This window comes from Phaseolus vulgaris, chromosome 11 (assembly GCF_051622355.1).
Source record: "Phaseolus vulgaris cultivar YP4 chromosome 11, ASM5162235v1, whole genome shotgun sequence".
Lineage (NCBI taxonomy): Eukaryota > Viridiplantae > Streptophyta > Magnoliopsida > Fabales > Fabaceae > Phaseolus > Phaseolus vulgaris.
In genome coordinates, this window is record NC_143508.1 from 8745807 (window position 1) to 8817895 (window position 72089).

Genomic DNA, 72089 nt, shown 5'->3' on the forward strand with positions numbered 1-72089 from the left:
CAATGAGACTAAAAACCAATTTTACTTTTACAATCTTCAAACAACCTACTTAACTCTTAATGTCGAAATTAGTCCATGATGCTTCAAGTAATCTAATTGATTATGTAAAAATTAAGTTAAACTATCACTTAAATTTTTATTAATATAATTTGTATTTAAATTTTTATTAATACAATTCATAAAAATGAATATTTATTAATATTAAAATTAACCCAATAATTTAGGTTAAACTACATCCATCGATACAGATCATTTTAACTTTATAAATGCATCGATAAGATAAATATTTTTATTTAATAATATTTATTATTCACAATCACCAAATAACAAATCCTCGTTTAAATATCAAAACGTATATTTTCACTTTTAACCCGAAATTAAGAACCTAACTTACCAAAAAGGGACATCGAAAAGTATTCAAAGTGCAACGAGACTTTTCCATATCATACCAGAAAATAATTAACCATGTATGGAAAATCAAATTTAAGAAATAGAGAGATGAATACTTTGATGTGAAAAGCATCTAATAAATAGTGATTAAACACATGATTTTTTTTGTTTTTTTTTTAAGGGACTCTCCCAAGAAGAAAAATGAGTGTACGATCTATTGGTTAGCTCATTTGATCATAATTCAGATTGGATCGATGATTTTGACAGAATATGCTTTTGTGTATGGAAACTGTACTATCATATGCTTCCCTTCTATTAAGAAAGTAATTAACTTTGCCATGTAGATTAAAATAAACCCATAATTAATTAACGTCTCTTGAACAGTTGTGTTAAATATATTATTCAACAAATGTGTTTGCCACCTGTATTGGGCACAATTTGGACTGTTCAGAATCCGTTTTTTTGTCTAAATGAATTTGAAGTTATTTATAACGTTATGCATAATTAAAACTCAATTTGAACGTTTTCTAATCAAAGTTAATCAACTCAATTAAACCCCCAATAATATTCTATTACAAGATGCTTACTTATTACCCATAAAGTTATTTTTATATATATGCCACTCATCACTCTTATTCCCTAATAATTGAAATGTTGTTAGAACTTGCATGGTTGTATATATTCTTTGGTAGGCACAACAACAAAAAACTTAAAATTTACATAATGCTACTGATTTCAGCTACCAATGTTTCATCATCTCTTCTTATTTAAAAATAGTACAAACAAGTCAATAAATGAAAATAAAACTTCATGGACAATAGCTAAAAATAGTTATCCACAAAATTTAAAAATGTACATAAGGTTGAATATGAACACTTGATTATATAAGAGTAGATGAATAACACTACTTATTACTATGATTCAACAATTCTAAGAAACTGCTTAAATGACCCCACAATCTAACTCTAGAAAGCATTTCTATGACATTAAAGAATAGGTGGGATCCAAAAAAGTTTAAAAGAACTCATTACTTGATTAAACAATCCATTGTTTTTTCGGTTGCTTTCCAATGATTTATGAATTACTACACGAATTGCTAATTTGAATAAAGTGAGAGCAACTTCAATTGGACTTGTCCTATATAAGAGATGGATCTATTTTGTGGATATAGGGGTAATTGTGTCCATAAAGTTTTATTTTTAAAAAGTTTATGATATGCATGTATAACTACAAATTGTTTAAATGATTTAAAATGTGAAATAAAAGTTCAATATATTATACTAAAAGATGTTTTTGAAATTGAACACAACTTTCAAATCCAAAACAAAAAACGCTTATTAGAGAAAGATAAAATGTGACTTATAAACTGAGAATTACTTAGTATCAAGTGTGGATTCTTTAAAATGAAGAAACTAAAAAAAAGCTAAAATATTATTTTCAACTCAAAACATTAAAACAATATTTGTAAGTTTTTCTACTTACATATTATTTATTTTTATTTCTAGCTAAAACAATTTTTCTACTCACATTAATTCCTAACACACTCTTAGATAAAATGATATAACTACACTCCTTTTAGCATATTTCATGATTCATATAATGTTTTAAGCCATTAACCATGTTAGATTTTCATTTAACATTGTTAATAATGAGAGCATACATAAATATATTTTCATTTTATATAGAATCTACATTAATACAAAATTATTTTTAAAATTTTATTCATTAGTTTACCATTTTACATTGACTAGAAGGCATAATTTACTAAAAAATTATCATTTCATTCAAACTACCACATGTAATCCCGACCAATTATTTTGAAGTATTACACTAATAATAGTATACTTAAAAACACTAGTTTAAAGATTTTGAATTATAAAAAATCTTCAGTAACTATGATTCTAAATGTTAAAAATACATAAATAATCAATTAAACTATCTATATATCAAGAAAATATTGATTAAGATTATAATAATTGACATGGTAGCAAGAGTAAGTATTAATTTGTGTTAAGAGGTTAGAAGAGAGAGAAAAGTACTTGTAAAAAAGTACTTAAACAAAAGTAACCCAGGTTCAGAAAATATAAAGAGAATCTGATATAGAAAAGTAAAAAGAAAAAGTGATATTTTATTTTTCTAGCAAAAGAATTCTATAGGAAGGTGTTTGGGAGTGACACTGCACAAGGCTCTAGGCTTAAAACACGTTCCCATAACCCATGTCATATATAGATTAGATTTGACTTTAATGTTACTCTTAATTTATATTACGTTGTTTTTACTCTAATAGAGGGTTGACCATAACTAATTAATCACTAATTTAATCCTACTTGAGTAAAAACATTTAATGCAACATGTATCAATCTCATATTAAAAAGGAATATTAAACCCCCTCCCAAAAATGTATTTTTTTTCAATATATAAATCAACATCTATCTCCAATTTGTCTCTATTACAATTTCTTATTCACATGCACCAATTAAAAATTTAGTTATATATATATATATATATATATATATATCAATTTAGTATTTTTGGTCACACATTCTAGTATCCTAAAACAACAATACGAAGAGTAAAATTTTCTAAATAACACTATAAAAAATAATTAAATAGAAATCAATTTTAGAGACTAAAAATATCAGTTGACTAAATTAGATACTAAAAAAATTATTAGTTTTTAAATTAGTTTTTATTATTGATAAATAGTTTTTCTAAATTGGTATCTAATTAGTTAACAAAGTTTTAACTTCCAATTATTTATATTTTAAATTTGGTAGCTAATTAGATACCAATTTAGAAACTATTTATCAATAATAGAAACTAATTTAGAAATTAATAATTTTTTTAGCCTCTCTAAAATAATATCTAATTTAGTCAATATAACAACTAATTATTTTTTTTATCTAAAATTGATTTTTATTAAATGATTTTCTGTAGTGTAAAATTAAACCTTTTTTTATATCAATTGCAACAATTGAATATTATTTTCACTTCATTGGAACACTAATTCAGTAGAAATGTGTGATCAAGAAAAATTAAGACTTTGCTTTTATATTTGAGAAAGTTGTTATGCAAATAGTTAACTTGTTTGATTATGTGTTTAACAATTAAGAAATTATTAATATTTGAAATTTATATAAATTATTTCGTTATTGATATATTATTTACTATTTATTTTAAGTTTACATCTCTATTTTTTAAAAAGAAATCTGTTTTATGGTATTTGTTACGAAATTAAATTAATAATTATACATCTAATAGAATTTTTATATTGCTTGTTTTAGTTATTTTATATCGATGGTGCAATTGATGTAAATAATACTAATGTAAAAAGAGTGTGATACTTCTTCTATTGGTTGTCATTCAATGTAGAATATCCTTACAAAGATCACAAAATAAGTTTATATAGCACTTTTCATTCTACTTCTTCTCATTATACTAGTGCAGATATGTAAAACAAATGCGGCTATTTTAAATTTACAAATGCGGTCATAGAACTGCATTTGATCAGCACGCATTCGTAAATCTAGCATTTACAAATGCGGTCATATGACCGCATTCATAAATCACATTTACAAATGCGGTTAAACGCAAAACCGCACTAAATAAAGGGTCGTTGTTTTCATATTTTGTACTAGTGTTACAACAAATAAGTTCTTAATGCATTTTTAATTCTTTCTTTATATGTTCTATATGAACATTGTAGCTTTAATAATCTTTACTTCAATATCTTGATCAATTTGTTATGTTATATTGATCTTCTTTTTCAATGCATTAGGCGCTTGAAATGGAAACCTAGTTTAGATGTGTTCTTTGCATCTTTGAACAACTTTTTGCTCTTCAAATACTTTCCTTATCTATAATCAACTGAACATCGAAGCTTGAATCATCTGAACGCATTCAACTGATTTGTAGTAGATGTTCAAAAAGGAAATAATGACTTTGATGTAATCGTCGAGTCCTTAAGCATATAAAAATTTCTTTATCTAAATGGATGGTGAACGTTGATGCTTTGACGATTTTGGATTTCAATCTTTCTTTTTATATATTATTCATCATCTTCTTAGTATAAAACACTCAATATAGAATGTTCATATATGAGCCTTCATTGTGTCACATCATTTGTTTATTATTCGAACATTATTTTTCTTTATAAATCTTTGTTTGCAACTCCTTAATATTACTTGAATCTTCATTTGTGTGAATCTCTCTCTTTCACTTCATTGTTTTCCCATTAAACACTTGATAATGAAACTTTGACTATCAACTTTATCTGCACCTTTATGATCCGGGAATAATATCAATATCAATGAAAATTATAATTAACCGAATAAATTATGAGTATTACTGAAACAATATCTTATAAAATATTTAAATTACCAAGACCTTATTCTTAGTAGAGGTGGCAATGTGGGTTGACCCGTCCCACACAGACCCGTCTTGTGTTTAGCCCACAAAATGCGGGTCGGGTTGGCTCGCCCCACACAAGGAGTGTGGGCTCATTTCATTGGCCCGCCCTACGTAAGAAGTAGCTCGCAGGCCTGCGGGGCAGCCCGCATAAGGAAAATATATTTTTTAAATTAAAATTTAATTATAAAAAAAAATTGTTACTGAAAAATTAAAATTTTATCCTTGTTTTAATTCATTCAATTAAGATAAAAAAATATATATAAAGGCATTCAAGTATGAAGGTTCTTAGAAGTCTTTTATTAAAAATAATTAAAGTTTTGTTTTGCATATATTTTCCTTTTATATGTATGTAAATGTATGAGAGTATCTTATCAAAGTTTTGCTATAAATATTTTAATAAAAACTCTTCTTTATATTATTTTTATTAAAAAAATTTAAATGTAAAACTTTACTTAAAACTAAAATTCACTATTATTTTTAATATTAACTTCTTTAGATATTAAAATAAAACATACTTTTTTTGTCGATAAAGTTTGGAAGTTACTATGCATCATATGATTACAGCTTTAAGGCTAGGACCATTTGTTGATTGTCTTTGTAAAAAACCAACAACAAACCTTGATGAGATAAAGCAACGTGCAACAAAGTTTATCCAAATGGAGGAGTTGAGGGAGTTTTGGAATCAAGTAAGGGTGGATGGGGGAGTTGAGAAGAAGTCGAGTGAAAAGGAAGGAGGACATCAATATAGAAGGGCAAGAGAAGAACCACATAGTCGAATAAAAAACATAATAAACTGGTAACTAATGACCGGGAGGTATTACAAAAAAACAAAAAGAAATTAAAATAAAGTCATTCTTCAACTTCAACATTCTCATTCTCATGTGCTGCTTCCTCTTCTTACACTTCATCATAAGGAATATCATCAAATGGAATGAGTTCGCCATCATTGAAATCCTTGCCCACATCAAAATTTCCTTCATCCAAAGGAATCTTGTAAAAATACTTGGCTTGTTGAAGAGCTTTAGAAAAACCTAGCTTATGTTGATCAACAACAAAGTTCTTGACATCTGATAGGTCTTTCTCTAATTTACTTATCTTAAGGTCTAATTGATTTATCTTCTCGGCATCAACATGTTTGGCAGCAAATAAATCAGTTAGACCTGCCTTTAGCCTCTTGATTTCACCTTGAAATGATAATCTTTCGGCAGACAAACCAACAATTTCATTCTTTTTCAGCTTCACAATGAACATGGACATCCGATAGTTCTTTGATTTGATTGATCAAGGTCAAGTTAGCTTCAATAGCGAATTCAAGACTTTTACTAGACTCAGCCAATTCTTTTTCCACATTTTCAAATTCAGTGGTTGAGATACCACTAGCCGTTTCTTCTCTAAGTCTTTTTGCAATAAGTAAAGACCGAGTCACAAGTTCGATAGCTCAATCTGCCAGAGAAAAAACATTGGTTGAAAACCCCGTAAATTCATCGAAACGAAAACAGAGCTTGAGCAAGACATAATACCTTCTACGAAGGGTAATGAATATCTCTCAGATGCAATAATACAAAAGTAGTAGAAACAGTGGAGTATACCATTTGGGAACAAATATTTATACCATTTCTAAACCCCTTCCAAATGAAACGTCAGAACATCACAATCGTTAAATTTTAATGCATCCAACGATCAAGGATTGTTAAGCTTTCACATCAGCGACATAGTAAATGTGATACATGTGAAACGATACAATATTTTCATGCAAAAGTGCATTTAATATACAGAATCTCATAAATGACAAAATCAAATTCCTTAGGCCGAAAGGTTGAAAGGGCAACAATAAGGCCGAAAGTTAAGAAAAAATGAATAAATAATTAAATAGTAAAGTACTTTAGTAAAGCTCATTAAATAGGCTCAAATATGTGCAGTATGTTTAGTAACTATAAGGTACAAAGAGTAAAAATTCAATTGGGTCTAAAGCCTAGTAAAAAAGTACTATAAATAGAAGATCAACTCAAGAGGTAAGTAGAGTAAATTTTATCTGATAATTAACTAAAATAATTCTAACTTTATTATTGAAATCCCTAGCAGATACACACTAACCCGAAATAGAAGACTAAAAACCAACAAGTACATATGAGAAAAAAATTTGTTTTTGGACTGTAAGGACATAGATCATCTAACATTAATTATGTGTAATTATCGTGTTGATATCAAAATATTCACGGGTTAAGTTAATATCATATGTATATTAATTATAATATAATAATATTCACTTCTGTAAAAAAAACAAAAAATATTAATATTTTCTTATAAATATCTAAAATATGTTGTCAGCTCTCATATAAAATATATTCAATATTATTATCACGTTATTTCTCTGACAAACATATTGTCTATAGAATATTATTTACATATGCCAAAAAACTTATACTACAGTACATATAGTCTATGGAATAAAAAATAAGAAAAATAATTGCCTGTTTGTTTTGCCTATATATTTTTCTATCAATTTTTTTTATCTATATATTTGCATATTCTTTTGCCTATAGATTTCATTCACTAGTTCATTTACTTTATTTTTAACCATTTTATTATTCCTTTTTGAAATATTTTACTCGTTTTGTTACTTTTCCTATTTTTATTGCTTATTTGTATATTTTGTAATACATTTGAATTTTTTTACCTTCTTCAAAAGTCACTTATTTATTTATTTTGGTTGTGTTTAGTTCCTTAGATTGCGTCAAATAAAACTGGGAATAGGTGAATTTGTAGAGTTAGGACAAAGACATGAAAAATAAATGTATGGATTTGAATGAAGTAAATGATTGGGTGGGATTTAAATGCGCTTATTTTAGTGAAAGTAAAGGCATGAATTAAAATGTAAGGAAATAAATTATAAAAGTAAAATGCATGAATATAGAGTATGCCACACACCCATGAGGAGGAAAAAGAAAAGGTTTTGTTTTTGTAAAATTAAAAATAGATAAAAAAAATTAAGAATAATAAAATCATACAAGAGATGGTAATAAAAAAAAGTTACAAATTTGGAAATCTTGAATAACTTATAGAATATATAAATTTGAATATGAGGTAGTCTAAGCTTAATAAATTAATTTATGAGTTAGTAACTAATTTACTATTTCTACAAAATTATTTATTTTATATGAATTAAAATATATTTATTGTTAATTTTTTTAAAATGAAATAGTAAAATAGATTCCATTATATTTTTAAAAAAATTATAGCATTGTATTAACAAAGGAAAAAAATATTACAAACAAAAGACACTTAAATATTTTGTTTAAAAAGAAGAAAGAATATAATATATTTATAATAAAGATTATAAAAAAAAATTGTTTGATTTAATTGTCTATTTTATCTCTTAAGTATCACTACATCATGTAATTTTTTTAACATAAGTTATTTTAGACATTTTTATATTTGTTGATGAGTTTGTCGTATCATAATTATCTTTAATTTTTAATATGCATTTATTTGATTTAATAAGATTATTCTATTCCGTTATTGAAGTTTTTGGTTCAATGATAATTAGGATTAGTATATTTTTAATAAGATTATTCTATTCCGTTAATATATATATATATATATATAATCTTTTTAATTACTCAAATTATATCCTTATTTTAAGTTAAGTTGATTTACTAAATAAAAATATATAAATTTAACTCAATCTAATTAAACTAAATTTAATCGAATTAAAATCACTTATACGTACCCCTATAAAAACATATACATTTAGGGAAGTTAAACATTTCGGATCTAGAAGTAAAATTAGTACCGAATTATTTTTTACTTTTTTAATAACGTTTTACATTCCTTTAAAAAATACGTGTCATGGGAACACTATTATTTTTTTTATGACGTGGATCTATATCACTCGTTTACTACGTAAACGAGTATTACTTACTATAATCCTTTAATTTTTTAAAATACATAAATACTTTAAATAAATCACTTATATTAATTTGGTGACTATTATAATGTCACATAAATTCAACACTATTTGCCAAAATGCAATTTAATATTAATATTAACTTGATTTTACAAGTTTTTATAATCAATCATCTCATACCAATACATAAAACATTATTTCTTTATTTTCTTTTATAAAAAATTATAATTTTTTAAGTAACGTTAATTACGTAAGCAATGTATGAAAAACGTTTTAATACCAATCTGATATATTTAGAAAGAAAATAATTGGTGCCTTTGGAAGCTGAGTAATAAAAAGCAGAGAAAACACAACACTGATTAAACACTAAACCTGCATAAATAACTTTAGGTAAGGTAACATCATTTTGTACTAAGTAAAAAGACAAGATTAAGTGACAGTGAAGAGGAGTGAGATCAGAATTGAGATCAGAAATAAAAATAATAATAATGATGATAATAATATAAGAAGAAAAACGTGTAGCAGGAAAATCTATCACCAAAACATGACTATAAAGGACCCCTTTATCTCTGCATCTATTGCCCCTCACAGACACACACACTCTCTCTCTCTCTTTTTACTCTGTTTCTCTCTCACTCTCTTTCTCTGTCTAGAATGCCTCTATTCTACTCTGTCGGTCACACTCTGATAGAAAGATTGTAGAGAAGAGAAGCATTCATAAGCACCAATTGTGAGAGACAGAAGAGAGAAAGCAGAGAGAAGCATTTTTCCATGTTTGGGGGAGAGAGATCTGCACTATAAGTGTCATTGCCAACAAGGGCATTGCAGATTTTTATTGCCATTTCAACACCATACAAAAAGCACACACCTTCACTCATCCTCAAAACTTTCACTCTTTCAACTTTTGTTCTAACTTTCTCAGAACACAGACCCTGCTGTGAGAATGGTTGATTCAGAGCCAAAGTTCTTCATCCCGGAGTCAATCCAGGGCGTGAATTTCGACGTGACGGCTCAGATGAGGATGGTGTGGGAAGTGATAAAGGCGCCGCTGATCGTGCCGCTGATGAACGTGGCGGTGTACATTTGCCTCGCCATGGCCCTCATGCTCTTCATGGAGAGGGTCTACATGGGCATTGTCATCATCCTCGTCAAACTCTTCTGGAAGAAACCCCACCAACGCTACAAGTTCGAACCCCTCCAAGAGGACGAAGAACTCGGCAACACCAACTTCCCCGTCGTCCTTATTCAGATTCCCATGTTCAATGAAAGAGAGGTCTGCAAGATTCTACACTTTGTCTTCCTCTCTCTCTCACTCTCTACATCTGCAAAATTTTATTCTCCATACATGTTTACTCCTTGTTGTGTAAGACACATACTGAAGATCCCACATTGGAGAATGATATAATTAAAATATTGCATATAAATGATTGAGTATTAGTTGGGCTTGACTGTTACAATGCCGTGTGCATCCAGATTTATGCTAGCTTCGAAACTAGTGTTTGTACTAACATATGTATATTATTGGGTTTGGTTCATTATTGGGTCAGGTGTACAAGGTGTCAATTGGAGCAGCTTGTAATCTCTCATGGCCTTCAGATCGTCTCGTGATCCAAGTGCTGGACGATTCAACTGACCCTACCATCAAGGTATTGCGTAGTTCCTTTTTTTTCCACATTTTTCAGTTTAATTTTGAGCTATTAATGTTAAAGATTTATGTAACTGTGCTTGTGCATTCCCATTGGTGTTGTTATTATTATTATATTAGTATTGGTATTATGTTGTTGGATTGGAGTATAATGTTATATGGAGTGGGTGCATTTATGTTTTGTGGGGTTTGGTGGAGGAATTGTTGAATGGGAAGTTGAATTTGTGTAAAAAATTTGAAATTGTGAATGCAGCAAATGGTGGAGATGGAATGCCAGAGATGGGCAAGCAAAGGGATAAACATAATATACCAAATCAGAGAGACTCGAGGGGGCTATAAAGCGGGTGCTCTTAAAGAAGGTCTAAAACGTAGCTATGTGAAACATTGCGAGTATGTGGCAATTTTCGATGCTGATTTTCGTCCAGAACCAGATTTTCTGAGACGTTCTATTCCTTTCTTGGTGGGCAACCCCGACATTGCTCTGGTTCAAGCTCGATGGAGATTTGGTAAAATACTTATTAACCCACTCACCCTAGTAAAATCCATTTCACCAATTCCTAGTACTTGGTTTTTCTTTTTCTTAACACAACTCATAAGTGTCGGTGGCATTTAACATTGTTTGTTTTAATTGGAGAAAATTAGATTTATCATGTGGACTTTCACTTTCCACTTTGTCCCGGTTTGACCTGGCTAGCCCACCAAAACAAACCCTTCAATCACGGGTGGGACCACCAACGAGCCACTGTGAAGGTTGTCCCCTTCACGATCATGTCCCCATTCACAACAGTAAAACAACAAGTGAAAAAAGAGAGTGTCAAGAACAAACAAACAAATAAAAAAAGCTTCACTCTTCCACTCTTGCTGCCAGCTCACATCGTTAGGGCACACACCCAAATATTATATTAATGTGTCAAATTCCATCAGATATCAATTACTTACTGTAAGTTTGAAACTGTGTTTTGTGTAGATTTTCTCCTTAAAAAAGTATATATTTTTCAAGATTTTGTTTTTAAAAAATTATAATATATCAAATTTCGTCAGATAATATATCTGTTTTGTGAAAATTTTCTTCTTAAAACTGAAATTATATATTTTCTCACAATTTTGTTCTTAAAAACATATCTCACACTATTAATGTGTGTATATTGAAGATTTTTTCTTAAAAACATAGCTCACACAATTAACGTGTGTATATTGAAGATTTTCTTCAGTATATTTTATCATGATTTTCTTCTAAAAAAACGGCTAGATAGGTTAAGACAGCTAAATAGGCTAAGAGAGGAAGTTTTAGTCTTTGAACTCTTGGTGACAGCTCACACCCAAATATAATAGTGTGTGATAACTATTGATTTGGGTTGTGCTTCTTCTAAAATGTTGGGTGAAGCAGCTTTTAATTAGTATTTTAGTAAGAGATTTCGAAGGGGGCAATTTGGTGAATTTTAGTGGATCAATCAGGTCTTGGTGCAGTAGTAGTATCTTTTCAGAACTTACCACAACTTACAAAAGCGTGATGATGGGTTAAAAACTGAGAAGAACTCGGTATAAATAAGTTACAAAAATGGTATTCAATCTATCTTTCTTTTTCTGGGGTCTTTAGAGCGACCCACGCAGTCTGACACATTTTCTTTTATGACTCTAGGGGCAACTATTTGGGGAAGAACCTAGAACATGGTGGTAGGGGTCAAATTGTCTTTTTCTTAATCCATCCAAACTTCAAAGTTTCCAATCCAGCGAACCTACTTCCCACGTGCCTTTGCAGAATTTTTTGGGTTTAGATAAAAAAAACAAAACATAAAATAAATCACAGTGAGGAGAGTACCATGTGCCTCCAGTGGACCTTACTCTCCCTTGCCGACACTTCTCAAATTCCCCTTCTCTTCTCTTCCGTCACCTAAGCTCAAAACATTAATCAAATTAAATAATAAACTTAGTTACTTACAATTTATATATATATACTAGTTGAGTTGTATAATAGTACATTAATATTGCTCATATTATATAGTATGCAACAAGAATTAGAGTTAGTTTATTTAAATGCTACAACTCCACTCACATTCTCAAAGTAAATTAAGTTTAGCAACATTTATTTGCAAAAAATAAAAGAATATTGTGACATGTGCAAGTGTGGGGCCATTGCTGACTTTTGCTCTATTGTCCCTGTGGTCCGCCACAAGATCTCATTGTTGCATTTTTTTACTTGATTCTGTACTGCTACTTATTATCTGTGAAAAAGTTACTTCATTAACAAAGTAAAATCATATGATCATCACAAGTCTAAAACTTTCTTTTACCCTTTTGAGATTGTTACTTCTCCTTTAATCATTTTCACCTTTTAATTATAAAGTTTGCATCAGGAAGGTGTTTTACTAACATGGGTAATTTTTTTTTTACAGTGAATTCTGATGAGTGTTTGCTGACAAGAATGCAAGAGATGTCCCTGGATTACCATTTCACTGTAGAGCAAGAAGTTGGGTCAGCCACTCATGCTTTCTTCGGTTTCAACGGTAATTCGTTTAACTTCTTTCTACTCTTCTACACTTGTTGACCTTACCTACTTCTGCATGTAGTGTGACACGTGTTACACAGTACATGGTCATAGCATAGGTGATTTATAGGGTAGTGTAGCATGATGATCATTTACTGGAAAAGTTGCTGATTGAGGAGCTTAATGCAGGAACTGCTGGTGTTTGGAGAATAGGTGCTATTAATGAAGCTGGAGGGTGGAAAGACAGAACAACAGTGGAAGATATGGATCTTGCTGTTCGTGCTAGTCTTAGGGGATGGAAATTTTTGTACCTTGGAGACCTCCAGGTGAATCAATGTTCTGTCTACTAGTTAGTATTTCCATAATTAACAATTAACATTTTGCATAATGGAGAATATGGATTATGTGATTATGAACTATTTTCTTATACTAAGTAATTGTACCCTTTTTATAATGGCACTTTATGTAGGCAAAAAGTGAGCTTCCAAGTACTTTGAGAGCCTTTAGATTCCAGCAGCACCGATGGTCTTGTGGTCCTGCTAACTTGTTCCGCAAAATGGTTATGGAGATAGTAAGGAACAAGGTAAGTACTTTTATTCTTTGTTTCTTTGTACTGTATATATGGAGGGGTAAAGAGACAATATGAGTATTTCCTTGTATGTTCTGATGTTTTCTTTTGCAAACATTTCTGCAGAAAGTAAGGTTTTGGAAGAAAGTGTACGTTATATACAGCTTCTTCTTTGTTCGCAAAATCATAGCTCATATGGTCACCTTCTTCTTCTTCTGTGTTGTGATTCCAATCACAATCTTGATCCCTGAGGTTTACGTTCCAATATGGGGAGCTGTTTATATTCCTTCTGTCATCACCATTCTCAATTCAGTTGGAACACCAAGGTACGGTTTGGCCTTGTTTTTAACCTGTTTTTTCCATATATGTCATAGACTTGTAGGCATAGTTAGTCCTTCAATTTGTTCTAAAAGTTGTGTTGTGTGCAACTTTGGCAGGTCCATTCACCTTCTGTTCTATTGGATCCTCTTTGAGAATGTGATGTCTTTGCATCGTACCAAGGCAACATTTATAGGTCTGTTAGAGTATGGGAGGGCTAATGAATGGGTTGTGACTGAAAAACTTGGTGACTCTGTCAACAGCAATACCAAGAATAAAACAGGAGATGCTGCCAAGAAGAATAATGTCAGCAAGGCCCCCAAAAAGACTCGATCCAAATTTGTTGAAAGGTCAGTTTCATAGTTTTATTTTTACTTATTTTTCCTCAGCAAATAATTGTGTTTGCATTTATCATTAGTCATAGCTTCTTGTCGACATCTCCATTGTGAATTTGTGATTCTCAATCATGCACACACTGGCATAATAGAGATGATGAGTTCTAGACTGTGTGGCCAATAGTTCAATGATTGCAAGGAAATAATTTTATAGGTTCCTACTTATTAGTAAATAGCTTTTAGATATTCTTCATTGTAACAGTTAAGATTCTCTTCGGGTAGGTAAACATTTATATGAACTTTTTTAAATGCCATTTTCAAATCAACAGCATGCCATGCCACCCTAATCAAAACGTTTCTGTCACATGCACATGAATATGGCAGAAGAATTTAGAAACCCACATGCCCTTGTCAAGATCTTAGAAAACCCACATCAAAATAATTTTAGCATGAACTCAGAATACTTAATGAAAGAGAAATTATGTCCCTTTTTTCCACCCCATTATTATCTCACTTTATTAATCCAACATATGCCACGTTAGAAGAGAAATCAGAAGGTACTTACTGTCTTGGCCAAATCATACTTTACATTATTGAGAAGTACCATGTGTAGTACTTAAAGGTCTTAAAAGTTTTCTCATAGTAGACCCCTAATTGCAAGGGATATCCTTCTTTTGTAGATAATATTTGGAGTTTTGTTCATCTCTTTTGTCTAATTATGATTTCTTTTCTTGTTTGAACATGAACAGACTTAATTTCCTGGAGCTGGGATTTGCTGCATTCCTCTTCTTCTGTGGATGCTATGATTTTGTGCATGGGAAACACAACTACTTCATCTACCTCTTCCTTCAGACCATAACATTCTCAATTGTGGGATTTGGCTACGTTGGCACCATAGTGTAAAGCTCATTGAGCCAAATTCTAAAGTTACTTAAGTTTCATCAATGTTGTGTCCATATTTTTCTAGTTTCTCCTCAAAAAATACATCATGGGGGGCTGATTTCTTCAAGCAGCAAACGCAGTACCAAAACATCTGCAGCTATTTTAGAGCAAATCATTTTCAACTTCAGAAAGAAATTAAAAGTCCTTTACAAGATATTTCATTGCCATCCATCAAGAAGATACAAATACAGGCAAAGTGCTGTTATTACTAGAATTGCATCACACAGGCTTCAGGGCAGCTATGAAGATGTACCAAAAAGTGCTTAAGTTAGAGCCTTAGACATCAAGTAGACAGTGTGATTTTGTTTGCATAGATTGTTTTGTGAGATTTTATAGTTATATATTTCGTGAGTCCTTTATTTGTTAGGTTTGCTTAGTCTGAGCCAAATAATGTGGTGGATAAAAATGTGCTTCTAATTCATGTTATTTCTCATTTTTTTTCCCCAAGGAATGAATTTTATTTACCATACATGCAATCATTTGCCACTTTCTTTGACATACTCTTTGTGTGGACAGCTATAGAGTAAAATAAAGTCACCCTTTAATATTTTACCAATGATTCTTCTCTTTTTCCTCTTTGTTACTATAAACAGTTTCTTTAACTTCTTACAAGTTCTAGACTTAAAAGACTATGCACCCTTTGAAATTGGGGTCAAATTTTAAACAAGTACTTCTTTTTTATTCCAAATTTTAAAATTAAAAGAGAGTTGAAGATCATACATTAACTAAGAATAAAAGATATTTCATAGTTTAGAATCTCTGAAACTGTGAAAGTAAGAAACTTGGTTAAAAGAGTGCGAATATTCCTTAGTCACTATAGCTTTCTCCTACCGACACTTCTTCTGCATATGCTCTATGGTTAAGCTCTAATGCATATTTTTATTCACTCACACCTTCATGTTTGATTTTTTTAAAATATAATTTATTGTTTAAAAGCTACAACATATTTGATTTCTTAACCCTCCGACAAGAAAACAAATAATTGAAAAATTCAGACAGCCATTACAACCAGTCATTTTCAATAGTTCAAAAAAAGGAATTCCTTAGTGTGTGTGTTTTTTTTTCATTCTTTCCTTTGCACTTATTTAATACATGTCATGCTATGAAGGAAAAGCATGGGATGCTGTATTGCAATTTTTGATAATATCTTTAACCTTTTATAAAAACAAACATTAGGATAAGAGATCACATGCAGTGGTGCATGTGCTGTTTGTTGTGTTCTCTAAACCATGAAGCATAATTTTTTTCACTCACTAGACCTGTGCTTCAACTGACTAATATTCTGAAGCCAGTTGTCTTAATGCAAATGGCTCAATTATAACCCTTTCTCAATATTGCTTCATCATGTTACTATGGCAATGATGTTCTTTTGACAGAATGTATCCTTTTGGGTTTCACCAAGGATTAAAAATAAGCCAAGTAACCCTTTTGGGAATGCTTTCACACCTGATTCTGCTCAATCTTAGTAGTCTGTGATTGTAAGAATCATTAGTTGTCATTTTGGTTACTTCAAGCAAAAGGGTCATTATCCATGTAACTTTTTCACCAATTTTATATCTCTTTAAATTAAATTAAGGATTAAATATATTTTTATTTCACCAATGGAAAATTGATTTTTTTCTCTAATCCAAATTCTATATCTCATTAATACTTATAGTTAAAATTATTTAAATAGATTCTTATCTGTGTTTCTTTTTACGTAACAAACGAATTTTCAAAATAAACGGTAACATTCACATTAGCCATAAGTTAACATAATATTTTAACATCCTAGTTTATATTGAAAATCTATTTATTATAAAAAAAAAACTGATAATAACTCATTTCAATAGTTTTCTTAATACATATATCTCTAAAATTTAGAATAGTAATAAAAACTAGTAAATTACATAAACATAAAATATATTTAACCTTTAAATTAATTACTCTCTAATAACTTTGTTGGCGTTGCATGAAGACAACCAATATTAGTCCTAAATCCTCATATAATAAGGTGGGTGCAATCAATTAAATTAAGTTTCTTAAGATCATTGTTGGAAGGGACCAACATAATTTTTACCCTTTAGTGTAAAAGGTATGTCACAATGATTGTCCCTTTTTGTATAAAGAAAAGTAGATACTTTCAAGGTAAGATTTTTCTCAAAAGAGTGTCATATGATATAAAACAAAGGTCAAAGTATAACAGCTACATTTTGTTCTTGCATGATATTGATGCTGAAATCAAACACTCTTTCTTCTCAAGGGAATTGTGAGCATTTCGACCATACTAAAAAAGTTTGAAACTCTTGTGTGCAAGTTCAAACAAACTAAAAGAACAATCAATTAGTCTTAAATTACACAAAAGCATACAAAATGACCTCAGAGTGGGATGGAAGCAATAATTGGGCAACAAACAAATAGACACATTTAGTTAAACTTGAGACAAAGTGTTAAAGAGATATAAAATGCAATGTTTGGTAAATAAAGACAAGTATTAATAAGAATTGAATATTATACCTTTCATGTTTGATACATACATATACAACTCAATCCACGTCTAAAGAAAATATCTGCAATATTTAGCACCGCACTCATTTTTTTGGATTTCAAATATTTATGTTTGGCCATTGATAATTACTTTTAGACTTTGGATTTTCCGATAATGTTAAGTGGGTGTCTCTTTTTAGATCACCATAGAGGTCCTTAATATTTCTATCTGTTTATAATATTAATTTATGTTTGGTCTAATCAGCTTGTGTTGTTTTAATTATTTAAGTTTTAATTTTTTTAAATGTAGGATTTTTTTAGTCAGTATTGCAAAAAAAAATAGTTAATAAGGTAAAAAAAAGTAGAAAATGAAAAGTAATGCTGGCTGTGGGGTTCGAACCCACGCGCACTTATGTGCAGAAGATCTTAAGTCTTCCCCCTTAACCACTCGGGCAAACCAGCTTCATATGACATATAAGAAATATGTATTCCTTTACTTCTACATATTTTACTGAACACTTAAAAAGAAATTAATCAGCACCAAGAGGCATGTGAAAATGTTCCAAAGTGAAGAGTTGTTTCAAGTAACAATAAATAGCCTACATAACTCTTAAACATATATCCACACGTGATGCTCTTATAAAACTGATGACATAAATTAAATGATTATGTTATTATAGTTTAAAATTAATGAATTTGATTAAATATTCAAAAATCACATTATTGCATCTTAAAAAAATTAGAGAGTAGATTGAGCATTTCATTAGCAGAGGTAAATTGAACTAAATAAATAAATAATACAACTAATACCTTTTCAACATTATAAACCTTTTTATCTAAAAACAATTTAAAGTTCTTTATCTACTAAGTAGGTAACCATATATTCAATTTGTAGGATATATTAATTATAATTTCCAGGAAATCTCTATTTATTGATGTTATATTAATTATTTTTTTAGATGTTTTTCATGTTCAACAATGTGTTTTGATGTCTCTAAATCCAAGTGGAATGCATGAACATCTTTGTTATTGGTTGTGTGTGTCTATAAGTAGTTGAATTTGTTAATTCACTCCTTGTGATGATCTAAGGTCAAATGAATCTTAATCCTTTCTAAAGGAAGAGAAAATTCAATCCGTTGTTTTACACTTAGTGTATCTTGAAAAGGTTTGACTTTGCTATCAAGCTAATTCAACCAGTTGATTTTTTCTGAAAACCTTAACAGAATTCCTATTAAGTGACTTTAATTTGTTTTAAATGATTTTAATTGCTTTTGGTTCTTGAATTAAATGTTTTGACCATCTAATTGGAGTTTAAATAAGTTTTTTTACGCTCCCGGTCATTAACTAAGCAAGAGAGTTTATTCAAAATCAGATTTCAAGATTTCAAAGAGTTTTGGATCATTCTCAAGTGTGGAAATAAGATTGTTTTGTATTCTCTGTACTTTAATATTTGATTGTATCCAAATGTATTACATTCCTTTCTTTCTTACTCATTGTAATTCTATGTGAATTGGTGTTGTGCAGTTTCAAAGGTTGTTATGAAAACTATGTGATATTTGCCAAAGGTGGTGTATGTTCTTGAAGGGTTCAAGATCATCACTTTGGTGTATTGTTTATAATCAAGATTTGATTACTTAGTGAATTCTCAGTGGTTACTGAGGGATGAATGTAACTCTTGGTAAAGAGTAAACCAATATAGACATTTGTGTTAATTTCTCTATCCTTACTCTCTAAACTGCTTTTGCTTTTGCTTTTATTTTTAACACTGTTTGTATAAACAACTGATTGTTCGCAAAAACAATTGATTGATTTTCTGCAATCAAACTAAAAACAAAGTCTAATTAGTTGTACAATTTTCTAATTGATTGATTTTTCACTGACTTTCAATTTACCTTCAGCAAAAATCTTTCCTAAACAATTCACCCCCTCTTATTTAAGACCAATTTTAACATTTTATTTCTTTTTTATGTCTTTGCTCCTTTCCATTATTTAGGTATCTTCTGTCATTTCTTCCCTTAATTTTTATTTATTCAAAAAAATATAAAATCATTAGAAAAATATTATTATTAATTAGTAATAAATATGTATCGATAAATAATAATAGACATTATTAATGAATATTTAAAAAATAATGAATAGACATATTTTATTAAGGATTACTATATAAAGTTGTGAGTATATTACTTTAAATGTTATAATTTAAAGAAAAAACTCAATTTAAAAATAAAAATGAAAATGTTTGAAAAACGTACATTATTTAGTAGGTACTTTTGGGGATTGAGGAAAGATAGAATCTATATCGTAGACATTATTTAACTTTTAATGATTTCTGGAATGAATTTGATATCTATTTATAAAAAATAAAGGGATTGGATAATTTCTATAAAATAAATAAAAGAAAGTTTAAATTTTTAATGAATTATAAATAAATTATTATATTATTTTTTAGTCAGTCCATTATAATAAAAACAATATTGTCCAATTCATTCATTTCAAACTAAATAGTAGTAGTCATTGTTTCATGGTGTGCATTGGTCTAACGAAAGCCTAAAAGATATTGTCCATAATTTACAAAATTTTGATCAAATTCCAGTTCAAGTTTAAATAAATCTCCATAATAAATATTCAGATTGAATAAAAAGTAGACAAACTTATTTCACAACCGGTTAAAAACTCAAGAACGTACAAATGCCATTGAGCAAGGCAAAAATTAAATACCGAATTATTAACACTTAACAAAACTAATGGTGCATATTTTAAAGTATTAATTGTAATTTTAAATTAACAAAGAACAGTTAAAACAAATTATGAGATCTGAAAAATAGACTCAATAAATATTAGAAAAATATAGAGAAAATAAAGACTAGCGTGATTTGTAATGTTGAAGATTAATTTAGTAGAAAGATGAAAACAAATTCGTTTGTTTTAATTCCAGCAAAAGCCTGCAATTAAAAACGGCATCACAATGAAAATGAAAAAGTCGCTTTAAAATCTGTGAAGAGATAGGAAATATTTTTTTTGAAATGAAGTTATCACATAAGAATCTCACCATCTACATAAATTATAGAATAAAATGAAATTGCAACACTTCAGAGAATTGAAGTTTTGATGCCGTAAAAGTAAACCAAACATAGTATCCAACATAAACGCTCAGTAGAGTAATTAAAAAGAGGATTTGAAAAATGCAGAAACAACAGGCGCTCATCGATATCAAAAAGAAAATTCCACACCTTGCGTTCATCTTAAGACAACGTTTACCAGCCCTTAGGATAAAATTTGGAACGTACTGAAACTACTCACAGTAATACAAGGGAAAATTACTACATGAGTACATGAAAATGCAATATCACTGACCACCATGCTTAGCCTTCTTATGTTGTTGGAAACCAGCTTCGTTGCTGAAAGACCTAGGCAGCCATAAAATAATCAAGCATAAGTCATAAGATATAAACTTCGTAAAGCTACTATTCAAGGTCTACTACTATTTTTAAAAATACAATCGTACTTTTTACAAGGTCCGCAAGATAGTTGTCCAGCAGAATTGGGAGACTGGCCTTTTGTAGCACTTTTGGGAGTCTTTGCACCTTTCTTCGTAGGATAGGGAGTTGCTACATGTACATTTTTCTTCCCATCTACAACCATTTTTTATCAGAATATTATCAGTGTACAACGGGAAGTTAAATATGAAGAATGCATTAGTCATAAACAATAACTATAAGCATTTACAAATTTCACTAAAGCATGGAGAATATATCTAAAGTAAAATGTATGCTTTGTTATGCCTAATAAAACCTCCATTCAAAATGCATTCATCAATAACACACTAATGTAACAAGCACTAGTATATACGTAGATATATATGAAAAAGAAATTTGGATATGATACCAGTTTTTTCAGGAGTAGCAGTCTTAGCTTTCTTGGAAGAAGGTGGAGATTTTGATGCAGACACATTTGGTCTCTTCTTGCTCTGATCCACCTTCAAAAGGTAAAGTCACATATAAGTTTTGCTCAGAACTCTTCAATTATAATAAAAGAGAGTATATCTTGTGACAAGTCAAAAAATACATGCATGATACAGCAGAAAGAAATATCTTACCTTCTTCACAGGGGTCTCTTCATCACTCTCACCAGCCTCGTCGCTGTCGCTATCATCATCCATCTACAATTTTCAATGATGGAAAATTATCACTAAAACCGACAAGAAAAAACAAGAGATTATTTTCATAAAAGACAAAGAAAGAAAGTATTTACTTAACCAAGACTCTTGCATAAACATTAAGGTGCTAAAGAAGAAATCTTTGGAAGCATCAAATTATCTTATACTGTACATTTGGAATGCATCCTGATACCATAGATTTGTTAACATAAAACTGTAAGTTAAAACAATGGTGACTAAAATACCTCATCAGAAGTTCCAGATTCATCATCACTATCAAGGTCATCATCAGATTCGTCAGAATCAGAATCATCCTCCTCATCTTTCTTCGGATCAACAGTCTTAACTTGTTTTACTGATGCAACTGCCGCAGGAGCAGATTTAGCGGGCTTGGTAACCTTTGCACCTTCAGCTTTTACCACAGGTTTCCCTAAAAGAAGATAACTATTAGCTGTCTACATGGTAATACACACAACTAAACAATATATTTCCCATCTAAGGAAAAATGTACCATTTTCTTGGCCATTTAAGACAAGATCCTCCTCATCTTCTTCACTATCTGTTCAAATTATACAAAATAAAACCATTATTGAGCAAGCAAATTAAATAACAGAACAGTAAAAACATGTTCAAGAGAAATAGATGACCCTCACCAGAAAAGTCAGCAACGTTACCCTCGTCACTAATGCCACAGCAACACACAAGTTAAGGAAATGAAAGATGAAGCAGAAATGTAAATGAATTTTAGTAAAAAAAATCCTTATTTCAATACAATGCCAATACAGTCATCACAATAAGAAATTCAAAACAAACCATAAACAACAACAAAATAGGTACAAAGGTTTTAAATTATCTATGCAGTCAAAATTTCATAACACTTATTGTTATTGCAGAAAATTGCAGGCAAATTAGGTCTACTGCAGCCACAATTGCAATCACAACCGCAGTAAGTAAAAAAAACTTCAAGCTACAGGCATAACTTTCTTTAAAAAATACCAATATACAGTAATGAATCAAGAGTATAATATGAAGGAAGGATACGTTAGAACTTTGTATCCACAGACAAAGACACTAGCACTTTTCGAAGAGTGCGAAAGCTCGGACTCAGAGTCGAGAACCAAATCCAACGAAAGGTGGGGGATGTCATCCCTTTTAAGGGTTCCCAGAACAATCTTCTTGCCATCAACTTTCAAGTACAGAACCACAGCTTCATTTGCCTTGTCCTTCTTCGCCTCTCCAAGGGCAACCTGGGAAATGTGTATGTATGCACTCACTGGATCCATGGGATCAACCTTCACAGTTTGCCCAACCTTAACCTCAACACCTAAATTTCAAACCAACACATAACATTAACATCACAACGCCAAAAGTATTCACCGATTCCGCAAACCCACACATAAACATCAGCACACAAAACTTTATTCGGCAGAATCAAACAAGAAGAATCGATCAGATTTAGAGTATTGCCAAAATTGAAAGATAAAAAATGAAGAAAACAAAAACATAAGAGAAAAATTTACCCCAAAACTCCATTGGTGAGTCCATTTGCAAGAACGGCGTGCAGAGAAAAAGTAAGAGGAATGAGAGAAAGAGAATGCGAATTAGGAGCGAAATGGGTTTAAGGGTTTAAGAAGTGTATATATATTCACTTCGTTAGGGTTTTAAAGTTCTCCGCGCCTGTTTCTTCTCCCCTTTTTCTTTTTTCCCTTTTTCTTTTTTCTCTTTCTATAAATATATTTTGGATATTTTCCATATATGTTTATTTTAATATTTCCTAATTTAATATATTATTTTAGTTTTAGTTTTTTTTTTTGTCTGTAATATTTTACAAAAATGTTTATTTTACAATATTTTATCTGCACTTTTTAATATTGAGCGTGATCTTTGTTGTAGAGCGGAGTTATAGATTAAAGTTAGCTAAATCAGTTAATGTTATTATTATTACTATTAGAAAAGGTTTTTTTCATGTAGAAAAGACATTACGTTAATTATTTTCTTCTATTAAAATATTTTACATATTTTTAATTAATAAAAAAACGCAAGTGAAATGATTAAGTTAATTATAATGAACGTATTTTTTATTTTAATAATGACAATTGTTTATATGTTTTTGTTTTTGTTTTATTATGTGGGTGTTTTGATTAAGGTAATTATTGCTATTTTAAAATTAAGGTAATTGTGGTTATTTAAAATTAATACATAGTTTTATTTTATTAATTATGAGGTCTGACATTCTTAAAATAACACTATAGCTGTAAACTCAAAAATAAAAAACAGTCAATAAGTTATAATACTTTTTGTGTATGCAAAAGTTAATTTTACTTTTTGAAAAGTTAGTGTCAATAATTTTTTACCCAAACAGAATTTGACTCGCGGATCCTAATCCAAGATTTAATAAATTAAGTGAAAGATTAAAATTTGGAAAAATTATCTAAAAGTTTTTTAAAAAATAGAAAAAGGAAATACTTTTTTTCATAAATTAGATTAAATATAGCTTTAAATAACTTAAATGAGAAACTTTTCACTTATTTTCTCGTGTAAAAATAACAAGAAAAAACTATCAAGATTAAAACCTACGAGGATATAAGGAATTCCCGATTTGGCTTGAGTGTTTTTTCTTCTGCGCGAGTATTAGGGCCAACTATTTAGGACTTGGTTTAAGCAGTAACGACACCACAAATAGTTTGGGCTTTTAACACTATTTCTAAGTAATTTCTTCCTGCACCGTATCAATTCTAACCTGACCCTATTATTTTTCAAAATTTCCAAAATAATTTAAAAATAAAAAAATACATTCCGGATAAAAAAATCCAGAGAATAAAATTAAAAATTCATTTTGGATAAATATTTCTGGAATTCAAAAATGTGTTCCGAATATCTAAATCCGGAATATTTCCAGAATAAAGGATTTGGAAGTAATTTTATTTACACCCTTCTTTTTTTTAAGGTTATTTTCGTCATTTTCTGAAGGGCATTTTTGTCATTTAAATATCAGGTTGGGTGCATGGAATTGATATGGTGCAGGGAGCATTTGCCCTATTTCTATTCGTTTAGGACTCCTTCTTACCTCAAATACTAGATGTGAAACTATTTTTTGTTTTCCAATAAAAAATAAAATAAAATTTCACACATTTTTCACATTCTTCTGTCATTTTATCTCACTCTCTCACTCCCAATAACATTTACTCTTTTCTTGCATTGGTTTGTCATTGATTAGCGTGTCTTTTGGTTTTTAAAAACATTCTAAATTATATGATTTGGAAGATATTTTCGGATTCAAAAGTATATATATATATATATATATATATATATATATATATATATATATATATATATATATATATATTACAGATTACATGATTCGAGCTCTCAGATTTGAAATAGTTTTTTGATTATGTAATCCAAAATATATATTTTTAAAAAGTGGTATTCATTCTGGATTACATAATCTGAAAGTTAATCTCATATCCAAAAAGGCTTCTGAATTACATAATTCATAAGTTAATCTTTGATTTGAAAAAAGACTTTTAGATTATGTAATCCAAAATATAAACTACATCACACCATAAACTTCATATATTTTAACTTTTTTGCATAAGGGTATTTTTGGGATACAAAAACTTATGAGGGTGGCACAAGAATGTATGGCGGTCCAGGAAGAAGCAGTCTCGCTTAGTTTGGGTTGATTGGACTTTTAAATACTTTGGACTATTGAATTTGAGCTTATCAAATTCAAAACAAAAATCTTTTATTTATTTAGTTATCGTGATTGAATGAAATATTCTTACCAACATAGGTATATTTGTATTTAAGTCACCCAAAATATAGCTCACCATGTAAGATTTTGAAATATTTAATTTGTTGATAATAGTGTTAAATGTGTCATAACATGATTTTGAAATATTTAATTTGTTGATAATAGTGTTAAATGTGTCATAATATTCCTATACCATAGATGTGTAACTTCATAAAGTCAACTATAAGATCAATGCAAATATCTATAAAAAAAATCTCTTGAATCGTCGCAGTATAGTCTTTCTAAGAAAGTAAAGAACAATTGGTGTATTTAGACGTAGTGTTCTGTCATGGTACAACATGACCTTCTAAATGTACAATAGCTAATTAGACCTACATGTCATTTGGAGTATTATCAATGGATAAGAAATTCTCACATTGATATAACTATCAATCTATGTTGTTTCCATTGAACCTGGGAAATTCAATGCGTGGAAATCTTGTGCTACGAGAATAAGGTGTAATTCTTTGAACAACTATTGGATTAAAAAGGGTGGTTTTATTTAAAGAAGATTGTCTAACAAGTTCTTAGACACTTTCTTCCATGGAATCAATCGACTTGCGTTAAAAAGGCCTCACCAATTTAGCTAAGCGAGTGTCTTAGTGTACATAAAGTCTTTCTTTCATTGTCCTTAAAGATAGCAGTGGAGCATGTATTTAGTTTATTTACAAACAAGTTAAAAATTGTGAAAAAGTTCATAATGTATCGATGTTCATACATGTCCTTATTGTGTCATTAAATTATTATGATGGTCAATTATAGGAAGTTATAATATGGGTTAAATTTCAATTAAGAATATAGACAAAGAAGTTAGAGACCGGTGTTATTGAAAAAGGGTGATGACAAGACTATGAAGCAAATTCATGGTACATTTATGTAGGCCACATATGGCATTTGCGAATTCAGTTTTTTGTGGCAACACATTTTGGCCAATTTAGATGTGTGATGTGATACATGGATTTGATTCCTTTTTGTTGTAAGTTGGTGTGATACATGGATTTCATTCTTATTTTCTATGATTTAATCCCTTTTTTTTTGTTATTTGTTGTGATACATGGATTCCATTTTTTTTTATTTGGTGTGATACATGGATTTTACTTTGAAATATATTTTGCAACATCCAAATGACAACGCTTAGAAGTGTAGTTGATGAATCGGAATTTGAGAACAATGTTTGAGTCATAATGTCAATTGGTTTTGTGCATTTTAATGACCTGTTCATTTTGGTGGTGTCCATGGTTTACTTATTGGTTATCATATTTAGGCTTCACTACAACATTCTTGTAGAACAAAGTATTTGGGGATTGTTAATAACATGTTAACGGCTAAACAAAATAGTTGTATTGAAGCAACCCCATTTCCATGGCTGATGTTGTTGGGCCAAAGAGTTCAAATGAGTTGGACACTGTAGATGGAGCTTTATTTAAAATGGGTTGATAAGAGGAGATGTTTTGTAATAAGGTATAAAGTTGTACCATTTACATTGTTAGAATTTCGTTTAGGTTTGAGTTTGAGGGTAATTGGACATAAGGTTGATTTGGTAAATGATGATATTAATTGTCGTAGTAGGAATGTATTTTATAGTAGATATGTGAGTATACACATGATCTATGATGAACTAATGAGACGTCCATATTATAATAGCGTTGATCAATTTTGTAGGTTGTACATTTTATTATGGTTGTCAAAGTTTCTACTGCCACATAGAATGAGAATCGTGTTTATAAGATTGTTTAAGATAGTATATAAGGTAAGCGAACTTGGCAAGTATAATCAGAGGAGCCTTGTTTATGAATATTTGATAAGTAGTTTGTGTCGCGCTTTGATTTGCATGACCAACAAAGGACATTTATCACATTTCCATATTGTAGGGTGTGTTTACCTGTTGCAGGTAAATCCAAAAGTGTGATTTATACATCATTGGTACAATGTTATGTTAATTGGTTTGTAAATGTGATGATGACTTTGAAATTTAATTGTCATAATGTAGATGTGGCTTTGAAGTATGTGTTATTCCCAAACACAAAGGGGAAAAGTAAGAGAGGTAAATTTCCCCGAAATTTGCATTGAAATGATGTTAAAGTTAGTGAAAGCAAAGTACATCGATTTTGAATACAATTTCGGTGAGTTAAGTGTGTGAATTATATTCTATTTTTTCCATGTTTATTTATTTAATGTGATTGACTCCATTTGAGAATTGCTTATGGTTTTGGTGAATAGGTTATTGGCCAGCTGATTGTCATAGAGTAAGAGTTTGGTCAGTTGGTTGTCACAGAGTAAAAGCTTAGTCATGATATTGTGAAAGAAGCATTGAAACTAGTGCGACATGTAATGAATAACGAAACAAAATTATAATGTCATGCACATTGTTGCATAAAAAGAAGAATTGACTCGTCGTGTTGAAGATCAAAAGTCATTGATTGGGAAGTTAGAGAAAATTATAAATGATTTACAACAAATTTTAATGTGAAGACACAAAGGTGGGACAAATGATATTCCCTCTATAATAGTTGATCCAATTTTAGTGGATGTAATGAAACAACGTACAGGCGTGCTTAATCATTGCAGCCAAATAGAAGGTGAATTCAATGACAACAACGAAGAGAGTAACATGGACATGCGACAAAAGTGTTAACCTAGAATAACCTTAAAGGGTTTTATCATTAAAACATCTTGTACTACTTATTCAATTTGAAAACAAAAGTGTTGTTAATTGCATATGTGAAGTTTCTAGTTCGTCACTTTTACACTACTATATGTGCATTATATTTGTTGAGGAGTAATGTATTTAGTTCGTTTAAGGATGAACATTAGTTCGTTTAGGGATGAACATAGGTTGTCAGTTCTTCATTTCTTAGTTGAAATATATGGTAATGGTGTTTTTTTGTACTTTTTTGTCTTTTGAAATGTAAGTGAAAAACTAATTTATGGTGGTTCATTAAATTTTCATACGTTTTGTTAGATAAATGTTATGAAGTTGATGGTGCATTATTGTTGGTATTCTTGTACATGTATAAGCAATGTCATATAGATGTAATTATTTTAGGAGTTTGAGTTGAGGAAAATTTTAGACCTTTAAATTGAAAACGGGAATGGTTTGAAACTTTTAGTCATGGCTTCCTAAGTATATGCAGTTCGTTAATATAGTTGGTGGTGCAATTTCGTAAGAGCCATTTAAATGGTCGTTGTCGGTAACACATACGAAAGCTTATATCAATGTTAACCAATTATTGATAATTTTTGTATGTTATATGGTTCATGGATGTATGAACAAAAATGCATCAACTTGTTTTATTTATTTATTTTGTGATCAGTGCATAATTTAGATTTGAAGTTACCATAACATGCAACCCAATTAAGGACATGTGTGAACAAGTGAGACTGCAAATGAAGTGGTGGAACTATGAATAAGTGATTATCGTAGAGCACTTATGTCGTAACCTCATGATACACAAAAGTTAAGTATCATAAATAAATGAACAATTTGGGATACAAGTTTGTATAATAGACAACCCAATTAACCAGGTATGTGAACAAGTGCATTGAAAGTAATACATTTACAATTTATGGATTTAGCCACACTTGTGTAGAATGTTGAAAAAGTCATGTTCAGGTGTTCGTAGAAGTTAACCACGATGAGCACATCATTAAACTCAAGTAACCCCTTTTTGAGAGGAGGATCAACATTTGTAGGAAAAAATGTTTCTCTTTTTTTGGTTTGTAGGAGTGCCTTTTTTTATGGTGTGCTTTTTTTTGCAAAAAGAAATTCACAATCTTAGGTTGCAATTTGTTCATGGGTGATAATAAAGTGGTTTGGTTAAAAGTGTTTTGTTTCGGCCCATTCATTAAACTCAATGATTTTACTATTTGTCATCCATTTTTATATATGCACCATGTTTTATTTAAAACCCTAGTCTTATTTGGCTGGCCCAGCCTTTTTTCTATCTACCACTAGCTTTTTTATTTATACACTCACCAGTTTTGATGGAGATCAAGCTCAAGAGGACATGGAGGCCAATCAACAAGATCAAGAAGAGGTGGAGGCACAAATGGAGGACGCCCATGGAGGTCAAAGTCCACCTCAAAGGATTACAAGAAGCATGTTCAAAGCTTTGGGAGCTAGAGGACATTTATTTTCTCTTTTTGTAATTTCTTTAGTTGAAGGTGCTTAGAGGGAAACATTAGAAACCTCTTTTGTTTTAGCATCTTTTAGGCTTTAGTTAGGAGCTTTAGGAGGGGGGGTGTATTAGTAGATAGGTGTAGGTGTAGTTTTTGGGAGGTGTCATAGTAGAAAAAGGTCACACCTCCCATGTGACTTGTTTTTTGTGGGAATTTCAAATGAGTTTATTTGAAATTTCCCACCTATTTTTCAGCACCTTAGGCTATAAATAGAGGTGCTTCCTTTGTAAAATTCAGATTGGAATTAATCTAAGAAAACTCTACTCAAATTTTGAGTGAACTTTGGAGAGCTTTGAGCCTTCTTCTCTAGTCTTGTCTTGATGGATCATTGGAGTCCTCAAGTGGCGGCATCACTCTCATCTAGGAGCATTCCACACTTCTAGTGGCGAGATCATCCAACATTCTTCCATCTTCATGAGCACTCTCTTCTCCTTCCTTTCTTCTCTTTCTATTGTTTTTGTTAGCTTGTGTTCTTGAGTTTTGGTTTGGTGTTCTTGCTGTTTTTTATGAGTTTTGGTTCGGCAGTTTTATATTTCAGTCCATTCATCTTGTTCCTTTGCTTTTCTTACTCTTTTGTTCAAAAAATAAAAAAAATTCAAAAAATTAAACATACAAACAAACACTCTTCATTTACAACTACGTAGATAATAATTTTTCATTATGAATGAAAATACGTAGGACTAAGGTTAATCTTTATCGAATCCACAAAACGAATTTTGTAGGTGTCACGCTAAATGCTTTTTCTTCTTATTTTTCACATTAGAGACTCTCCATTATTAGTGTCTCTTTTATTTTTTACTTTTATATAATAAGTATTAATATATTTTATTTTTAGTATAATAAGAATACAAATTATTATAGTATTAATATAACAAGTTTAATTATGTAGAATTTGTTTGAATTCTATGAAAGATGGAGGTAAATGAACATGTGTTTAATCTTTAATCTTTAATAATTGTAACATGTGTTAATTAAAAAATAAATTAACATTAATATTAATATGTAGTTCAATTTAAAAATTCACTAAGAATTTTGAATTTTTTATATAAAAAACAGGGTAAAATATCTCCTTGCATATTAACATGTTGAAACATTTAATTAAATGTGTTAAATTATGATATGCAAAACAAATTAGGATCCGAGAGTCGATTTGTATGTAAGGAAGTGGTTGCTTAAAATATTTTGTTTTCTCAAACCAAAGAAGCTCCTACGTAATTTTGTTCATACTAGAAAATCAGGGAGGAATAACGTAGTTCTAGCTTAAAAATTATCTGTTAATTTTTTTTTAAAAAAATATTTTTTATTTTATTTTTTTATGTCAAAACTATTGTTTATATTTATATTTTATTTATTAAAATAATTGAAATGAGAGGAGTTGCGCATGCAAAAAAAAGGTAATTGGACCAGGAATGGGACCAGGTTTTCTTTTTTAAAATAGGCACATTCTCCTTGCACCCAACACATTTTAATTAGCACCCAATCACTTATTAGTAAAAGATAAATTTACCCTTAATGAATTTCAGAATAGTTTAATTGTGATATGCACCCAATTTCCTGCACCAACCCTATTCTTCTCTTCTTCCATTCCATTGTGCGTGAAGTTGTGTCGCAGCCACCGTGAGTCACCGTGTTGTCCAGCCACCGTGAGCAACCTTGTTGTCCAACCACCGTGAGCCACCTTCTTCTCCATTCTTCTGCAACCACCATGACCTTCGTTATCGCAGGCAGAGCAGCAGAGCTTTTGAAGTCGAAGGTACGAGATGCCTACGGATATTTTCATCCGTAATTGTCTATTGCATTCCGCATAAATTTATCCATAACCCATCACTGCATTCCGGATATTTTTATCCGTAGGTGATTAGTGGCTTCCGATTTTTTTTACCCATAAGTGAGTTTTGACTTGCGAATATTTTTATCCGTAAGTGAGTTGTGACTTGCGAATATTTTTATCTGGAATATAGATTTGACTTGCGGATATTTTTATCCATAATAGACTTATGTGTTGCGGATATTTTTATCCGAAATTAGTTGTTGTTCTGCGGATATTAATATCCGTATTAGTGTTGTTGTTCTGCTTGTATGGATTAATTTATAGGTTCTTTTATAGTATATGTGTTATAAATTTTTACATATGTTCGATTGAATGTTAGATGGTGAGGACTAGAGGTGGAGGAAGTTCTAATTTGGACCGTGTGCGACCAATTGCATCGGTGAGAAGAAAACGGGGTGGCCCAAGTACGTCAATTATGAACACTTTGAAGATTATATTGAACAAGAAGAAGTTGAAGTGGATGATGAAGGCTATCCGGGAGGGCCATTGGATAAGTCCTTACTCATTAATTATGAACATCATGTAGCCAGACAGTTGTGGAATGGTTTGGTAAGTAATGAAAGATGATTTTTTGAATTTAGTATGTATCTATTTATTGATGATATATGTTGATTATTTTAGGATCGTGGTGAGTTGAAGGTGGTTTCACATGGGAGGAAGATAAATAAGTTAGGAGAACCTCATGAACGCATACAAGCTGTTGTAGAATTGTCTGGCTTAGGTGGTTTGCTTCATGCTAGTTATGAGAGTTTAGACCGAGGACTGCTGTGTGCTTTTATAGAGAGGTGGCATGCAGAGACAAACAGTTTTCACTTACCGGTTGGGGAGATGACCATCACTCTTGATGATGTGTCAAATTTGTTGCATTTACCCATTGTCGGTCATTTTTACACGCAGGAAACCTTAGATTCAGATTCGGCGAATGATTTATTGGTAGAATCCCTTCGTTTGATCGTGCACTTGCATATGAAGAAACAAGACACTGTCAAGGAGCTCATGTGCGCTTGAGTTGGCTAAGAGATGTCTACGAAGACGCATGCTCAAGGAGGCAGTGGACTGTGGCTGCCAGAGCATACTTACTTCACCTTGTCGGTTGCACTATTTTTGCGAACAAGAGTGCTACATCAGTCAGTGTCTTTTATCTTGGATTTTTTGTTGATTTGAGGCTTACCGGGGGATATTCTTGGGCAGCAGCTGCCCTAACTCACATGTATGAGCAGCTAGGAGATTGTAGTTATGCAAACGCTAAGCAACTAGCTGGTTATGCGACATTGCTGTAGGGGTGGATTTATGAGCACTTTCCGTCTATAGGGATGAGATGTATGCAAGCATTCTATTCTGAAGACCAACCTCGGTGTAGGTTGTATGATGCTGGAAAAGGTACTTCAATTGTTGTTGTTTGATCACAGTTGGATACATTGACACCAACTTCCATTTTGTCGGGCATAGGGAAGAACGTCCATTCGAGTGGATTTCCTTATTCTGTGGTTATTTGAGGCTTGGAAATTGGACACAGTTGCACATGCCAGAACGTGTTTTGCGTCAGTATGGCTATACACAGATCATCCCTCGCAACCCATCTGTACTTGGACATGGTCATCTGGATACAAATGAAATGGACTGTCGATGGTTACATTTCAATGATTGTCATACATGACTATGCCATAGCACGTCATCCTGACGCTTGCGTTCAAGAGTACATGGCTTGGTTTAGATTTGTATCACATCCATATGTGATTAATACGGATGAGGATGACCGTCCTGTACCGGTACCCTCAGATGCACGTGATCACGAAGCAGTGCCAAGTCATCCTGAGGAGTCACATCCTGCTCTGGTATGCTTCTAACCTTGTTAACGCATTAATTTGTATTATTTTTTTCTAATAGTATGTCATTCATGCTTGTAGGGTATTTGTCGTAGAATTACAGAGACATTGCAACCATTACTTGATCATGACGATGTCGTGGAGGACAGCCCTGTTTGGGAAGGCATACAAGCAACCATTATGTTAGCACGAGGAGCGACTGATGAAAGAGTTGTTTATGTCAGGAGACATGCACGTAGGAATGATTGACAATGTATTAGGATAATGTATTAGGATTTCTTTTTATGTAATATTTTTATCCATGGCAATGTATTTGAACCTTATCTATATGTTTCAATATGGATTTTATAATTGAACCTTATCGGTTTTTGCTTCATGTTACTTCTGTTTTAGTAGACACCTCACTCACGTCCGAACATTGACATCTGTAGACACCTCACACACTTCGGATATTTTTATCCGTAGACACCTCTCACACTTCTGGATTTTTTTATCCGCACGCACAAATGTGGCTTCCGGATATTTTTATCCGCAGAGACATTTACACTTCCAGATATTTTTATCCGTAGAGTACTGCTTGAGTTCCGGATATTAATATCCGCAAGCACTTCACTGAATTTCAGATATGGTCATCCGTATGCTCCTCATAATTGTGTAGGACAGCTCCAAAATCTATTCAACATTACAAATGTACTGAATACATAACCATTTCAAATGTACTAAATACATAACCATTGCAAATGTACATTCAATTATGCTAAACATGCATCTATTACAAATGTTATGATTACAAATATCGTCTAATGGACATTAGTTGGGTATAAACTTGTATCCGGCTAGTGTAGTATGTTGACCAAGTTTGGGCCGCCGGATAACGATGTGATGCCCACAATATATCCGTAGGTGGAATTGGACAACCATCTTTGAGCTTCACCTATAAATGTAATAAATATAAGGTACATAAATCTTAATTTAGCACATAAATCTTGATTGGTTTAGTTTATACCTGTACAAAATGATTTCCGTGGACATGCCCAATTGCAATGATTCGGTGATGACGGAAGTTACTTGGTGCTTGGGTTCTTAAAGGAAAAATACTCAATGATTGTAACATGGACAAAGAAACAAGAATGACATTATACCGATTTGCAATAACATATCCCATGTCTGGAATTGTCATCCACTTATCTGTTCCTGCCTGCAAGTACAATTGAGAAACAAAGTTAAATAAAGAAATGCAATGTAAAAATGAAATGGTGTTAGTGGTTGGTACCATAGACATGTGTTCCACTAGAAGTGACTTCTTCAAGTATTCATATCTATCATCACCACCAAAGAGTTGAACATATTCTTGTCTCCATTCACTTAGTTCTTTTAACAAATTCATTCGAACAACAGCCCATGACTCCTCTCCCATTCCCAATTGGGCAGCAACAGCACGATAGCCACAATGGCCATCAGCCTTAACGTCAACAACATCAACAATATATGGATGATACCCTAAAGGGAACTGATCAAGGAAAGGAATACATTTTGCTGGTACAATTTCTGGTAAGCTTTCTTCATTAGATTTTTTGCTTGCACAACTATCATGTTGTGAGTGTAAGAAATCCACATGTTCAAAATAAGAAGGGATTCGCTTAGTTGATCTCATGAATTTGGTAGGACGAGACATCTTTACAGCACCTTTTGTTTTCACCTTATGATCTGGTGCGTAAATAGATGTCTTCTCTGGAAAGGCAATCTCCTGCAATTTACTTTTGATGTTAACCTTACCTGCAACATCCAACTCTTTAAACCGCTTCGCGATGACCTCAAACTCTTTATCAATTGACAACTCAGATGAAGATTCTTCAGTTGCAATGTCTTCAAAGCTTAAACGAGTCCACATCACATGTACTAATTTAAGTGGTATGCTACCAACACCAAATGAAGCCAATTGACACGCACAAGGAAGACCATGAGTACATGTAAGACTACATCCACACCTACTTTTATCAAACCCCACTGATTTAACCCTATCAAGCTCTTCCGAAATAAAGTTCAAAGCATATTTAGACACAAAACCTAACAATTTTTTGTAAGCTGTAACCTTAAACCGATGTCCAACCACATGCAAACTCTTTTGGAATGAAGCTTTGATTGCATTATGTTGTAAAATAATCATCTTATTGATGGAATCCCAGCAGAAACATAAATCCCCCATCGAATTCTGAAGAACTCTCTTTAGGCTCCAGTGTGCCGCCTCAACTCTGTTACTTGTTGTGTTTCCTAAGTGCATCACTTTATCTATCCATGCCTTGACAAATTTTTCTTTATGTGGACGTAACCATGTATCCATCAGATAATCAACAAATATAGGCCATCAAGAACAGACAACTCAAAGAGCATTGACACGATCTTTAAAGGCCTCAACAATATCACAATCCACAACAGATCCCCACACTTCCATTACTTGATCCCATGCCTCTCTTGGATGCACCAACATTTTACATTTTGTTTTCACATTTTTATCAATGTGAAACCGACAAAGATAATTATAAGCTTCAGGAAACACCATTCTAATTGCATTCATTAAGGCAACATCTCTATCACATACCAGCACCCTAGGGCATAAATCAACTCTAAAAAACAACCCTTTAAGTTTGTCAAGGGCCCAAAAAAAGTTATTTTCCTTTTCTGCTGCTAGTAAACAAAATGCAACGGAGAAAGTCAAACCTGTAGACGTAATCCCAACAACCTCAAGTAACGACATCCTATACTTGTTCGTCTTGTACGTACTATCCATTAATATGACAATATTAAATGAGTTCACCAGTTTTACTGAATCTGGGTGTGTCCAAAATATATATTGCACAATATTAGAGACCTCATCACACCTACACCAATGCACGTACCTGTCTCGCTCCAGTAACAACATCAGTTGTTGCATTTCTGTTTTGTGACCTCGTTGTGATCTTCGGTTAACAGTGATTGCATTATAAACCTGCTTAATCGTTGTCACGTTCTTCTCATTTCTCTCTTTCATGGTCAGTAAAATATTTATTGGCTTCACCGATGTTTTACTCATATCCTCAACCATAACCTTTTCCTCTATACTTAACCTTCCAGCATACGGATGACCCACCATTGTCTCTGCCAAGTCATGATTGTGAGAACCACAAATTAATTCCACCATCCACCCTTGACCACCTTTGACTGGTTTGCCTTGCAATTTGAAAGGACACTCACACTTCCTACTTCCAGTTCGACTGACATCTACTTCTTTTTTATACTGTCTGTATTTACCTCCTCTCTCACAACCTAACAATACATAGGTCATCCTTCCTCGTTGGCCCATCCATGTATCTGACCTTAATATAACAATGACAAACCCATAACTATAGCCAACACTTCTCGCCCACTCTAACAGCTCATCTCGATCACGAAATACCTACAATAACATATGCCAAATTTAAAAATAATTCATAAAAAAAACATTCACAACCCAAAATTGACCATACCTCATTTGTAGAAATGCTGCACTACATTCATGTGCCATGTGTTCATTATCTAATGCGTTATAACTTATTGACTACTCCAGATCAACATCATCTAATCCATCCCACACATCAATCTCCCCTAAAACTCCCATGTATGACTCTATTGTATCCATTCGTCTGTTGAAAAAAATGAACACTTAGCTTCCGGATAAATAAATCCATAACCAAAAAAATATCAATAGTTAGCTTCTGGATATATATATATATATATATATATATATATCCGGATTGCATAAAATAGTTTTGAATATGTACATCCGTAAGGCAATGATGAATTACGAATATCAGCGTCCGAAAGCAACGATCCACAGTTCTGGATATTAATATCCGTATTGAAATTTTTGACTTCTAGATATTAATATCCGTAAGAAAAAAAAAAATTCGGATTTTGATATTCGGGACCAGCTGAGCTCGAACAAAAACTAGAAACGAATGAAAATGGATGACTTACCTTATTAACTTGGCAAACGAAGCTTACACTGAATGTCTGTGCACAACAATGAATCTAACCTCCTCTTTTGCAGCTCAAAGCAAAGCTTCACACATCCATGAACTTCCTCTTCCTCACCATTCAATGTTTTCATAAGTGAAGAAGACAAGGGCATTGTAGGATTTTTAAAAATATGTCGGGTGTCAGTCACAATTGATCGGGTGCAGGAAGCAATTGCCTTTAAAATAAGAGGGGATGCTACGGTAAAATTAGGGTGCAGCGAGAATAAATGTAGCTGGATCTGCGAAATGGGCCCAAATTCATTTTTTTCGTTATGTTTGGAACTTTAACTTCTGATTTTATTTTTTCTTTGTTTTATAAAAAAAGACCTGTGGGATCCACCATTTAAATATGTTTTATGAGTACATGAATGAATAAAGAGAGAAAAGGTGATAAGAAACCAAACATGAGAAAGAAAAGAAAACATAAACAGAATAAAGATGGGTGGCAACGCCTAATGGTGCAAGGTGCGACGGTGACAGGTGCGGAGCGGGATTGTCGGCGGCAGCGGCATAGATCGGCGTGAGGCTAGGTGAGAGAGAAAGAAGGAATTGTTGAGAGAGGATGAGGAAAATGAGACAGGGGGTGTGAAAGGTAGAGAATGAGTTGGGTTCGGGATGTGGCTAGGATAAGAGTGAGATGGGCTGGTTGGTGCGTAAAGAGTGACAGGGGATGTGGAAAGAGAAAGAGTGAAATGGGCTAGTGGGTGAAAAGGAAAGTGAAAGAAAGAGGAGGTGTGAGAAGAGGGGTGCGTGGTGTAAAAAGTAAAAAGTAACAGGATTTTTTTTTATTATTTTTGTTTGTTGGCTAAATAATCTTTTTGACTTTTTGATGATTTTTTGGCTAAATAACAGGTATATATTTTTATTTATCATTTTTTTTAATTTTTTATTAATAAAAAAAAAAAATTAAATACTAGAAATTGTGTGTTGACACAACATTAATTTTTTCAATGAATACATGTGACAATATTAAAAAGCAAACATGTTTTTAATTATCTAAACCATTAACAAAATTCCAATAAAAGTAACGGAATTAATTTTTTTATACTAAGACTAATTTATTTACTATACTAAATTAACTATTTGCCTTTTTTTTATATCCATTTTATCCTTGTAGTTTAGAGCATAGAATAGAAACGTGATTATATTACAATGTAACAAGGTTTCAGTGTACAGTAACATTATACATAATTGAAAATTGTTTATACTCACCTACCGTCTAAATAGATTAAGCTATGCATAAAACTATAACTTTAGGTGTTATTTATTTGTTTTAGAGTAAATTAAACAAATTTTTTTTAATTACACTCTGATCGCATATTTCTTTAAATATTACCTCATCTTTTTTTACAACATTACACTTTCATTCTTTTGGTACTGTCTTTAGTGTTTTTGTAAGTAAATGGTACAGTTTACATAATTTATTACTTTGAAAAAATATATTATTGATTTATACAAGTCATATCAATAAAATATAATTTTAAAAAAATAAAAAATTAGACATAATGCACACTATTTTTTATGTATATAAAGATCATATTGAAGTTATAACACGAGTTCATGATTTCCCTTGAAATGAATTTGTATAAAAGTTGTGTAAAATTTTTACGATTTTAATTATTTATATTTAAATAAAATCATGTCATTCAGTGTAAATGTAATACTACTTATCGAAATCGTGTCACCATTTCATGATTTCAATTGTATTACTTTTGCATTAAGATTATGCATACAAGCATGATTTTAATTTTGTTATTTTTTTATAAAAAAAATTATTTAGTTTCTAAAATTAAATAATTAAAAATATTAAAAGTTTGACAAAATTTATAATGTTTTTTAAGAAAAAACTCCAAATAACCATAACTTTTAATAATGCGTTAAAAATTTTAAAAAATCAATCATTTATTAATAATTTTTTTATTGCTTTTTTATTGTTTTAGTTTCTGTACATATTTTTAGCTTTTAATTTTTGTTTTTGGTTAGGGTTTAATACCATTTATAATTATTTTTTCAATTAAAAAATAACTAAATATTTCTTAATTTTATAAAAATTGTCAAATTAATAATGCAATTAATTATTCTAATTTTTTAAGAAAAAAAAAAATTTCTTTTATTTTTTATTTATCATATTTACATGTCATCGAACTCTTTCAACCTTTTTCCTTAAATACTAAAGTGTAAAAAATAATAACCAATAACAAAAACTTTCACCATATCCTAAATTATATAACAAATTTCTCACTTTTATTTCTTAATTCTTCTAATAAATAATATATTGAATCTGAAATTTTATTTTAAAAAATTTAACAAGCTGAAGTTGTGCATGATTGATACCATTTTACTTAAAAAACGTAAATTCAATCTAAATCAAACTCATGTAAGTCCACATGATTTTTGTACAAACTCATTTCAGTTGAAATCATTAATCTATGACACAACTTCAACAATGAGTGTTCACCATGCATAACGTATTGAGAAGTCGTGCTAACAAGTTACAACTTATTCAAATTAAAAATAATTATCGTAAGGCTTTGGACTTTTCTTCAAGAGAAATAAGACTGTTGTGTGTTAAGTCATTATTACGTACTCTTTCTTATTCTTTTAATCTTTGATTTTTGTAAAGACCTGTGTTTCACAGAGTTAGAGGCGGTTTTGACCTGTGGTGTTAAATTGTCAAAGGAAATGTGTGTTCCTGAGGGATTTAATATCACTTTTTTGATGTGTGTGTGATTGTAATTTGTGGTTGATTACATAGTGGAATATCTAGTGGTTTCTGGGGACTGGATATAGCTCTTGGGGTGTAAGAGTGAACCAGTATAAATCGGTTGATATTTTTGGAAATCAACTAAAACAGTTTTACTCTGTTTGAAAATCTGATTGAGTAGAAATGTACCCTGACTCCTCAATCACAACATGACGTGATGAGAATTTTGAAATATATGAGATATGAAAAGAGAAATTGAAGAGAAAGGGAAAGTTATAGAGAGAGGGGTAAGAAAAGAAAAGAAGAAGGTGAGGGGGTTACGCTTGTTATAAGTATAATTTAAAAAAAAAACTTTGTATACTTTACTCTTTTATTTTGTCTGAAATTATTAGTATTTAAATATTGATATCAACACTGGTTAATGATTTTTTTTAAAACAAGTAAAATAAAGTAAAATAATGTTTTTATTTTATTTTATAAGACAAAACGAGTTTAAAATGATCGTGAAACGATAATCATACTTTAAAAGAAAAGTTAAATAAAGTATTTAGCGAGGTGATTTAAAGAATATGAATAACATGAAAATTGATTATACTAGTTTATGATTACACATTTTAGCAGGTTAAGTTATTCATTTACAAAACTTTTCAAGAATTTCACTAATAAAAAAGTTAATTAATAACTAACTTGTAAGTATTTTTTTTTAAATTTTACCTTAAAACTAAAAAATTAAATATTATTAGTTGTCATTAGTGACTATAAATAAGAACGAACAAAAGATATACGTTCACAAATATTTAACTTGAGTAAGTAATGTTGAAAGATGTTCTCCCTAAACTGGCAGTCGAAAGCTTGAAAGTGGTGTAGCATGCATTCTATAAAATAATATTTGTCTGCTTTTTTCGGAGATCATCCTACAAAATTTTTCAATAATATAAGAAGAGATTCAAATAATAATAATTATATATTTTATTTTCAAAATAATATCACATATTTAAGTAAAAATAATCATATCTTTTGTTTTCAAAATAATATTAGGAATCATAATCATATTATATCTTTTATATTCAGAACAATATCACAATAGATTAAATAATATAATAAATTTTTGTAAATAATTTTTATTTTCATTTTAAATTTATAATTATTCATTATATATATATATATTACATAAACAAAATCTATATATGTTTATTCAAAATGTTTTTGGCTTTGATATCAAATAAATAATAGGACTATTTATCTGAGTCTCATTATTTATTATTCAGAGAGATTCAAATTATTTTTAAATTAAAAATATATAAACATGCGTGATAATGTATTTATTAATAAGATAATAAGATATCAGTTAAATAATTAATATAACAACAAATGTTATTTCTTTAAATAAAATGAATTAAACAAATTTATAATTTGTTCAAACAGCAAACAGTTTTTAAAACGTGTACGCTAAGTGGCGTCAGTGTCTTCTACTTCCGAAGATCTATAATTCAATTCCAATGCACTGAAATTTCACTCAAATAAATTAATCTGACATAAGAGAGCATTAGTTTGATTAATCTGGTTCCTAATCCACTTTTGTCTTCTTTCTAATACTAAATATTATAATTTATATAATACGAATATAAAAATTATTTTTTAATCAATTTTTTAATTGACTGTTATTGTAGGACATTTAAGAACATCACGTTTTTTTTTAAATGAATGAAAACTATTGAATGTATAAAAGGATCATAACTAAATATCAACATCACTATAGTGTGACACATTTCACAGAATGGAATTGCTTCACGTGAAAGTAAACAAAAATTCAAATGAGAACAAAAAAAAAGAGAGAAGATTCTTCCAAAAAGCTAATAATAATATTGAAATGGCCGACATATTAGTTTTTATACTAATTGGGCATCACTAATGAAGTATTAAAATAATTAAAAATTTGATAGCAAAAATATCAACAAAATAACTATGACAGAATAATAGGATCCTCCACCAATAATTTTCAGAGAGAGAAATCCATGAACCTTAGCCATCCAAACGCACCACCCTTCGTCGTTTTGTCTGCCTCTCTTGAACACGAAGCAAACGGCGTCGTTGAGCCATCGTCACCACCACCACCACCGTGCTTCCTCGGACACAGATAGAAATTTCTAGACCCAATATCCCTCAGCTTCTCCTTCCTATCCAAACCTGCACATAGAAACCATAACAAGAAGATTAAATTTCTCATTCAACAAAAATCAAGAAACAACAACAAGAAGATGAACATCGTTAACAATTTTCCATTTAACAAAAATCAATTTTTTCGTTGAGGGAAGCTTACTTTCTAAGGTGAACTGAGAGTAATGAAGATCGAAGTGCGAAGGGTCGTTAGACGGCAGAATTGGTCGGCGACCTTCTTTAATGTACTGGTTCACCGCCGCCGCCACTAAATCTCCGACGGCAGATTCCGTCGTCATCACCACCTGCACGGGACCAAGGCTTCCCATGATCGTAACCTTCAGCAGTAGCTTCGGCGGTTGTCTCGGCACAACCTCCACTACGGCGGTGGGGCGGTTTTTGTCTAACAGAAGTTCCGGCAGCGTCATTGGCCGCCGGAGTGGGGTGCTGGACATGGTGGCCGGCGGCGATGAGTTACTGTGAAAGGAAGAGGATTTGTTTGTCAACTTCCCCCGGCGGTGAGGCTCGGCTTGGCCGTTGCGGTGGTTCTTCGAGTTTTGCATGGTTGTTGCTAACGGTTAAATAAAAAATAATATTTACAGGGAGGGGTAAAGTTGGAATTTGAGAAGGTTTTTTCGGCGGCTCTCTATTTCAATCGGCGGTAGCGACAATATCTCTGGCGACCGTGTTGTGAAGAAGAGCTTCGGCTGTGTGGCTCTGGCCGGCGCCGATTGGAATCTCTCATAACCAGAAGGGTATAACCGTAATTTAAGAGCCCCAGAAGGCGCAAAAAATGAAAAAAGAGAGTGAAAGAAGGTAAGGTTACGGCGGCGCCACACACTGACTATGAGTTGTTGTAGTTTTTCTCGGTGGGACTTTTTCTTGCGTTGGAATGGTTGCAGTAGTTGGCTTCGATTTATAGAGAGTGGGGTTGAAACGGTTTCAGGGTTGGACACGTGGGTGGACTTGATTGACTGTCGCAAAACAGAATTGGCCCTTGATTTTAGAGATAGGGAGTAGGGTGAGAATCAAAGTCCACAAGTGAGGTGGGCTCACGGGAGCACGTGGAGACTTGTGTAGAGGATTCCGAATTTGTGATGCTTCGCGTGGCCGAAAGAGCATAGGTGAAAGATTCAATTAAACGGAATCCAAATTCTTTATGTTTTTTTTTTTAATTTTAAAATTAACAAACAGAAAGTTCAATAATTGATAAAGAAACAGTGTTTGTTTTAAAAACAGAAGAAATTGTGAAAATCTGAAATTTCAATTCTCAACCTTACTGTTGGACTTTTTTCTCCAATAATGAAAGTACAAATTATTATTCTGAAATTTGAAATAATCTTTTTAAATTTTAATTCATTTAACTATTTTTGACAGAATCATTATCAAAATGTCATTTATCAATTTATATGTATATATATATATATAGATATTTTCTTTTTTGTGATATTAACGGAATTGTTTTTTAAAATGGAAAAGAAAAATTATATTCAGAATACCTTTTCGTAAAAGCAAAATAATTTCTATCAATTAGTATAAAATAAATGGTAGTTTAGGTCACGATAAACCTGTCCAAGTGCGAGCTCAGATTTAATATTTTAAAAAAAAACTGAACAAAGTCATTTTCGTCTGTTTATATTTTGTTAAACTTAATCAGAACAAATAAATCTTATCAATTGAATCTTGGTTATGCAAATATATGTAAAAGTTGTTTTGAGAAAAAAAATATAAAACAGAATGCTGTTGGAAAAAAAATCATCAACGAGGTGTATAAACAACAAATTTAAATTTTATCATAACTGACTTATACTAATTAAATTAAATAATAGCACAAATGAGAAGACTTTGATCTTTTAATTATTGAGTCTCAATATTAGTTGTAGAAACGATTCTAAAAAAGTTGACGACTCACTGCATAAAAATTATTTACTGAATTATTAAATATATATTAATAATTCATTAATGAATTTGTTAAAGTTCAACAAATTAGTAAATCACAAATCCCGTATTGACATTAATTACTATCCCATTGGATTATGTTGCAAATTCAAATAAATTTTCTCTGGATTAATTTGCTGAGTTGAAGTAAAATGAAATTGATTTTTTTAAACAACATTAATAATGAAATGAACTAATATTTTCAAATCCTTTGAATATATCCAAATCCTTTGAATTACTCATGGATTTCAATAATTAGGCCATGGCAAACACATCCAAAACACACGTCAAACTCTTTATGTTAATGAATGTGGAAAAAGAGAATGATTGTTTATTTAAATTTTTGGGCAAAAATAAATGCAAACAATTAGTTAGCATAAACCCCGTCCACAAACTTAAACACGATTCTCCTTTCATTAGTACAAGTCCCTACAAGCACAAAAGTTCACGTAATAGTGGAAATTTTGACATAATTTTTCTGTGCTATATAATCACCATAAAGGAAAATGCTTATGTATTTATTTTGGATGAGAATTCCAACACGAAACAACTTTCTTTGTAAAATGTACTAAGACATATATATTGGAAGTTACTTTATATATTATTATTCGTTGATTATTTTTATATAACAAAAGGTCTAATCTATTATAAGTTCAGATCATAATTAGTTTTTTTTTATCTCAAAATATAATTAATTAATAATACAAAATGATTGCATAAGTGTCATACTTTTGTTAATTTAATTGTCGGTGGTTGAAAATGTAAATTTTATCCAATGTGGTGACTTACAAGAAAATTATTGAAAACCAATTTTAGAAATAAAAAAATAATTAGTTGCGTGACTAAATTATATATCATTTTAGATACTAAAATAATTTTTTGTTTTTAAATTAGTTTCTATTATTGTTAAATAATTTTCAAATTAGTATCTAATTAACTATCAAGGTTTTAACTACCAATTATTTATATTCTAAATTTGGTACCAAAAACCTTGGTGGCTAATTAGATACTAATATAAAAACTATTTAATAATAATAAAAACTAATTTAGAAACCATTTTTTTTAGTCTCTAAAATGGTCTCTAATTTAGTCACTATAACAATTAATTATTTCTTGTCTCTAAAATTGGTTTCTATTCAATGATTTTCTTGTAGTGTGAGTGGTGATACTCTTTGAAGCAAGCCTAGATGAACATGACTCTCAAAGTTAATATTTGTTTAATTTAACAATATAAATTGAATGGTGTATTCTAATTAGTTTTAACCATTCTTTATTTATTTTTCATTTTAGGTCCCGACATGTGTTTGACAATATTTTCCAATATCATTTTGGACTTATTGTTTTTGGTGTGGTTTGTCGACCAAACATAATCTCAATCAAACCAATAGTGTTGGATTTTAATGGTTTCTACCATGTACAAAATAATATGCTTATAATGTTTTTTTTAGTTAGAATTAAAATAGTTGTAGACAAATCATTGTTTAAATTTAAAATAAATGTTTTTTGAAATAATCTTTTAAAAATAATCAGCTATTTTAAAAAAATAAATAAAATTGTACTAAATCCAATTTAATGTTATCATTTTTTTTATAAAAATATAAATTTACCTTCTTGGTGATGGAACAAGTTGCCATAGCCATAAAAGAGGTAAGTTGAAGGATGATGATAGTATTTATTATTTATGTTGAGGTACCACTAGGTCATGAAACCCATTATATATATATATATATATATATATATATATGACATTGAAAAATATTGTTAGGGTTTGTATGTATAGTTATTAGCAATAGTGATTAAAAGTAGAAGTGGTGTAACTGAGATAAAATATTGATAATTTATTTATTGAAGTATAAAGCTTATAAATAAATAAAAGTTAATTATTCAAACTTTATTTCATAAAAAATTATCTCCTTTTTAAAACTATTTTCTCTTTACCTTTCCTAACTTCTCTTTAAAAATCTAACAAATTTGTTCATCCTTTTGAAGATCGGAGCTTGTCATGGTAATCCTAGTGGAGAATAAAATAAGTTTATATAATCCATTGATGTTTTAGAGTAAGTTTATCTCTTTCTTGGGTCAGTTTTGAGAAATTGTGCAAGCTTGGAGAGAGAAATTTTTTCATGTGATGATTTTAGAGCTAGGAAGAGTCTTTGTTAGTCTAGGATCATAGGGGTATGGTTAGATCATTGATAGAAACTTTTTGTATACATGTTTAACATTCTTACGAGTTATGTTTAACACTCTTCCTTCTCACTTGATAAATGTCACAATGGAAAAGACCCTTTATGGTGATGTTGCAGTTCACGTGCCGACATCAAATGTGACAATTGTAGTAGAGGCACACCATACCTTCATTGTCTGACATAGACATCTTGTGAGACCTATATCAAATTCTACGATATATATTTGCACTAATATGAGTACATATGAAATATGTTATACATACTAACTAATTTAATTATTTGTTTGTTGATGAGTATAAAAAACCTAAGACAAAACTACTTGTGAAAAAGAAGAAAACATTCTCCAGTGATGTTCTTATGGTAACAATGGTGGAAGTTGCCACGACTTTAGATACAACCATCGTAGAGGTTCCATGAGATGCCAATGTTTTTGCAAGGACAGTGATGTACTATTGTACTTTCTCATATCTGATTTGTTGGACATTATGGATGATGTAAGTTCAATTATTAAAACATGTATACTATTTATTTATTATATATATATATATATTAATAACTTATTGAAATTTAGGTATATTTATAGAATATGCTTCAATGAGGGGAAACAAGATACTTATGGGTTTATAGACCTGTAACTCATTCAATCAATGAGTAACAAAAACTCAGAAACACAAACATACATTGTCATTGCCTTAAAGAGTAGAGGAAAAAAAAATTTATATTGCTCCGTAAATCCATGAGTAAGTCCATATTCATTAAATAAGTTATACTAAATTATTGAAATAAGAGAGACTAACTAATTTTTTAGGTAGGCATCATTGGGAATATATGTTCAAGATTGTACTACTGTACGGTTTTGCTTCTTGTATAAGAAACCTCCTAACCATTTTAAACACATAATAGATAGGTTATATAATTTCACTTGACATATATTATTACTTATATATTGCATAATGTTATGTGTTCTAACACGAAATCTTATTATTTAAGTGCTTATTTTGGATATAACATGTTGAGTGGTAGGGAAGTGCAAAAGCAAAAAAGCTCACTTGGATGCACCTTAAGGTATTTAAAGTAAATTTGTTCATCCACTTCAATGTGTGTCATCGATTTATTTAATAACATTTATTTTGACTTGTAGTGGAATAAACAATATGAAAATTATGGGTGCAGTTACCATGTGATGCAGTGGATGTCAACCATTGTGCGAATTGGAATTGATAGAAGTTGGGATAAGGTAATAATCAACACACAAAGAAATTAAAATTTAGTGTTTACTAATCATGAACTAATTCAAACAAAATTCAAATATTACAGTTTTTCAATGATCCACAACCGTTATAATCATAAGCACTGGAGTATGTTAAAACAACATGATTAAAATATTTTGTAACTATGTATAACACCTTAGGATAAATGAATGATTAGAATGACATTATAAGTTTAGTGTTGAACTACAATTTGTTGATTAAATTATGATATTTTATGTAGTTTTTGATATTTAAACTTAGTTCAATTTTTGTTACAATGCATGCTTTGTCTAAAATTTTTGTATATTATACAGGAGGTAAGAATACTAATATTAGAAAAAAATACAAAAATTCTCTTTTGAAGACACTTTTAATGATGATTTTGGCTTGAATCGTCTTCAAAATTCTTTTATGAAGACACTTTTAACGACGATTCTGGTATAAAATCGTCTTTAAAAACCATTTATTATTAATTTAGAATCTAAAATAGTTAATAGCTAAAATCTTGATAACTAATGTTAGAGATCAATTTGTAAATTAGTTTATAAATTTTTATTAATAATAAAAATTACTTTAGATACTAACAAATTTTTAATTTATAAAATAATATCTAACTTTATCAATTTAATAATTAATTATCTTTTATCTCTAAAATTAATTATTATTTAATATTTTTTTTGAAGTATGAACTCTTTAACAAACACATTTAAAACATGGAGGCATCCATTCTGAATTCAGTCTTTAACATGAGAGGAATGACAAAACTTTAGGCAACTACATTTTCCATGTCTATCCATACCACAATTGCAATAAGGGTAGCAAAGTGGTTCAGAGATACTAGTCAAAAGACACACTGACCCCATCGTTAGAGACAAAGTCCAAAGTTCTTTTGTTTTCTTATTGTCAATATTTCTTTAAGTTTTACTTAGTTAACTAATTACTATATTAATCTTATGTCTCTATTTTTGTGTGTGCAACTTCACAATTTTTACTATCTATATAAAGAGTGAATAAGAGATTAGACTTTTCATATACACAAAAACTACAACAGAGTCCAAAATTGAACAGTGCGCACGATTCTTCTGGTTTCAAAACTCTATTATTGCACTTTGCTTGAAAGCCACCCAGTTAATGTTTAAGGCAATTATTTTTTCAATTTTTAAATTTGATTCTGCAGCAATTAAATTTATTTTGAAAGAATATATTAATTATTTATACCTTGAAAGTGATCTTATCAATCATTACAAAAATTCTTGAAACAAAACGAAAGAAATATAATATTATCTATTAATGATGTTTATCCGAGTTCTGATTATGTTCAGGTGCATTGGAAAACATGTTATTACAGTATCTTACGTATGGTTCGATAAACTGGGGAATTATAACAGTTATAACCTCCCCAGGCAGGTGCCAAAATTTCTTTGCACAACAGTTATGGCAATTGTGTTTTGGTGTGGACAGTTACTACCTGCAACTCCATCAATACGTGCCACGATTTTTCTTCAGGATAAGTTTTAGATGGCTAGGTTTAAAGCTTTTGAATTCTCGAATGTCAGAGAAAACCTAATAACACCATATTTCTATTTGTTGTTACTTCTTTTAAGATTATGATCATACTCTTTTCTATACAGATTCATACTGTATATTAATTTATTATTATGGAATATATTTAGATTAGGCACTAAAAAAAATTATTAAATAAAAATGAATTTTTTTAAAAAATAATTAGTATATTGATTAAATTATATAATATTATATAAATTAGAAAAATATTAATATATAGAGTATTTTATTTTAAAATGTAGCCAATACATTAATTAATATTTTTTTGTCTTTATTTAGTTATTTTTTTTGTAATGATAGTTAAAACTTTAGTAATATTAGATATTAGTTTAGAAATTAATTTATATACACTATAAAAAAATTATTTATTTACATACTGATTCTTACATACAGATACAAATCCGTATGTAAATTGAGTGTTACATATGGATGTTTACATACGAATTTAATTCAGTATGTAAATATACATTACATACAAATTTTTCGTATGTAAATAAAAAATAATTACATAATGTAGTTTTGATGTCATGAAGTGGAAATAGTTACATATGGATCATATTTGTATATACAACATTATATTTTTAATTAAAAAAAGCATAAATTGTTACATACAGATTCAATCCGTATATAACATATTACATATTTAATTAAAAAATGAAAATAATTATATACGAATTTTATCTGTATGTCAAATATTATATATTTAATTAAAAAAACTGAAATATTTACATACAAATTATATCGGTATATAATGTGTTACATCCGGATTTTAAAAAAAGTACAAAAAAATATAAGCATTTTCGTTCCCTCACATTAATCTTTTTCCAAAAAAATAAAATCTCCCCATTCCCTCCATAACATTCTCTTTTTCCCAAAAATAATTTCTCCATTCCTCCACGACATTCCTTTTCTTCACAAAAAACAATTTTTCATCTATAAACCTTTCATTCCTTCTCTTTGGAAACCCTCTCATTTGAAAACACAGACCTAACCCTCCCATTTGAAAACACAGACATAATTCTCTCATTTTCTATCATTTTGTAATCGTCAACTCTTCTCGTAACAAGCCTAACCCAACTCTTCTCACTCTCATATCCCACACCATACGCATCCACGCCAACACGATGCTTCCATTGGTTCTATTATCGCCATTACCGTGAAGACGCAATTACCTGCCGGCTTGAATAGCTCTGGGCGAAGTCGTAGTCAGAGTTCAAGATTTCTTAAGGTATCAACGATGTTGCGATGGAGAAAGATGCAACCACTGCGAATCCTTCTTCTTTCTTGCTCCTTGTGTTGACTCTTTTAGACCTTTAACCTTCACAGGCTCGCTATGCTATTAACCCTCACCATTCCCCTCAAACTCCTCTCTCTAACCAACGTTTTCTGGTTTTGAAGGTTTTTGTGGCATTTAACTACGCCTACAACTGCATCCCCTACTTTGAAAACATATTGGAAAACACGATTTCTGAGGTGGATCGCATTTGTTTATGTTTGTTTTCTTGTGCCATTGTTTCATCTTATGATTATCTTCTGTTTCTGTTGTGCAGATATGTGAGCAGAGGAATTTGAAGAACAATTCACTATTCAATGGAAAGAAGTTTTGGGTAATGAGATACTCTTACCTTCTCTCAAATTAGTTCACCAAAATATTAACTAAGAATGTTTAAGATTTTTTTTTGTTCTTGTTAATGTATGTTTGTCTGGTTGATGGCCCGTGTTATGAGTATTTGGTGTCTTAATATTAGCATGGTCTTTACAGTGTCTATAATTGACGTATATGTTAGGTAAAATAGAAAGGGAAGTAAGAGTCTAGGGGATCAGTTGTTTTGTTGTAGGAATAGTGATAGCAGTCAGTAATTAAACATTTGGGAGTTAGTTGGAATAAGTTACACTTTGAAGTTTTAATACACTGATAATGTCAAACAAATTTGGTCATTTTATGTTTTTATCATTAAACACATCAGCGCGACGCAGGAAGTCACCTAACCCTAGTAAATTTGGTTAAATGGGGGGCTATAGGCACAATCTTAGGGTGCCATATTTGAGAGGAAAACACCAAGTGATTTGTAACCAATTGGGAGAATAAAAGGTGCTAGAAGTATGCGTGGCTAATTCTACCTTTGGGATTGAGAGTAATCTGCTCGAACTCTTATGTATTGAGGTGATATTTAAATATGATATAATATTTTGTTCTTGATTGATTATTGGTATTTTTGTTTTGCTTCTAAATAGTTGTTACATGTTTGAAAATCTTAAATATGACTGGAAAATATTTTTAGAGTTATGACCTAAACAATAATACTTAACATATTTGAGTGTTAGGAATAAATTTGAAATGTTAATTGTTATTAACGTCTGAGTGTGATTATAAGTTGTTATTATAAATATGCGAGGAATCGATATAAATGACTTTTCTACGTGGGTGATATGGCCTGATTGACATTGTTTAAGTGATTTAGAGGCACCTTTTTTCGCACCATCTCTCGAGTGCCCATTTTTCTCTTTCAAATCCCAAGCTTTCTTCTTCCTCCTCGTGCCTTCAAATGCTCAAATTTGTACCTTATTCTTCCTCTCCTTGCTTTTTGGGTCAATAAACTTATTTCATCTTTGGTTTGTGGCTCCATTTGTGGTTCGCTTAGTTGATTGGGTCTTACATTGTGATTTCCTTCATTTGTTGTTGTGCGTAAAGGAGAAGCTCATCTTGAAATATTTGAAGCTTGGGTTATGCGCGTTTGAGTTGTTTGTTGTTGTGCGAGGTAGTGAAAAACATTTAGAGTTGAAGCTGAAGTGAATGTGTTGGTTTCTTAGTTCATCTTTTTGTTTCCATTTTTGGTTCCTTTAGTTGGTTCTTGGTTGGGCTGACTTGTTTCTTTAGTTCATGTTACATTTGATGTTTATATTAGTTTAGTTTGAGATGATTGAGAGGTTGGAGGTTGTAGGAGCATTCTTGTATGGAGGTTGTAGCAACATTTTGGTATTCTACTCAAACAACATGTTTTCTTTTTCACTTGTATATGTGGATTAGACTGACGCAAGGGTAGAACACATCAAGCTTTACTAGGGTTTAGCCCCATTTAGGCTTTTTCATTTTATTGTGTAGCGTCAGCTACACCCTCTCTAATCACAAAGATAACTATCAATATGTTTAACTTAGTGAGGGTTTGACCCTCATTATTAGCTTCCCCTTAGTGAGGGCTTATCTCATTCTATTAGCGAGGGTTTAGCCTACGCTATTAGTTTTCAATTAGCGAGGACTTAGACCATACTATTAGCGTTTGTGTTAGTTAGGGTTGAGCTCACTCTATTAATCATGAATCAACGAAAAAAAATGAGTTTCCATATATGAATCTTTTGTTTTAAAACCCATGCAAAACCGATGCATAAATCCAATTAGAATATTTTTTTTGCTTTTGAGATAGTTACTGACCCACTCTATATACATGTTTTCTTGTAGTGAATAGACTTTGATACCATAATAAGAAGTGAATTTAATCTTAACTCATCTTCATAAAACTAACTTATAATATAAGAATATTCCTATTTATATGTTATAATTTTGCTCTATTTAGTCAACGTGAGAAATCATTTTTTTTCTTCAAAATTCCTATTCATACAACCACACATATATATATATATTATCAAAATTGATGTTTTTCAATTTCATTGGCAAGAAGAAGGATGAAAAATTAATTCGAAGGTGGTTGTGAAGTTGTGATCATTGGTATGTAAGAGACAATGAGGGTGGGGTGCCAAACACCCGTATTGTCTATTGAATCATCAAATGAACGAATTATTGTTTGTCCAATGAAAAGGAAGGGTGCATGTTTGTGAAGTTAAGACAATTATAGATTAATTTTACATTAGCGACTAAAACTAATAGAATATTTTTAAGGTTGAAGTTTGATTTCTTTTATAATATCTTGAATTAAATTTATTAGATTTATAAGTTTATGGTTTGATTTAAGTTATTGATCGATTTTACATTCTTGTATACAAAATATATAATTTTGACGTTTTACAACTAATAATAAAAGTCACAATGTCAAAATAAAAGTTTTATATTTATATTTTATAAAAATCATATTCTGTATGAATCTCAACATCAAAATTTTGCTTACGAAAGAGGGATATTTCTACTGCATTATTTAATTTTCTTATATTAAAACAAAATAATGGAAAGAAATATTGTATTTTGAAAAGGAAAAAATCACAAAAGTTAGAAAAATATAGAATATTTTTTTAAAATTAAAATTCCCAAACAAGACAATTGTTTAAGTTAAGTAATAGACACTTTTTTATATGAAAAGAATACAATTGTTATTATTATCAAGGTATTTTTAGAAGTGTATATCAATTGGGTTAATTTCTTTTTTTTATTGTTATAAATTATAGATAATTATCTTAGTTATTTTAAGTTAACTATATTCTTTAATTTAAATTTTGAATATATATTAAATATATAAAAGAAGAATTTTATTCTTTTAAAATAATTTTATTTTACTCAACCATGTTTTTTTTATTAAAAAATAATATATCAAATTATAGGATTTTTTTTATTAAAAAATAATATATCAAATTATAGGAGTACTTGGGTCACCCAATCCTTTTACTCAAAGAAGTAATTGTAAGAATACATATAATTTTAAAAAACTGTATATTGTACATCCAATTTTAATTATTATAGTGAAGGTTGATCTTGTTTCAGAGAATTTATCAATACATCAATTACAAATATTTTTTTTGAAATTCTAAATTATAATATCATAAAAATTATATATTTCTTTTAATGGAAAAGGAGCCAGGAGAAATGATGATTATAATTATTTTGAAGTATTTAATCACAAATTGGTAAGTTTTATTTAACAATGGTGTTGAGACCTCTTAAAATGATTTAAGAATTTTATAAACTTAAGAATAATATGACTATTAGTTCCTAACTATGATGTCGGCCATCAACTTCGATAGCCTTAATGTTTCTATGTTTACGTCTAAAAAAATTATTAATTTTTCAGGCTAATAAATTAGGATTTGGAATTATTGATTTTATTAATAAAAATTTAATACGTTTCCCTTTTTAGTCTTTAGTTAAGTTGAATTTATTTTGTAAAAAAATTTATTATTTTTTTATTCGTAAGCTTATAAAAAGTAAATTATTATTCAAGTCAACTATAAGGGTTAAAAACAGAAAATAACCCGGACTATTTTGAAAAAAAACGTCATATTCTCAAAATTAAAATACTGTAACTTATGTTTGAATTAAAAAAAATTAAGAAAGTTTAAGAAAATTGAAAAAAAAAACAATTGTAATAAAATACTTGGATACTTTTTACGAAAATTATAAACTTAGAAAATATTTTAATTATTTAAATTTATAGATTATGTATTGGATAGGATTGCTCTGGGACCTCAGGTAGGAGTCGATCCAGGAAAGGTAATTCAAATAAAAGATAAAGAAATATTTTTTCTGTTGTAATAATATTTTAAAGATAAAAGATATAATTGTTACTTTAAGTGTATTGTTATATTATTTTGAAGATGGAAGATATATTTTATCTCTTATAATAATATGCAAGTTAATTATATTTTAATTAATACATGTTAGTTACAAATTAATTAATAATTGTTGAGAATAAAAGAGGAGCACCAAGAATAATGGTGCACATGTTAAAAATAATATTTTCCTGCTGTTAGCACCGGAAGATAAGTGGTGCCCGATGGTTTGTTGTTATTATTTTATGCTGTAGAGATTATATCTCGTGAGTAAGCTAGAAAAGGGACTTGAGACCCTAGGTAAATGGATGTTGTTTCTGAGTACTAGAGACTAAAACTGATTATTATTTTGTATGTTTTCACTGACTTGATCGTCGGAATCTGATCAACACAACAGAGCCTCGCTCAAAACGGAGCGTTATTCCAGTGTTGTTCCAATGGGCCAGGAGAAGACAGACTAAAACGAAACTTGTCCATTCCGTCAATCCAAAATCAACCAGCGAGAACCGATCCCAAACTTCAAAAGAAAAATAATTAAGATTTCTCTTGTCTCTTCACCCTCTTCTCTTTTCACCATTTCTACTACTATCTTTCTCTACTCTTTTTTCACTTAGTTTTTTTTTTTACTTTCTCTCTTTCTCATCCCAATCTTTCACAATTTTCTTCTCTTTTCTTATTCCTCTATCTTACAATCACCATTGATAAAACTGTCAATATTTATATTTTTAATATAAAATTATTAAAATACTCCATTTGTATGTATATATAAAGCTTTTTTCTTAAAAAATCACAATTTTGAAATATTTATTACATTATAAATATTACAAAATTAGTTTCTTTTATTATGATTGAAAAAGACGAGTAATCACAAATTACATAATCACTATTCTCTTTTCAAATATTGATTAATTGGAAGAGAAGCAATTAAGTTGAAAGAGAGATTGTCAATTAAAAAAAATAGGACAATTTTAGAAAAACACTTTAAATCATTGACAAATTGAATAAAAATGACTATTTTTTTTAAAAAAGTGCATATTAATTGAAAGACATGGTAACCCATCTCATAACTCAAATCACTCCCTTTGTTTACTATATGTATTGTTAGGTCACTCTCTTTCCACATGCAACATGCAAGTGGTGTTCAATGAATCCTTGTCCAACATTATTGGGGATTTTGGTGTTTCATACATGCACTAACAGTGTGCTATGTCCAACCATTAGGGATGGCTTTGATGTGTGACAAGTGGACCTTCATGTCATGGTCTTCTTCATTACTAGTTGAAAATGGATATATAAAGCCACTTGCAAAGATGATGGTGAAAACCATTTTTTTTGGTTACTCTAAGTTTGACTCTTATTTTGGAATGAATGAAGAATTGCTTATATGGGTAGCAGTCATTTTTGCCACAGTTTGAATCAATGCTATTACTTTACTTTTCAATCAGAAAGCAACACCAATTCAACAAGCAAACATTTCAAACAGATCATTCATTGAGATTGAATGCATCCAACAAAATACATGTTTCCATATGCTGGAAATAATTGAGTCATGAGGTTTTTTTAGACAAAAAAGTGAAATTAGGTTTTTTTTTTCAAGTTAAAATTAATTTATGTTTAGGATAATATATATAAGTTTTCTCCTATATTTTTTTAACTTGTACATAAGTTTATTTTAGTTTAGGAAGAAGTTAAATTCATTTTTTTTTCTCTTATTTTTTCTTTTCTATAAAGGTTTAAAAGAAAACTCATCGGAACAAAAATATATACATTTCTCATTTAGGTGAATATTTATTGTTGAATATATATATACAAGATGATATCGAAGGTAGAAAATATAATAAAATGAGTTTTCCCTAAGTGATTAATTCAAGAAAAAAAAAAGCTTTTTTTGGCTCCTAATAGCCAATAAAGTGGTGGATGAATTAGTTCCTATTCTCAAAGTTAACTTTTTAAAAAGTAGGTGTGATGCTATTGGTATGGATGACTCAAAAATTGTTACATTGTTACATCGATTAAGCTATTAAATTAAAAGATACTCCTTTGGGAAATTGACATCATTAAAACATAAACACTTTCTTTAATAGGTTGAATTTGTATTATCAATTCACTCTTAATTTTTTTACTCTTATTATTTCTGTCATTTTATAAAATATTGGGTGAACTAAGTGAAACACTAAGATATATGTCATTTTGTAGAAGTAGTACGTAAAACATTTCTTATTACTAACAATCTGACTATTTGGATATGTTAAAAAATATCTTTTTAGCTTTTAAATTAATGGATGACTTATTATTGAGGTTTGATTCTTAAGGCTATTTTTCATAGCTTTATATAAGGCAATTTTGTGTGTGTATATGTTTATGGAAGGACTACCATGGAAGGCAAAGAAGAGTGGCTAGTAAGTATTACCTTGGAGCATGATAATAGGGAAGGTTATTATGGTTTGGTAGCATTTGAAGGATAAATTGAGAACATCATCTTAGTGTAGCTAGGAATCGGCTTCCCCATTGTTATTGTATTTCAATACACCAAATGAAGATTTGTAATCACAACTAAATATATGCAATACATTAAATAGCAATTGTTTTCCAATTTTTGTATTTGGTAAGGTATTGAAAACATAATTAAATTTTGAAAAAACTATATCAGTAAGTTAGATAAAAGCAAAATCATATATAAATAAAGTAGTAACATGTTTAAAGAATTTCTTTATATATATATATATATTTATATATATTATTCTTACCGGGAATGACATGGAGAGCTTCAAGGTGGAAAGGAAACATTCTCTTTTCTTAACCAAGCTTTGAATGATCACCAAAAAGAGGAGGAGGTACAGCTGTAAAAAACTCTTTGATGCTTAAGTCAATAAAAGTGTTTAAGTATGATAGTAAGTGATGAAATGTAAGTAAAATATATAGTATACTTTCTAAGAGTTTGTATTTATAGACTTTTTGAATAGTGATAAATTTGTTTTAAGATAGTCATTATGGTCTGTGGTAATGATTTCGAAGACAAAGGAAGATGGGTAGTAGGAGACGAGAAAGAAATTAAGTTCTGGAAGGATAAGTGGGTGGATAATGAATCCCTTAAGCAAAAATTTCCTAGGTTGTTCTCGTTCTCTTTAAATATTGGTCACACTTTATCACAAGTTGGTGTTTGGAATGACAATTATTGGTTGTGGAAGCTGGGGTGGAGAAGGGCTCTCTTTGTGTGGGAATCTAGTCAAGTTGATTAACTCTCATAGTTGTTGGATAATAAGAGATTAATGGAAGAGGGTGAAGGCATGATTGATAAGTGGATTTGGAGGGAAGCAATGTTTACCGTTTACATGGTGAAGGCAACTTATAATCATCTAAAGGGGGTTGAGCAAGGTGGTGTTGGGGATTTTCTTGCGAAGTTTTGGAAGTTAAAGACTCTCCCTTCAACGCAAGTTACAACTTGGAGGGTGCTGACTAACTCAATTGCTACTAAGGACAATCTTTTGAGACGTGACTTAGTTCTGGTAAACAATCTCTGTCCCTTATTTAGTGATGAAGTGGAGACGATAAATCACCTATTCTTTGAGTGTAAGGTTTCTTGGAGAATCTGGACTCTTTGTTTTGAGTGGCTTGAGCTTTACTCGGAGTTTCATTATGATGCAATGGATTTCATGTTGTTTAAGCCTTTAGGTATGAAAGAAGTTGTCAATAGATGCAGAGGGGGATTTGGGTAGCAACTGTAGGTGAAATATGGAATCATAAGAATAAATTATTTTTAAGAATGGGAAAGTAGATCTTTTGGAGGTTTTTACTGTGACTCAAACGAAATCTTGGTCTTGGGTTACAACCAAGGAAAGATTGACGAACTTCTCTTATTCGAATTAGTGCTTGGATCCCTTGTGTTGTATGAAGTATTTGAAAAAAATTATGTTTTAATTATTTGTCCAGGACGGTTGGATTTTTTGTGCAGGTTCTTGTTTCTACTGTTGTTGTGGCTATGAAAAGAGAATATGGCTCCCGATCAGGTTAGTAGGCAGGTAAACATTATAGGTTTAAAGAAAGTGTACTCTTTTGTTGAGTAGGATTCTTTGTGACCTGTTGTTGGGTGAAGGTATTTGATTATCTTATAATTTGGAGTATGGTTATTGTGGGTTTTCGGTTGTTACTAGAGGTTGTTTTGTGTGTATTGTGTTTTGCCATCTTTTGATTAAAGATTGGTTTTAAGGGTCTTGATAGGATTTTATGAGGGTTGTTGAAATCTTTTGATGTGGCCTATCATTTCTTTTCATGTATCTTTGAAGATTGATTTGTTGATCCGTAGAATTTGATGGTGTTGAGTAAGTTGACATGACCATTTTCTGTATAAGGGTTGAGACACTCTTGAAGTGTCTTATTTTATTTTATTTATTTATAATTGGTAAAAAAAAATAGTTTATAAATAATCACTTAGTCATTATGATTATTAAATTAGCTATTTGTTCTCATAATGAGTCATCGTTGATTAACTATAACATTAAGAATTTAATTATCAGAGATTATTATAAATATGCTTAGATACATTATTTATCTATATATATTATAAATGCTAATGTAAGAGTTGTGTTGAATATATTTTTGTTATAAAAATTTTAAAATTGGCAACCATCATACATCATACTACAATGAATGGGATTTCTTTCAAACTTAATGAGCAGAGAAAAAAACGTAGCCATTTTTTTTTTAAATTAGATAAGAATTTGCACACAAAAAATTATAAATTTTTACTAAAATTCAGTTTTAGGGAAAGATCTGAAGTGAAGAAAATAAAAAAGGGCAGACAAAGACATATTTTATTGGACCTTAAATCTTAATAAAAGAGACCTTTGATATTTCAAAAGAAGGAATAATAAAATCTCAAATAAATAAATGAAAGTTAGATAGTTTTCATGTTCCATTTCAGTTCCCAGTCCTTTTATAAAACTAATGTCAATTAATTTGCCTTATTATATAATACTACAACCAATGGATACAATGTGAATGAACACTAAAGATAGGTACTTTTAATTAAGATTTTTTTTCTTGGTCCACACCTTCCCCCTTGTTCAACTTTACTCTTTAGAATACATGTATGAAATAACCATGTTTTACCCTTTAAACTTTGAAATAAATTCAATTTTCATCTTTTAAATTTAAAGAATATCATTTTACTTTTTTCAATTTAAAAAAAATGGTTTTAATTGTTCAAAATTTATTGTATAGGTACAAAAATATAAATAAACATGGTGAGGAGGAGGAACAAGATAATAAATAGAACATGCACCTATATACCTAATTCCATGAAAGACAAAATTCAAAATTAATTTTTAAGGTTTTCAGTATATTTTAAAAAAATAAAAAAAATAAGTGTCACATACTTCAAATTGGATTTGTCCACAACAAACATTAGATTGCAGCATCCTCTTATGAAGTCATCTATGGCAGCACGAAAGGTTAATGACAAGCATGATTCAACTTAAAATAATTTTTTTTATCAAATAATGTAAAAAAAGCTTATTTAAAAATAATATAAGATTTTTTTAAATTACTTGTTTTTATAATAGACATATTGAACAAACATATGATAGGTAAATTTTTTGTTTTATTAAAAAAATAAAAACAAACAAATTGATTCATCATTGCACTAGTTAACAGATTTTTCTATTGCTGAAATGAAAAATATAATTATGAAAAGAAAATTTAAGAGCACTGAAGTTTACTTTGCTCCTCAATCATCAAACATTCACAATTAAATTGGAAGTTTCATATAATAATTGTTTCATCAAACCTACATATTGATATGAAACAATAATTTTAAAAAATCATTTAACATTTAAAAATTATATTCATTTTTTTTTTGTATTGATGGTTATAGAGAAGTTTCTCCAAACAAATCTAATATATATAATCAAGTTATTGTTATAACAGATTATAATTAGAACTTTGTAGATAATTGTGCTGAAAATTAATTTTAAATTATTTATTTTATTTCACCATAAAAATCCAACTTTTACATAAGAAAACTAGTGTATATAAAAGTGAAGGAATTTACAAAATGAAAATAACTTTTTATTGGGCCGGCGAGCTTAATTCTCAGCCAAATTCTTCCTGCACCTCCATATTTTTTGTTACAACTATGTTTTCAAAAATATCAAAATTGGTCATTCTGAATATTACAATTCGAAATGTAAATTCTGTATTCCAAATTCAACAATCCAAAATACTAAATTTTAATCCATAATTTAGAATACTAAATTTTCATTATGTATTGTACAACGATTCAACAATCTATAATATAAATTTTGGTTTGTATTACAGATAGTAAAATTTAGAATAAATTAATCTATTAATTTTTATTTTGGATTTTGCAATTAAGAATAATAAAAAATTTATATTTTGAATTGTACAATTCAGAATTCAAAAAATATTTTTCAAATTGTACAATTTGAAATACAATTTTTTTCTGGTGAAGAGTTGCTACAGTGATGATGCTGGAGGTGGAAGGTGCTATGGTAGTGGAAGAAGTCGGAGGTGAGGGTTGCTGGGACTGAAAATGAAAAGGGGGGGTGCTAAATGGAGAAGATGAAAAAGAGGATAAAATTATCATTGGGCTTCTTCTACGTAGGTGCATGAAGAGGCAACTTCTTCCTGCACCTCTACATATTTCTTCCTGCACCCAATCAAGAGAAAACTGTTTTGCCCCTTTTAAAAATTTACTTCTGGATTTTTCTTTCCGAAATATTTCTGAAACATCTTTTCCAGAATATTTTTTATGAATTTTGGATTTATAAATCTGAAAATAAAATAAAAATGTGTTTTGGAAAAAAATATTCTGAAATGATTTTTTGTCTTTCAGATTTTCTATTCTGAAAATACCCTTTGTTTATGGAACCACTATTTCGGAAGCACCTAAAACTGTAAAGAATAATTTCGGTATTTTTGAATAATGTAGGGTGCAGGAAGAAAATTGTAGAGGTGCATGCAGAAACACCTGCATGAAGAATGCATGGAAGTGCAGGAAAATTTGACCCAATTCACATTGTTTGCAGGGTTTGTTGGGCCGGTGTGCTTGATATTACTGGTTTGAACCAGAAAATCAAAGAAAGTTTCTTCCTGCACCCCTACATTCTTTAAAATATCGAAATTATCCTTTCACAGTTTTATGTAATTTCAGAATAGGGATTTCTTAACAAAAAATGTTTTAGAATAGGGGTGCTGTAAACAAAGAGTATTTCCAGAATAGGAACTTTGGAAGACAAAAAATAATTCTGGAATATCCTTTCCAGAATATTTTTTTTTATTTCTGGATTGGTAAATCCAAAATTAATAAAATGTGTTAAAGAAAATATATTCTGAAAATACTTCGAAAAAAAAAATTTAGAAGTCATTTTTAAAAGGAGTAAAACACTCTTATTTGAAAATGATGGGGTGCAGGAAAAAATTTGTTAGGATGCAAATCAAATCAATAGGTCCAGCACAAATTCGTGTAGTAAAAAAATATATTACTATTATTAAGAGAAAACTAATAAAGGACTTGAAGGGAAGATAAAAACTTGTAATTTTCCTTCTGTCACAATTTCATTTTCCTGCAAAATTTATTTTGTAAAACATAGGTACCAGTGTCATAAAGATAATTACCTAGTTTTTTGGTGTAAAATATTTCTGTGTTCGTGTTTTTTTCAAATATTATTATTTAATGAATGAGTTTTTAATTTTTGTAATTCACAATTCTTAAAATATAAATATAAAATTGTCAGAGGTCCATAACCAAGTCAATTTATTAGAATATTTCTTATCTTTGTTCTATGGTTGCTCTAAATTTAGCGTGTTTTTAGGTTATAAATATCTTAAAATAAAAAATTGTTTGTTTCTTTAATTGTCACAATATAAATAAGTGTTATTGTCATTACAAATTTTCATTAAAACAAAAAAATGGATTTTAATGGTTATGAATATTTTAATTAAATTTTGTAGTTATTTAATATTTGATCAACTTTTTTAGTTTGGAGAAAATATTCAAGTGGACTTTTATAGTGCAAACATAGAACTAAGAGAAATTGCATCCAAATAATTCTTTCTCTAGCCGATTCTTATCCTTTTTTATAATATTTATATATAAACCCCAACTTTGAATATGTTTGACATATTTTAATTTAACATGAAATCTCATTTTTTAAAATAAAAAATATTTAATTTATTGAACAAGATAAAAAATGTATACTTATTCAAAAATAAATAATTCTAATTCACCTTGGTTATTTGATTTAATAGGTATGAAGCATTATCACGATACCCAATTAGAATAAATATATTTTACATTAACATTCTTCATTGATTGGTTGAAGCACTAATATAGTTATTATATTTTTGTATAGAATCAATTTAGTTATATTAATTCATAATTATTAAAATAACTAATTTAAAAACTTATATTTTAATATTTATATCATAAAAATAAAGAAAAGAAAAGAAAAAAGAGAACCACAAACAAAAGCAAAATAGCCTAATTTCTCTTAAAAAGAAAAATCACCAATAACAATTTGGAGATGCACTCTCACTGTATGTTTTTGTTTTGTTCTTAAAGTGTGTAAAAGGTCCTACATTGCCATCATTATTCTTCTTTGAGTTCTAACTCTACAAAATGTAGGGTTCCAGAGACATTTTTTTTAATAAAATAGGGAGAAGGTGAACAATGAAAGTGAGTTAAAATGATTTGTGTGAATGGTCTACCACATGTGGGTTTTAATGTGAAACATTGGCTTGTCTGATGTTTTTTATTGCACGTAGTGAATAAATTGTCCAACAATCTTCAATATCAGACACAATTTCAAAAACTAAAGTAATAATGTTATAAAAATTCAACAACTACATACAAATCTATCTATCCAAATTTAAGGGAATGGATTTTCCTTTAGTTGAATAAATGAATGATAATTTACTAGGATCAATATTTTGATGTGAATTAAGTTGAAATAATATCGTTACGATTAATTATCGTATTTAATGTATTGTTTGTTTCAAAATTTTAATTTTTTTTTTTAAAAATATATCGATAAATTAAGAAAAAAAAAATATAAAATATTATTGATATCAACTTCTAAAGAATGTTAAATTATATTATACCTACAAAATATTCCAATAATATATTAATATATTTATGTTAATATGATTTAGGATTTAATATGTAACTCGAACCCATTTGTCCAACACTACTATTACTCTTAAATTTCAAGAACTATTTAAAATTCAAATAATTTTGAAAAAAATACATTTTCTAGATATTCTATCTTCATGAAGTTAATGATATGTGAATGAATCTATAACAAGCAATCTTATTAACAGATATTAAAACTATTGATTTGAATTGATGACCAGATATAATAAAAGTATCGATTTTATATAACCATGAATGGAGTTTCGGAGAAATTTATGTAAGAAAATAACATTTAAAAAACAAAAGCAAAACACATCATATTCAAGTGTATAGTAATATTTGCAAATGCAGAAAAGATAACGTGGTGGGTCTCTTGACTTGGCTGCAATGGTGGTTAATGCATAAAAATTTGCTGAAAACAGGGAGTCATAATGACCTAAGCCATGAATGTGACGCATAAAGGGAAAATATGAGTTTTTCTTTAAAAAAATATCGATATAGATAGATTTTAAAAAATATACTCATATGGATAAGATGGAAAATCATCATATGAGGTTCGATTTGTGAGAATGAAATTGATACAATTTGAGTATAAGAGAAAAAGTTATATTTAATTTGTATGATTGTTGTTTTTATATTAAATTGAAGTTGAATATTCTCACACAACTTTTTGTATGAATTTATTTTAATATTTTATATTAATATTAATATATATATATATATATATATATATAATTTTACATAACAAAATATTAATATATTAAATTAATTTTTATATAAAAATATTATTTATGAAATATAAAAATTACTATTTATAAATTATTAAAAAAATAAGATCAATGAGTAATTTTATAAAAATTATAACAAAAATAAAATATGTTAAAAATATATAAATTATTATAAAAACTCTCAATTAAGGATAACATGGGGCATGTAAAAATATTCATATTATGATATAAAATTAAATTTCTTCCTTTTTTTTTCATTTTGCGATTAAATTTATGAATTCAATATTTTTCACTTTTAATTATTAATTTCTATATTTTTAATACATATTTTTTTATCATAAAAACTTACTAAATGCATAATATTATTTTTTAATTTCACAATTAATATTTTCATATAAAAAATTATACTAAAATATAAAACATTTTATAAAAAAATAATACACAAATCTCATGTAAAAATCAATAAAAATTCAAATCTCATGTAAAAATCAATAAAAAATAGTTTCATTATGATTTCAGTTTAAATCAACATGAAATCGAGTTAACATAATATGATTTTAATGAAATTAGATTTGAACCAAAGTAATTTCATACTAATTTAATTTTAATATAATTAAATTTAAATTAAATTTGTATCATGTTAACACAACTTTATTTAAAAAAAAATAAAAAAAAATCAATTAGTATTAATAAAAATTATATGGGTCAAACATACTTCTCGTGTAAAATCATGTCATGCTTATTTATATGACGATTTATTTATATGGATGATTTTCTTAAAATATGTCTATTTCAATAAATTTTTGCAAAGTTACCCTAATTCAGTTTAAAAAAAAACCGAAAAATTGTGTCCTTAGAGTAAATCATGGTGGCATGACAAAAGATAAGGATTGAGAGAATGGGAAAGAAATAGAAGTTTGAAGTGGTTGGTTCTCAAGATACAAAAGGGATAGTTGCCGTGAAAGGGTACGAGAAAAACATAGAAAAAAATTGAGTATGCACGGTTTTATGATGTAGTTGATTTACCTTAAAATGAACAACTTTATTCCGAGTCTTAAATAAAGGAAAACATCACCTCCTCTTTAGAAAATTGTCGAGAATCTTTGGCTCATTTAGAATTGCAAGTTTATAACTCAAAGTGTTTGACTTAAGAATGATTATTAAATCATTGATATAGAAGTTAAGTTAAATAACTGATCTCCACAAACACTGACCCATTTCATTATAGCTAATTAAACAATTGTAGGTCTCCTTGACCAATCTTTATGAGTCATCATTAGATGTAACATTGGATTATGAGTTTTTTTATGGAAGAAAACCAGAAACAAAATGTAAATTGAAGCAACACCCCACTTGCCAAAAAGGAAAAAAAAACCATAGTTCCATATTTGCGTCACATCACATCACATGCAGAGACCATTGAATCGAATTCAATTCCCTAAACTGCACACTTTGCAGTGTTCACAATCAAAAGTTATAGCAGTTTGGGGGGTCGTACCTTGTAAGTTGTCACACAATAACTAAGGTTCAAGAACAAAAAAATGAAAACCCTTTTCTTCTAACTTGCTTTCTTTCTTTCCATGTGTGAAGTTTTGAAGCCAACAACATACATTGTTCTTGCAGTGTTTCTTTGTCTCCCCTATTCTTACACTCCTCATGTCGCCTCTATCAGATTTCCAAAATCACTTCCATAACGTAGCTTCAAACGGGTTTCCAGAAGAAACATCAGTGAAACATGAGCATCATGTTTCAAAACAAACACACTAACATTTTAAACTATTCAACAAGCTTTATATTTAAACCGAATTTTACTTCACATGTTTTTTCTTCCTGTTTATCATTGTCCTTTAGAATCTAATGTCATGAGATGGGAAATAACGTTACGATAAGATGTAATGATGTACAATTATTTATAATCTGTAACTCTTTAAGTACGATAATTGGTGTTACGAAACATCACGACAACATGCGAAACCTATGCCTATCGTGTTCCATCTTTAGCAACTCTTGCATTCCTATTTTCGATGCTCAGATAAACATCACTTAATTAATAAAAAGAAAAACCTCAAAACGCTGGTGTCGTTTTCATTGGAAGCACTTTATTTTTACCTTACGTGACGCAGACTTTTTTGGACGAGAAAACTAGCTGTACTTGCTATAATAATGACAATGGTAGTAATAAATAAATAAATAGAAAAAGAATAATAAGCTTTACCGTTTTACGTTGTGGACGACGACCTAAGAAGTCGTTTCGTGAGGTGTGAGGTTGACGACGGTCTCTGCGAACGAGTGGCGCGTTTCAACGGTTCGACCACCGAGTCTCTGAACCGGTACGGCAACGCCTGGTTCCTCCCTCGCTTGGACCGGACCACCGGTTCTCTCTCCTCCAAAGTGTCGCTGTATATATCAACAACCAGCCACCTCTCTTTCTGTTTCTCCTGACTCGCTCTCTGAGTCGTTAACTCGGTACCGAGTTCCCTCTCTTCCTCCGAGTCAGACTCGTCTTTTCCAGACACAACTCTCGCCGCTTCTATAAGCAAATCCAGACAATTACTATCGCGCCCCTGAAACGACGCCGTTTGAACATCGTTAACTTCGTTGTTAAGACTGTTGTTGTTGTCGGGTTTCTCTGAAAGTTGAACGCTCTTCTCTGGAAACCCTTCTTGTTCTTCTTCGATGCTGTTTTGAAGCGTGGCGGAGGCGCTGTCGCTTCTAGAAGATTCGGATTCCGTGAGGGAAGAGAATCTGAGATTCAAATCGATGCCTACCCCTTTGGTGGGGAAGGGTTCTTCTTGTTCTTGTTCTTGCTCTTGTTGCTCTGTGGAGGGTGGAGCCGATGAAATTGTGCGGAGAATCTTGAAGAAGCACATTTGGGCCTTGGAACAGCCGCGGCACGAGGAAGCCATGAGAGCAAAGGAGAAAGCTTTTTTTTGTTCTCAGCGCAACGGAATTATCGCATGGATCGCGGTGTGGGTGAAATCTTCGATTTGGTGTGAGTGTTTGCAGCGAAAAAAAGTGCTTTCATAAATGGAAAAAGATTCTGGACAGTAACACACTACATGAGTTTATTTGTTAGGTTTAAAAATGTTAAATTTACTGTCTTTTGTTGGAGAGAGAACGTGACAGACAGGGACAGGTAATTTTGTATATATATTATAATTTATATTATCATATAAAGAGAAATATACGAGAATATATTTTTTATATTAATTTTACATTGAATAATTTTATTTCTAATAAATATTTTTTAATATTATTTTTACAGAATTATTTATATATATTTTAAATTATATTTTTTTATATTTAATTAATTATTTATATTTTAATATAATTAAAACGTGAATACACAGAATAACGTGTATTCTTATTGTATAAAATTTTGGTGTCAATATTTTAATTAGCTAATTTTATTTGTTAATAAGTATAAAACAATTTCTTCATTAATAAATCAATAGTTAAAAATTAAATAACTTTTTTTATAAAAACAATAGTAGTATAACTTTTTAATATTATTTTTTAATTAATTATTCATAAACTGTCTCAGACTAAACTCTGCTAGAATTTTTGTATGTAATCTGTGGGATGAAAATCTAACCCAAAAGGTATTTTAAAATGACATAAAAAAACTGTTTAAAGAAATATGTTTTGCACAGAGCAATTTCTCGTAAACATGTCGCAATACATTGTGATGATAATTTTGATTTTGAATGGTATTTGGTAAGGTATCTGACAGTGTACTGAAAAGATGAGATTTGTTTTCCCAGATGAAGTGCAGGATTTGATCTGAAGGAAGTTAGGAATTAGGGTTTAAATTATTTGATATTTTGTGAATGAAATTGTTGTTTGGGATGCAGTGAATGTCCCTTTGTGGGGTTGAGGAAGGTTGTCGGACTGTAATTGGGCTGAGACAACGTGTCATGGTTGTTCCAATGAGATATGACACGTGGCAATCTGGGATTACAAAGGAAAAAAATAAATGGAAGACTCTGCAACTAGCCTTTGGCCCCCTCTGCATGCAAACAATAATAGTTGCTTCCTCTGTCTCCCTTCTCAAACTTTTATCTTATCATCATCATCATCATCAACAGATTGTTTATGATGTATGTGGATGCTTCAATTCAATCTAGATTGGACAATGACAGTAAAAAATTACAAGCATTCAAAACATCTGAATACATTACAAACACTTTTACTCCATTTGGAAGAAAGAAACAGAGTGAATATTTCATTAATTAATGTAAGATAATAATGTATTATAAATACTGGCAGAATTATGTTATGTGTGACATAATTGAAACTCTTGAATAATATGAAAAACATGATTAATTAATTTCAACCTTTTTCATCTTTTAATCCAATGCCCTATCTAACAAAATGTTTCTCAATTTCAGACAAATATTTATTTAATAACGTATTAATAAAACTATTTTTTTATTATTTTATCTTAGTAAATGGGTTTTTATTAAATCTTCTAACATATAATTTCATTCGAAAAATAACATTTTAAATGTAAAATTAAATATTTGTAAGTGATTTAATAGTGATGTAATAATTTTGAAAAATTTAATTAGAATATCATCTTAATAAGTAAATATGTCAAATTCAATTCACAAACTAACTTATAATAAGAAGAGTATTTCACTCCATTTTATATATATTTGGTAATTTGAATTCATAATCGATATCCTACATTTATATAATTTAAAATATATTTAGGTGAAAATGATAAAAAGAACAAATGAAAGAGTAAAAAAAAGTTATATAGTATAAAACGTGTCATTTTACCTTTTCTATGTTTAAATAATAATATTCCCACCTTCATATATTTCCACAGTTGGCATTACCAAAATCACAGTACGTACTAACTAATTTTGTGTGATACAAGCTTATACGAGACAAGGTGAGTTTCAGGAGTATTATTCTCCAGAGTAAATTATACAGACATTTTTTTTAAACTTCCTTGAATTATATTACTCTGTTTTTTTAATTATTTTTTTGATATTTTTTAAATTTGCATAATAATTTTTATATTATATGTACAATTTCTTCAGCTTTTAAAATATGATCCTTATACTGTTTAAATAAAATCATTATCATTATGAAAAATGTGAATATGATTTGAGATAACATAATGAAGTATAATTACAATTTACCCTTTTATCAATTCATTGTATGATTCTAAACTTCTCATTATTGCTGATATTATTTATAGTAAAAACACATTTGTTATCATCGCTCTTCGTTTGCATGTTTGTCATGTTATAAAAGTGTAAATAAATTTTTAATTTATATACTCAAGTGACCATACCGAGGCCGAGAGCATGAAAGAACGAAAGAACAAAAGATTAATCAACGAAAATTTTATGTGGAAAGACAAATACATGTGTCAAATAAATAAAAGACATGTAAATATAATAAATAAAGTTAATTAAATATTAAGATTACATGGTAAAAAATTAATTAAGAAAAGATAAACAAAAGTTTTAATATGAAGTGTCAGATCCAATAGACCCATTAGTGAGTAGTATAAATAGATAACACATTTAATTCACTAGTTAGATTTTAAATGAATGATTAAGGCAAAAATAGTGACTTAAGCTTCGAAAAATTTCTACAAGTACCACACCCCATACCAGTAGTATCGAGAGATAATCCAAGAAGTATGAGTGATCGAGAGAAGGAGTTGACAGAGGGAAGGAGGACAAATGGGATTGAAGCAGAAGTTGAAGGCGAAGACACTCTCCCCTATAATTTGTGTAAGTACATTTTGGTGCCCAATGTAGGGCGAGAATGAAACATTGAAGAAAGATGGTAGTTACAAGGGGAAGAGTCATATGGAGGGAGAAGAGCATGGTCATGAAGACTCAACTATGACTATGTTAATCAAGTTACAAAAGGAGCAGGAGATGTTGAAGAAGAAAAGTACCGATGAGATACAGGCACTCAAGGTAAAAAATATATATATGAAGCAAAAGCTTAAAGAAGAAGATACAATCCTTTTTAATTTGACACGAGAATATGTTGGATCAAGCATAAGACCAAATCCGACAACTATCAATAATTTTGATGTATCACATAGAAAGTCACACATTGTGTCTCATGATGTTTATGGAAGTTCAATAAGAAAACACCCCTTTTGTAAAGGAATCATGGAAGTATTGTTGCCTGATAATTAGAAAAGTCTGACATTGGAGAAATATGATGGAAGCACTGAACCGAATGAACATGTTGCTATATATATCACTCAAGTTAGTTTATATACCTCTGATGACGCCATTTTGTGTAGAGTATTTCCGACAATACTGAAAGGAGTTGTGGTTGGTTCACAAGGTTGCCACCTTATTTGATTGATTCTTTTGATACCTTGGTGATGAAGTTTGGAGCTCAATTTGCCACCAGTAGATCGCATCATTTAACCTTTACTTCATTGGTGAATATTCGACAAGAGAAGGATGAACCGTTGAGGGCCTTTATGGAGAGGTTTGGTAGGGTAGCCCTGAGTATTCATAATTTAAGTTTTGAAGCATGCATCATATGGACACTGCTTTAAGATCGAGACCATTTGCCAATAGCTTGTGTAAGCGACCTGTAACTGATCTTGATGAGTTAAGGAAAAGAACATAGCATTTAGAAGAGCTAAGAAATTTTAAGAATTAGATAATGATGGAAGAAGGGGTTGAGAGGAAGGATAAGGAGGAAGCTAGGTGGAAGAAGACAAAGGAAACATACATAGGACCAAGGTTTGCATGATACACAACACTCAATATCAATTGAAAAAAGATTTTGGAAGAAACCATTAACACTGAGTTGATTTCGTTGCTCCTAATAATGTTGATCATAGTAAGCACTGCAGATATCACAAGAGTTTCAGCCATTGTACAAAAGAACGCACGGGATTAAGAGACATAATAGAAGAGTTGATTCAAACAAGGAATCTTAAGCAGATGTAAGGAGAAAGGAAAGAGGAAGATTTGATTCAAGGGAGAGAAGTGGAGAACAAAGTAGAGGCCTAAGTTAGGAACAAAGAGGGGAAGGAAGTTGAGAGGATGGAAGGGAGAGAATTCATGAGCCAAGAATTAGGAGATATCCGAATGATGAAAGGAGAGATAGAGAAAGGGGTCCAAGGCAAAAAAGAAGAAGTCTAGTAAGGCCAATCAGATGGGTAATTAATACCATATCCAGAGGGTTTGTGGTAGGATGAGTTTCATCATCAGCAAGAAAGAAGCATATGAGATCGTCTAGAACAACTCATTCAATCCAAAGAAGAAGTATGTCGTCAATGACGTTCACTGATGAAGACTTTCAGGATATTGATTCTAATCAAGATGATCCAATAGTGATTACAGTTGAAATAACAAATTTCGTAGTAATGAAGACACTGGTTGATGAAGGGAGTTTTGTTAACATTTTGTATTGGGACACCTTTCTAAAATTGAAGTTTTTGGAGGATGAAATTCAACCATATTATGAGCAAATAATCAGTTTTTCAGGAGAAAGGGTGAATATGAAAGGATACATTAATTTGAATACAAGGTTCAGAACAAAAAATTTAACTCAAGTTATTAATTTTTGGTATTTGGTGATAGAAGCTTAAACATCTTACAATGTTTTGTTGGGAGACCATCCTTGAA

The 72089-nt window shown here is 30.0% G+C and overlaps 6 protein-coding genes, 1 long non-coding RNA gene, 1 other non-coding gene and 1 pseudogene across 8 annotated transcripts; 3 read left to right on the forward strand and 6 right to left on the reverse strand.

The window, feature by feature from the left end:
- The first annotated feature begins 9068 nt into the window (after window positions 1–9068).
- CSLA02 (cellulose synthase-like A02) lies at window positions 9069–15469 on the forward strand. The gene is made up of 9 exons (XM_068623550.2): window positions 9069–9980; window positions 10255–10353; window positions 10606–10858; window positions 12746–12856; window positions 13027–13163; window positions 13307–13420; window positions 13532–13731; window positions 13843–14073; window positions 14808–15469. The coding sequence occupies exons 1-9, from the start codon at window positions 9651–9653 to the stop codon at window positions 14959–14961; spliced, it is 1629 nt and encodes a 542-aa protein (XP_068479651.1). The 5' UTR covers window positions 9069–9650; the 3' UTR covers window positions 14962–15469.
- A 2376-nt stretch (window positions 15470–17845) lies between these two features.
- Window positions 17846–17928, reverse strand: TRNAL-UAA (transfer RNA leucine (anticodon UAA)). Its single transcript has one exon. It is a non-coding gene; the product is annotated as a tRNA-Leu (tRNA).
- Window positions 17929–20649: 2721 nt separating this feature from the next.
- LOC137819653 (histone deacetylase HDT1) lies at window positions 20650–23357 on the reverse strand. Its single transcript, XM_068623557.1, has 9 exons — window positions 23143–23357; window positions 22664–22946; window positions 22276–22304; window positions 22134–22181; window positions 21868–22052; window positions 21563–21625; window positions 21352–21442; window positions 20972–21098; window positions 20650–20873 (listed from the first exon to the last, which is right to left on the reverse strand). Exons 1-9 carry the CDS (start codon window positions 23165–23167, stop codon window positions 20813–20815), a joined length of 912 nt encoding a protein of 303 aa, XP_068479658.1. The 5' UTR covers window positions 23168–23357; the 3' UTR covers window positions 20650–20812.
- A 7945-nt stretch (window positions 23358–31302) lies between these two features.
- On the forward strand, window positions 31303–33503 carry LOC150023040 (uncharacterized; annotated as a pseudogene).
- Window positions 33504–34041: 538 nt separating this feature from the next.
- Window positions 34042–35550, reverse strand: LOC137833555 (uncharacterized). Its single transcript, XM_068641900.2, has 3 exons — window positions 34528–35550; window positions 34261–34452; window positions 34042–34188 (listed from the first exon to the last, which is right to left on the reverse strand). Exons 1-3 carry the CDS (start codon window positions 35533–35535, stop codon window positions 34042–34044), a joined length of 1347 nt encoding a protein of 448 aa, XP_068498001.2. The 5' UTR covers window positions 35536–35550.
- Window positions 35551–35634: 84 nt separating this feature from the next.
- Window positions 35635–36384, reverse strand: LOC137833565 (uncharacterized). Its single transcript, XM_068641909.2, has 2 exons — window positions 36152–36384; window positions 35635–36034 (listed from the first exon to the last, which is right to left on the reverse strand). The coding sequence occupies exons 1-2, from the start codon at window positions 36382–36384 to the stop codon at window positions 35635–35637; spliced, it is 633 nt and encodes a 210-aa protein (XP_068498010.2).
- A 5448-nt stretch (window positions 36385–41832) lies between these two features.
- On the reverse strand, window positions 41833–43040 carry LOC137820990 (uncharacterized). The gene is made up of 2 exons (XM_068625371.2): window positions 42313–43040; window positions 41833–42179 (listed from the first exon to the last, which is right to left on the reverse strand). The coding sequence occupies exons 1-2, from the start codon at window positions 42710–42712 to the stop codon at window positions 41992–41994; spliced, it is 588 nt and encodes a 195-aa protein (XP_068481472.1). The 5' UTR covers window positions 42713–43040; the 3' UTR covers window positions 41833–41991.
- Window positions 43041–50072: 7032 nt separating this feature from the next.
- LOC150023041 (uncharacterized) lies at window positions 50073–51245 on the forward strand. Its single transcript, XR_016517795.1, has 3 exons — window positions 50073–50314; window positions 50485–50559; window positions 50637–51245. It is a non-coding gene; the product is annotated as an uncharacterized LOC150023041 (long non-coding RNA).
- A 14566-nt stretch (window positions 51246–65811) lies between these two features.
- On the reverse strand, window positions 65812–67582 carry LOC137831316 (uncharacterized). Its single transcript, XM_068638958.2, has 2 exons — window positions 66674–67582; window positions 65812–66157 (listed from the first exon to the last, which is right to left on the reverse strand). Exon 1 carries the CDS (start codon window positions 67362–67364, stop codon window positions 66678–66680), a length of 687 nt encoding a protein of 228 aa, XP_068495059.2. The 5' UTR covers window positions 67365–67582; the 3' UTR covers window positions 65812–66157; window positions 66674–66677.
- Window positions 67583–72089: the final 4507 nt, after the last annotated feature.

What these genes read in the sequence shown, in the direction of transcription:
- CSLA02 (XM_068623550.2), top strand. Translation starts at nt 9,651, where the DNA reads ATGGTTGATTCAGAGCCAAAGTTCTTCATCCCGGAGTCAATCCAGGGC. An exon ending in TGTACCTTGGAGACCTCCAG is followed by an intron (nt 13,164 to 13,306) that starts GTGAATCAATGT and finishes CACTTTATGTAG; the next exon opens with GCAAAAAGTGAGCTTCCAAG. An exon ending in TGGAGATAGTAAGGAACAAG is followed by an intron (nt 13,421 to 13,531) that starts GTAAGTACTTTT and finishes ACATTTCTGCAG; the next exon opens with AAAGTAAGGTTTTGGAAGAA.
- LOC137819653 (XM_068623557.1), bottom strand. Translation starts at nt 23,167, where the DNA reads ATGGACTCACCAATGGAGTTTTGGG. An exon ending in CTCACCAATGGAGTTTTGGG is followed by an intron (nt 22,947 to 23,142) that starts GTAAATTTTTCT and finishes TTTGAAATTTAG; the next exon opens with GTGTTGAGGTTAAGGTTGGG. An exon ending in TCTTGCGGACCTTGTAAAAA is followed by an intron (nt 20,874 to 20,971) that starts GTACGATTGTAT and finishes ATGGCTGCCTAG; the next exon opens with GTCTTTCAGCAACGAAGCTG.
- LOC137833555 (XM_068641900.2), bottom strand. Translation starts at nt 35,535, where the DNA reads ATGCACTTAGGAAACACAACAAGTAACAGAGTTGAGGCGGCACACTGG. An exon ending in TAGTGGAACACATGTCTATG is followed by an intron (nt 34,453 to 34,527) that starts GTACCAACCACT and finishes TTGTACTTGCAG; the next exon opens with GCAGGAACAGATAAGTGGAT. An exon ending in ACGGAAATCATTTTGTACAG is followed by an intron (nt 34,189 to 34,260) that starts GTATAAACTAAA and finishes TTACATTTATAG; the next exon opens with GTGAAGCTCAAAGATGGTTG.
- LOC137833565 (XM_068641909.2), bottom strand. Translation starts at nt 36,384, where the DNA reads ATGGTGGGTCATCCGTATGCTGGAAGGTTAAGTATAGAGGAAAAGGTT. An exon ending in TTGTTACTGGAGCGAGACAG is followed by an intron (nt 36,035 to 36,151) that starts GTACGTGCATTG and finishes ATTAATGGATAG; the next exon opens with TACGTACAAGACGAACAAGT.
- LOC137820990 (XM_068625371.2), bottom strand. Translation starts at nt 42,712, where the DNA reads ATGCAAAACTCGAAGAACCACCGCAACGGCCAAGCCGAGCCTCACCGC. An exon ending in CTCTCAGTTCACCTTAGAAA is followed by an intron (nt 42,180 to 42,312) that starts GTAAGCTTCCCT and finishes TTCTATGTGCAG; the next exon opens with GTTTGGATAGGAAGGAGAAG.
- LOC137831316 (XM_068638958.2), bottom strand. Translation starts at nt 67,364, where the DNA reads ATGGCTTCCTCGTGCCGCGGCTGTTCCAAGGCCCAAATGTGCTTCTTC.